Source organism: Opisthorchis viverrini (assembly GCF_000715545.1).
Source record: "Opisthorchis viverrini unplaced genomic scaffold opera_v5_54, whole genome shotgun sequence".
Lineage (NCBI taxonomy): Eukaryota > Metazoa > Platyhelminthes > Trematoda > Opisthorchiida > Opisthorchiidae > Opisthorchis > Opisthorchis viverrini.
Genome location: NW_008751711.1, coordinates 1,296,091 through 1,368,179, shown reverse-complemented (window position 1 = coordinate 1,368,179; position 72,089 = coordinate 1,296,091). Strand labels below are relative to the sequence as shown.

The 72,089-nt window shown below is 40.7% G+C and overlaps 1 protein-coding gene across 1 annotated transcript; it reads right to left on the bottom strand.

Moving 5' to 3' along the window:
- Positions 1-12,597: 12,597 nt before the first annotated feature.
- On the bottom strand, positions 12,598-71,412 carry T265_03729 (hypothetical protein; the record flags this gene model as incomplete). The annotated part of the gene is made up of 4 exons (XM_009168276.1): positions 12,598-12,726; positions 24,510-24,568; positions 53,684-53,768; positions 71,176-71,412. 4 exons carry the CDS (start codon positions 71,410-71,412, stop codon positions 12,598-12,600), a joined length of 510 nt encoding a protein of 169 aa, XP_009166540.1.
- Positions 71,413-72,089: the final 677 nt, after the last annotated feature.

The following is a 72,089-nucleotide window of genomic DNA, read 5'->3' as shown; positions in this document are numbered from 1 at the left end:
GATGAAAACGCATGCTGCTAGCGGGACAAGTATGCACAAGCATTGTTCTGCCACCCGATTTATGACTTACGAAGGCCTAGTGCAGTGAACACAACACATGTTGCCATGGGTTTCCCTGATCTGATGTTTGCCAGCGCACACGACTGTCGGCTGCTTCATCTCATTTTATTGTGCTTTTGATGACCTTGATATGTGAAATTATCGATTGCATCTGGTTGTTTTATAGGATCTGGCTGTTCGGTTTGAGGGAATTTAACATTGTCGGCCCAACGGGTAGGTTCATCTTGCTAAGTCAGTGATCGCTCGTGTCTCAATTTTGGGTGCCAATTTTGGTGAAAAGTTTCAAATGAGATTTGTTGGGGTAACCGACAGTTAAGCCCAGAAGCGTATCTGTGAACGTGTTCTAAGCCAGTCTCACTGGAACCTGAGTTTTGTTGGATACATTTACCCGAAAAATCTGGATTGTTTTGCCTAAACGTAAAGTTTATACAATAGTCGTTTTTTTAAATCTGACAACTACTGGCTACATTTGCTGACCCCAATTTTCAATACGGCATTTGTATTCTACGTGGTTTAATGCTTTGAAGGTCAAACAGCTCCCTTGCCATTGTGTTGACTTTGAGACAATCGATAACGTTGAGCTTTGTTTAACCTAGAGGAAACCAAGTGAGTTTGATGTTAACTGCCACGAATTGAAGATGCATATTACATGTAGTAACAAAAGCGTTCCAAAGCACGCGACTTGCAAATAAGGTATGAGTTGAAATCACTTGAGGTTATTCGGTGGATTCAAAACGTATATGTGATATCTTTGATTAGACGATTTTCTTTGTACGTGTGTGAGAAGGCACCTGATTTCGAATTCTACTTTAGTCCAACCGTTATCCACTGTGGTATCGCCCAAAGCCATCGACGGCGCCTCGAACTCGTTCGGTTTAATTCCCCACTTTCTTGCATGATAATGAGCAAATGCTTATCAACGAGAATCTTAGCTCCTTGGCTAGGTCAGTCTTAGTGCCGGAGCTGTGCGGGCACCATCTCTGGAATACTTGCGAGAGCAAGTGAAAAATTTGATCCCCGAATCGTATGTGGTTGTTTTTCTCTTGGATGATAAGTCACACAACGGTGAGTTGACTTTTTGATTCGCATATTGGCAATGCGTCGATATACTGAATGACAACAACCGAAATATATGCTGATGATATATAAACGTTTGGTCACTCTCCATGCTTCATGGCTGAAAAATAAACCTGATTTGTTTTTTTCAGTGTCCTAAGTAGCCTTGCATAAACAGAAATATTTCTAACCCAGAATCTAAGGGAATCACAATAATAGCTCGATGGGATTTGTCCCCATTTTGACCAAATTTGCAAACGATTGTTCTTAGCACTTAAAAATGAGCCTAGTCGTGCTAATGCCATCGCAATCAATTTTGGTTGGGAGTTTCAGAATCAAACCAATAATCGCTTAATACATGGATCGGGTCAAGGCAGACCAATGGCACTATACCTTACGCTCCCCAAAGGACTAGACGAAGCTGAGCCTTTGGTTCGGATTTTAGTCCTGTTCCGATATCCCGTACAACTTGGTGTAAGACGGACAAGTGACGTAGCTTTCGGGAACTTCGGAAACTTTCAACACACTTCTAAGAGTGGACACCATTCTGAGTTCGATGTTCTCAAATTTGTCACAGTGAAACAGATGTCAGTATTAGCGCAATGCACTCATTCTCTTACCAATTTCGTTTTCACGTGATACTCACCTAATGCCCAGCTGGATCTGTCATTTATTATGTTTTTAAGCAACTGATTGTGCTGCAGCAGGCTGCTTCATGTTTCAGTTGGCAGGATATCCGAGATATAGCGATACACGGTATAGATGTAACGTTGCTGAAAACACTTTGACAGTTCACTACAAGTTTTCCCCTTGAATACAAATTGTTTACAAAACATCATAAACGAGAGATTCCAGATGAGTCTCCCGCAAAACCGAAGTTGTTTGCAAGTGAGTGCATAGTGTTTATTCAACGGAAACGTTAGGAAACGCCCAAACATGCTGCTGATCCCAACGAGGCATTCGCTGAATGCCAATATTGAATCAGAACTGACTCATTTCAAAATAATATTCCTCAGTTTGCTGTTAGCACAAAAGTTAAATTTTGCTTCTTCTGCACATATTACACCATCGACCATGGTGGTTGTGCACAACCACCAACCGCTACGTACGCACTCCTACGCCCCACAATAACGCACTCAGGATGTCTCCTCGATTGGTGATGAAACGTTTGCAATCAAATTGCCCAGCTCAGCGAACAAGCCAACGACCACCATCTACGCTACCGGAGCTACCAAAATTTCCTCTATAGATTTTAAATGCTTTATGATGGTTCAGAGAAGCAGATCAATGGTACAATAATGCATTTCTTGCTCATGGTCGTGAGATTCAACGAATCGTTTGGTGAGAAACGAATCAGAGTCACCGACTCAGTGTGATGGATCATCACCAGCGCTCTCATATTCTAAATGCTTTGTAATTGATCTCATAACAGGAAACATTTGCGAAATTTATGATCGGATTGCGGCATCTACAGGACAATTCAAATGCGTGCGCAGTGCTCCCGCACATCTCTAGCTGTTTATGCAACATTCCATTTTCAGCTGCTAACTGCAGCATACTCAAACTCTTGCAGAAAATTACTCTGATTCACAAATAGACACTCCGTGTTTACAATATCCGGCTAACTGTTAGCCAGCCACTGCCCATAGAAATTCCCGAGTAGGCCTTTCAACACTTCGTTTTTGTCGTCACATCAAACAATCTTTCAGTGTGGATACTCGTTTTGGTAAGCTGCCAGAATGCCGAAATCTACCAGCATAAACTAACGATACAACCGGTCGTCAATATCGAAGCTACTGCGGTCTGTTATTTCACATGCCAATCGTTTGACAATCAGAAAACCGGCGAAAAGTTCACAGGAAATTTCGAAGATGTTACAGCTTGTATGACAAAATTTATGTTTTCTAATATTGGTCTTGGTACTGGGGTTGAACTGTGCTAAAGTGATAACTTCGTTTAGAAAATAAAACAGCACCATAAGAAAATTCACAGATAGGTTCACTGTATTTTCAGAAGACAGGAGTGCTCATATGCACCCCCGAAACACCGTCGCTCAGAATTACTGACTGTTTTGAATATATACACTCAAATTACAATTGATGCCGGTCTAGCTACGTTTACAAACATTTTTCTTATAAACACGACTTTCGCACGTTATGGAACGCTGGAATGCAGATGGCAAAAGCAATGTATTCTGCAGGTTTGTAAATGATTCTTTTTATCTCGTACCGGCTCGTCTGATACATATAAAGTCTGTTGAATGTTATAAATCCTACAGGCCGGGTGACAAGGACTATGAGTTCAATCTTTGTACCCATTCAAATACGACCAATGAGTTTAGTCATACTTTGGATGCACGTATGGTGCGCCCTGTAACTCTTCGTGGGTATCCCTTAGAAATTAGGTGCGCATAGGTTTCCTTGGAAAATGTGGGCCATCACGAAAAAAGTAAGATATTATTTTTGGCGCTGTAAGACTCTGTTTGTTGGTGAAACGTCACTGACCTTTTGTTTTGCAGTTTTTCTCTCGTGCTTTGCGAATGTCATTCATTTAGTTAGGTTTGTCACCATGTGCTGTGACATTTTGTGCACGCTTGAAATAATTTAGATGTGAATAAAAGCCAAATATCCCTCTCAAACGAATGGGTTGAATAACATTCACTTAACGCATTAACTGGTTTGTTGCGTTATGCAGCATATATGCACTTCGAGATGTATCTATATTACACTTTTTAGTTGCAGGATTCCCGAAGATTTGGCTTTTAATGCTAACACATTTTAAATTCAACCGAGCCTAAGTAAACTATCTCCTGGTTGACATATGAATAGTAAAAGATATTTGGATATCTTAGTTTTATGTGCTGTGTGAAGTAACTGAAGCACGGTTGCGTAACTCAAAGACCAACTAGCAAGTCTCCACGCTTACCAGCAACCTGCAAGGAATTCAGTCCATACGTAAACTTATATTTCTAGTCTTCGGATGGGCCTAAAGTCACGAATAGCGATTATTTAATGTGTTGCGTATGCGGATAATCTGTGGTTATGGAAACCCATTTTATCTGGAGGCATCATCAGATCCACCAAAGCAAACGTCTTGGCATACAAATATGGCATAGGCGGAGAATTCCGGTTTTTTTGGGAGCATCGGTGAGCTGGCTTCCCGAACTTTCTCGGGCGTCTTTTTACAGAATTATTCTTTGTGTTCATGAATGTGCACGACTGAAGGCAGAATAATTCAGGTTTTAGAGAGAGTTACTTTTGAAATCTACACGCACACAATATACACATATGAAGCATTGATTCTTCACGCCGGCTTTGTGTGTCCACACGCGGCTAAAATTCAGCATCATAAATTTTGTGATCTGCCTAAGGAAACAGTTCTTTTGCTCATAACGGTGGCAGTAATTCAACATATCGATTCTAATAACTGGTGAATGAATAACTTTGCGCGTGGTGCTGGATTGATTGGGCAGATTTGTTATGGACACCAACAAGAACCCACTCTGCAGTCACACATGGCAACAATCCTCGATACGTTCATATGTTATGTCCGTGAGTGTAGTATGCATGCAAATAAGAGGCTACAAAATGCATGGAAGCGTGGAACGTTTGTAGGCTTTTTCCGGTCACTTTGATTATCATGCAATAGCTACCGTAAGCGCTCAATCAGTGAGCGAACACGCTGTTAGGCAGTTCTAAAAGTTCGCCCATCGTAGCAGAAACATGTGTCACAATTTCAGTCCACCATACAGAGACCGAGATTCGCTTATGGCATAAAAACGGGGTTCACGAACTACAGCAAATAACTTGTTGTTTACTAGGTCGCGACTTTGCGCAAGCAATAATTCGTTGAGTGTCCTCTTTCAAATACTCCAGATTGCATTTGCATTAGCTATCATTTTTTGCTCACAAGGGGCGATTTTTTCTGTCTCACAATTATTTTTCGAGACTGCTATTCCGGACGGTTTTCAACATTACTTTCGATCCCATGGTTGTCGTCAAGCTTTGGGCCACTGAATCGGTAAAAGAGTCACCCCGATGGGAAACGTGAACTCATTTCTGATGGATGTCTGTTCGAAGAAAAAACAATGCAGTGCCATTTCACGTGCGACGTCCGCGCAAAGAGTAATGAATAAACTCAGTTCGAAAATATAGGTGAAAGAGTTTAAACAGTGGACAACAACGTGTGGACTATATATGAAAAAAGACGCATAAAACAAATCAATCAGCTTTTAGAAACTAGTTGGACACGGCTGGTGGAATCGCTTTAGATCACTGGCAGGGGAAACACACGACCGACATAATAATATATAGTACAGTATATAATAGTCCACAGTAATTTCAAAATTGTTTTCACCCTGGGACTAAAGTAAGCCATGTGGTGCACAGGTGCGACAAAATAACAGCCACAGCCCTGCCGGATGCTCTCCCGTTGAAGTAATGTGTGAAGTATGCTCCCATTTGGTAAAAAGTATAAAGATAGCCGGGGAAGAGATACCACATATGCTACCACCAACAATCTGTAGTGTGGTAGCCCCATATTTGTTCATAACCAGTTTGCTTTGATTTCACCAAAATATCCATCCGGTGGAACATTGTGAGTCTAGTTACTACAATCTAACACTCTGTAAGTCTTGAAGTCTCTAGCCATCTCCTACCCTAATATGGTATCGTAAAATCTCCGCACGAAATCTGTAGTGTGGTAGCCCCATATTTGTTCATAACCAGTTTGCTTTGATTTCACCAAAATATCCATCCGGTGGAACATTGTGAGTCTAGTTACTACAATCTAACACTCTGTAAGTCTTGAAGTCTCTAGCCATCTCCTACCCTAATATGGTATCGTAAAATCTTCCGCACGAAAATAGTTGAAATAATCGCCCTATTTTTTCATCATTTCCCAATGGCTTTTGAAACAGTTTGCTACCTGGAAACTCAACAAAAACTTGTATACTAATATTAGAAGCACATGTGTTTTTCTAGCCCACACCGTTAAATTTTTAATCCCATGTCGGTTGTGGGGGATACCTGTTGACCAACAAGGATCATAGTCCTACCGTCAAAAGGAAGCCAAATAAAATAAATTGCGTGCATGTATATTACACCTTCACAACGCATGCCCCGGTTAGTAAACGCAGAATTATTCCCACTCCACAAAACAGGAATTTGAGAATCTCACTGTAACTGCCAAACTCTGATGAATTATTACTTTTCGGAAGCTTTTTATTTCACACTTTGGGCAAATGTTTCATAAAATCATCAGAATGAGATGTCCAAACTGACCCTGTTGAGTTTTCAATGGACTGCCGATCCGCGGATGCTTAAAAAATGGTTTGTGTGAATTACGCGTTTGTTACGTCGGTTTGGAAGTAAAATATTCACTAACTACGTTCACTTGGCACGTTTTTTAAGACATCCATAACCACACACCTAAAACTAGTTGACGATCGAAAAAACACCTTTTGTTCTCTTACCAAGGGTTTGTGACAGCCAACAATATATCAAGCACGCACGTTCGGTTTTGTTCGCGCTTTTTCGCTTTTCGTATTCTGGGGTCCAAAAAACTATCGAAATCGCCCGTCCGTAAAACCCGGGTGTCAACACCAGGCCGTATATTTTGAGAGTCGCATTTACCTCTGTGTTCCACCAGGCGATCTGTCTGTCTAATAGTGTGCAAACAATCTTGAGTGAAATGCCTGACTGAACGACCGAACGAGTTGGTCCGGATTCCGTATGTGGATTGAGTTTTGTGAATGAATATTCTCTGACGAATTTGGCGACAACATCTTCGTTCACCTATGAAGAGTACGAACGCTGGTGCAGAAGTGGGGCCCAGGCATCTGAAGCCATTCTCACCAACGAGGCTGTGACATTCTAACTCGAGATTCTTTGCAGCCCGTTTATAATGTACAAAGGATCACTTTCGTTCACGGGAGGAAAAACGGCTGACACATGCATGTTTTACTTCTAAAATGGAACAGTTTATCACATCCTTAGCGATGGTCACAAAGTACGGGTAAAGGTGCCCTGCTTAACGCACCCATGACGTGGCAGCATGATCAAACGATTTTCTATGCCATCCTTAGGAAAACCATCTGAACAGGGCTTCAGCGGTGATTACCCTTTTTGGCGCAGTCACATTTCGAGAGCATTACTGTTTTCTCGTTAGAAAGTACCATTTACATTGGTTCAAATCACTAGGTGCTGCCATGCATCTCCCTATGAATAATCTTTCCGGTCTGAAGCCGCCCCATGAGGTGCAATATCATCGCGTTAAACCCATACTGAAACTGTGTACTTGAGGGCTTCCCTACTACTAGTTAAAAGAGGAAACTATCTGCTCAGAGACCATTTATTAGTAGTTAGGCAATTTCAAGCTACCTTTCAGCAAACTAAATGTCTCATGCTCACTGTTTTTTCTACAAAATTACAGTCTCACGCTTCTCCTTGAACGTTGTGGATAAGTAATGATTACCGCACAATGTAATCGAACACGCCAAAGCAGTCCCACGTGCTCCACGATAAAGTTCACTTTCATAAAACGCGGGTCGCAAACTCGATATAGCCGCAGACTACCTAAGTCCATCAGCAGTGGTATATCGTGCAACACCCTTCTGACGGTTGGTAACGACGTACGTGCCTTGCTAAAAACCACGTTAGCAGTCCAGTGATCGTTCTTGCCCCCTCAGTTGGACAGGCTGCCAACTCTCGTTAATACGGTGTATTGATTCCAGCTAGTTGTTACCGGATAGGACTCACTTCGTACCCCAGTTAATTATTTGGCAGCTCCTGCAGGGCATCATATAGCCGAGTGGAACAATTTTCATGCCGGGCCACTAGGCCCTGTGCCAAGTACGTCGCATCACTTGGTGCAATATGGGTGTGTTTTCTCTTGGGTTTTGACGAACGGCTTCCGTCTTGTGACGTCACAATCGTTGAGTACTCATGCACAGAGATAGTTAGGACGCGATATGCATATGTGCCGACTACATTCCTGTGCTCTAGGACTGCAGCAATACCGTGGTCAAGGGCATTCGTGATCGAAATATTTATTACTTGCTACTACGGTATCAGGGTTTGGTGCACCCAACGACATAGCACTTATGAGGTCTTCCAGAAAGTTGACACGTTTATTTAACGTTTGGACTGGCGAAATCTCTGAGTCCGCTAGTCTTTCTGGCGTTTTTATTTTGTGCTTTTACGCAGTTTAATTTTCCTATGATTGCATTCAAACTGTCCCCCATCCGAATATAGAAACCACACGGCAACTATAGGGACTCTGTCAGCACGCAACTTGGAACACAGGGAACTTTGCATTATTGGAATAATTTGTTGCGCGTAGTTACACATGTAGAGAATTCAACAGAGTTTCGTAGATGTGAGCTTGTGATCTGACTCACCATTTACTTCAGTCCGCTAAAATTAGTCTATGCTATTTCACACCACCAAGTAATCAAAACGATAACAAACCTGGGATACAAGAGAGACTTGTAAAATTGGGACAACCAATCAAAATTAACGTTTTCTTAAATGAGGAGTATTTATGTCAAGGTTAGATGTTTCTATGCGATGTAATCATTGTATTCCGCCAAATTCTTGAAAATCCAGCGCAGAGTGCACGCATGCACGCCGGTGACGTTTGAGCAGACGATGGTTTCTTTATTAGCAATATTCTGATGTGACAGCATGTATCCGATGGATGCTCACAGAATTTCAGTTTTCGACAATACGTATACATCCGAATTCTATCTGCGAAATGAATCATTAGATTTGGGCGCGTTGAATACACTTTACCCTAATGTCTCACCTGGCAGGAAGTGTGCTGCATACCGCATGGTAAGGAACTGGTAATCCAAATGTAATCTGCTTTGTTGGTTTATTTGAGCATAAATCCCATGGCACACGTTGAGGTAGTATAAGGGCAAGGAAGCAAACATCTTATCGGTGCTTCAATGAACTACAACTGGAAGAATGAAGGTGCCTTCCAAATGCACATTAAACCCATTTGAATGCAACAGTCATGCAACAAAATATCGCCGCCCGGGAAACCCTAAGGAGGAGCACCGTTTGAAAGTGTACAGCCACTCGCTGCAAAAAAGTGAAGAAGATTTTGTTGCCCCGAAAATTTAAAAGAACTACAATCTAAAATTTCCAGGTGGGCGGGCAACATCTCGATGGAAGTAAGGTGTTTTTGAGGCAACCTCGTTATCCTAATCCATCCGTTACTTATTTCCTCAATGCCTCGAAATAATTGATGTGTTTGGAACGTTTTAAGCCGAAATAGCCATCGTAAATACAGATAAAACAACATGCAGGGTAAAATTCTTCGTAAATAAGGACGAAGCCTCACCTTTTTAAGTTACGAACCTACGAATTCGGACACACACATCGTGCCCTTCTACGCTCACGGATTCACGGGTTGGTAAGCAGAATCGAGGCTTTTGCCCAAGTTTCGCGGGTCACTTTTGTTTATGTCAGTCGGTAGCTGACGTTCACCTAGAAGGCAAAGTGAAAAAAGGCGTAGCACTGATCTTTATGTACTCAGTGCGGGGCAGTATGCTTGGAAGCAAGAGGATTTGCATTAATAAGTGTCTAATAGTGCTTTAAACTGGGTTCTAGAAGGAGCGTGAACAACCATCGGCGGAAGGTTATTCCACCCAGCTACTTCCCGAAATGAGAAAAAATTGTCTAATGAGTGTGCGTTCTGTGAGCTTGAAAAATTTTCTTACTATGCCCCCGCCGTGTGCTTGCTGGGTCAACGGTTAAAAACCTGTTTGCCAAGCTTTGTTCAACCAGCGCACAAGTAAGAATTAGGTCACCTCGGAGGCGTTGGTACTCCAGGGGAAAGAGATCAAGTATCGCGAGACGTGTTTCGTAGTCCACGAATTTGAGCCCACCAACCATTCTAGTAGCGCCTTGCTAGACACGCTCAATGAGGGTGGCGTCCTTCGTGCGTCATGATTAGACGACTTGGTTGGTGTATTCCAGAAGCGGTCTGACTTAGGTCGCATAGAGTATTTTGAAGTTCATGCGAGTAATACGGGAGAAGGTGCGCCGGATCATCCGTAAAATGCCGAATGCCTTTAGTGCCGATTTCTCATGGTGCAGTGAGAAGGACACGTTTGAGGGGACGAAATCCTTTTTGGAATTCATCCTCATGGTGTTTTCTTTCTCACCATGTATGACAAAGGCCTTCGCTGCGTCTCCTACAAACGACATATGGACGCACTTTCCATCATTCAGAGGAAGGTGACAGTCCAGTGACCACTGCTTTGGAGCGTGTACATCCATTTGTAGGGCATTGGCATTGGAACTCCAGTCTTTCAAGTCGTCCGCAAAAAGTAGACATGGGCTCGCAAGAACATCTGGGAAGTCATTGACGTAGATCAGAAACAGCACTGCTACCAGGACGTAGCCTTGAGGAACTCCAATGTAGACCGCCGCTGGAGAAGAGTAGGCCGAGCCTATTCTCACTAGGAATGATCTGTATGATAGGAACGCCTTGATCCAGCGAAGGATTTTACCTTGAATCCCGTAAGATTCGAGTTTGTGGAGCAGCGGGACGTGTGGGACCCTACGAAATGCTTTTGAGAAGTCGGAAAATGTGGCATCCGATATGGGTCCTTCCTCCTTGGCTTGGGTTAAGCTGTCCATAAAAACGAGCATGCTTGCAACGCAAGAGCGGTGCGGGCGAAGTCGGNGTCCGTGGTGGGCTGAAGATATCAGGTTCGTGGAATTAAGGTGATCTGGGATAGCTCGCTTCAGAATGCGTTCCATCACCTTGCACGGCACGCGAGTAAGGCTTATAGGCCTATAGCTGCCAAGCGATAATCAGTCACCAGTTTTGTAGATTGGCGTGACAATCGCTTCCTTCCAAGCAGAGGGAAGGCGAATTCCGTCAAGCGACTGGCGAAACACCAGGTAGAGATAATTTGCCAGTGAAGACGACGTTTCCTTCAAGATCCTTGAGTGTACCTCGCCGGGCCTGAACCCACAGAATGGGTTGATCTTTTGCAAGATTCGACGAATGTCCTCCACTGTGAAGACCAATTCGGTTAGAGGTTGTTTGTAGTTCCGCCTTGACAACAGTGGAAGTGATGAGGACACTGGGGCTGAGTATAGACAGGCATAGTGTTCTCTGCAAACCTCAGGTACCACTGTTGGGTCATTCGTCGGTTGTCCGTTTCTGTCCCTCAAGGATTCAAATCAGTTTTCTGCCAAACGGACCAAACATTTGCGTTACGTCCCTGTGTCGTTCAGCATCAATCACCACTGTGTTATAACTAAGGTCAAAAATGGAACATGAATGACAAACAATTTACCATTTACTACCTGTGTCCCGGAAATGACCAACAACCGGTTGCAGGAATTACTAACTATTATTCAAGCGTTCAATCCTAAACAGGTGTATAACGCAGGAGAAGTATTTTTTGCAAATGGAATTGCTAGTATTTCCTCGGGCACTTTTTTATACACCATGCCTGCCCGTTAATCAAGCATTTCAATTGTGTTAGTTGTGTTGATTTAGTTTGGCATGAGGAGTATTTTATTATTAGAACGAACGGCAAGTGGGTTATTTCTCCAAACCTAAAAGCCGCAAGTTAATCCTTTGGCGGCGTCATGTTTAATCAATTCACGCTAAACGTCGACAGGTTAAACATTTGGAAAACGGGTATTGTGACAGCCACCTTACCTAAAAATTTGAATTTTGCGCCCAAACCTGACTTATGATTATCGCCCGCATTTCCGGGATCCTCTTGATTGTTCCAGAAAATATGATTAGGCTATAAAGCCTGCAGTGCAATTTGTTGTTCGCAGGATATCGAGGCAAGATACTTCTACATCAGGAAATGAATGCAAAACCAAATGATAATAGATCTGGTTGGTTATCCCCATCAAATTTTGATTTCCAATACATTCTTACGCGCATGGTTTTCATTTTAACGATAATGCGTTTTAGCCTAAAGTGTCTTCTCTTTTCGGCAAATTAATCTCCACAGGTTGAATTTCAAATATCATTTTCTTTTTGCAAGATAACGGAAGTAGACAAACGTCTGCACATATCGGAAGCGCGCTGATGTGAGCGAATTCGTTTGAGCGTTTAGTCGTCAGCGTTGTTTGTTGGATCTTAGTAGTGTGGCCAAGTGATTCATGTGGAGTTGGCCACCAAATTTAACAGTGAGACCGTTGTTCTTTTGAGGAATCGAATGAGCACGAATGTCGTCAGAGGATTAGCCCGCTCTGACTGACAACTATATTGGATTAGCTTATCACCGTACTCTGAATAATTTTTTAATTCGCACTGGGATTTTATTTTCCGCGTTCAGAAAACTACATTCTTCCTGTGATGCGAGACCACGTAACGAATGTTATGTTGTATATTTTCAACTTTATACGAGCAGCACATCTGAGTATTTTTCAACGTGAAAATCAAAGTTGCAAAGACCGAAATCGAGATATAATTTGAGTTACTTATGAGTAGTTAAATAAAAAACGGACCAAATCCACCGATCGCCGGTGGCCTTTGTGGCCCATATTTGGCTGAATTGATTGTGCCACAAACCACAAGCGTATTCAATGTAAATCCAAGAACATTTTCCCCGTTATTACCCTGTTCAAGAGAGAAATATTTGCAGAACGGTTTCGTGTTCGTTTGGAGAAATCACAAACTTATTTAAGTGCACATTCTCGTAGCTCCCGAGTTGGATTAAAACGTCATTATTTTCCCAACTAAAAGACACCCCATGGATACCAGGGTGATCATGAGCTTTTGAACTTTGCCAAATCTTGGTGACAATAGAGACCATGGAAATTCGTTTTTTCTACTCGGCCGGCCCGCATTCAGTCCCGGTAAGGTCAAATTTTCATGGGTAACAGGCTAAATTCACGCACGTAAATATAAAAGATCGAATTAGGGGAAATTTATATTCCATAATGGGCCGAAACAGACTTCATCATAATGCGCAGTGGCAAAATGTGAGAAGATAGGAAAATAGGAAAACACACTAACACAATTTCAGGCCGCTCAATTGAGATTGGTGGAAACATTGACGTAACAACTTTGAACTCCACCACCCATCTCAGCTACAGACATGTTATCAGTCGACTTGGTTGCGAAAAACATCAGGGATTCCCTTTTTAACTTTCATATAAGTCCGACATTCCGTTCAAGGTACACGCGCTACGACGGCATTTTTGCAGTCAGATATCCAAATTCCAACGTGCCCCTCTCATTTTGTCTCAAGACTGCAGAAGGCCCCAACAATTCCGCGTGATAAATAATTCATCAGTGCTTTTCAGCAGTACTTGTAAACACTTTATGGTCATCAACGGTGACATGATGCAAGCCATTATGTCGGTCTATAAGCCATGTAATCTATCCTCCCGGGCACCGAAATTAAATTGTTGGTTTCGTCCACAGAAGACTCGATCAAGTGATTTATACCGTCAGTGCTTGGAAACCAATGGAGTTCCAATTGTTCGAAGCCGCGGTAGCGATCTCGCAGTGAGCCTAGTGAATACTGTCGAAAGCGAGATATCAGGTAGATCAGATTTCTGAAGCCAAAGGCACAATACCTGAGATCTACTGAACACAAGCGACCCTACATAATTTCAGTCGGTAATCGGCCAATTACTCAGACCTGTTAGTCGTGTTCAGTGCACTACAGTAAGATACTCGCCCTTATGGGGAACAGACTTTGGAACAGTGATGCGAGCACGGATTCATCAAGTCACCCAAAGAAAAAGACCAACATGCGATGGAAGGCACCTGTGATTTGCTGCTCCAGTGCGACTTTCCGGATGGTTCGTAAGGTAAAGTTTTGACTCTGGATTTTGTAGTAGCTTCCTTGTGTGAAGATCACACATTTCTCTCTTAGTTTGACGAAATATGCACTTGGAATCCGGATGAAATATCTGTCATATGCAAGAGTGCAACACTTGCTAGCTTTTGCTTGCAGAATGCAAGTTATTTATGAACACACTTCTTGTAAGTTACTGAAGGTCATTTTGACTGTTGGTAAATAAGTTCACGCAAGAGTATCAAATGAAAGGACCTCCGGATTTCTCGTTTCCAAAAGGAAGCATTTAAACCACCATTTGGTTCCCAAGTTACTGACGATGACGTCCAAATATATGTGTTTTTTTATCCACCCCTCGTCATATCTGCTTCTGTTGATATCTATCTCTTGTTTAGGTGGACCGACCTCCATATTGACTGGCCATTTTTCCCTTAGCCACACCTCCAAAACTATCTTTGGAACAACAGAAACATAATGAGTATATAATGACCTAAGCCGATGTTCCTCTTATACACAGAATTTGAAGTACTGCGCGGACAAAAAAGCGAACCGGCCGCCAAAACCTTCAAGTTGATACTTCCATCGTAACAGATAAGTCTACATAAATAATAAAGTATTATTTCAAATAAACTTTGTAGAGACATGTATTATTATACCAACCTCAGTGATAAAATGTCCTTGGAGTTTTTCATTATGCGGATGTCTGGCGCACGTGCCGCTCAAAGAGCAACAAAATGGCAACTGATTTTCGGTAGTGTCAGGTTCCTGAGCGCCATTGTGTTTCAACCAATAAAACGTGCTTACGAAAAACGCGGGACTAAACTGGAATGCGACATAAAATGGTGCAAGTAAAACAAGGGACAACCTGCGTCTGGGCGATCATCACAATGTGGAATCCAAAGTGATGTGTTGCAAACCCCGATGAGCTAACAAAGATAAAATTTGTGGGTGGTACGCAAATGGTCATGAGAATAGTTAGATGAAATGGGGTTTGTATCAGTCGTGAAACGGCAAAATTCTATCCTGCGGATAATCCTGTGAATCCACAAACAGTTCATTGGAAATGTCAAAAAGTAGCAATCCTAGTGTAAATAAAGCAGTAGTTTGTCATCGCGCAACGGGACGTACTCAGGTTCGCACGTAAAAGTAGGCAGATACAATCAGCTATCTGAAGTTAACCGACTTTTTTTGTGTCGAGTGGCGTGTACTAATTATCGAGGAGGTAAACATTCTTTATCGGGATCGAACTGTTGGTTGTAGGGCTCACAAGGATCGGCTGCTTAATAAGGCAGGCACAAATATGAAATGTATGATTTTTAAAAATAATGAGGATATTGCTGAACATTTCATCTAAGTCTAAAGATCGATGATTAACACTGTAGAGGACTGTCCACATCAAATTCCCCTGTCTAGGCTTTATACTTCACATCTTTTGTGATAGGATTGTGGCCTAGTTTGACGTTGCGTTAAATTGGGGATCATGTAGTTGTAAGAAATGCAACGAAAGATGCCGCGCGTGCAATAACAAGATGGAACATCTCTCTTGACCAAACTAACAACTTTACTGGACGATAAGCTTCGACATATAATTGTTGTGACCGAATGATCTATCAGGGGAGACTCCTGCTAGCTATTTGTGGAAGCCCTGGGAGCAAGTTGTGAGAGGCTATGAATAGCCTTGTGGACAATCATGTGGTGTGACTGATGCGAAATAAACGAAAACATTCCGACACTCATTCCATATTTTGGGTGTTTCGGCATCCGTGTATTCAAGAATGCGTGTAATGCTGGGATGTGAATGCAAATGCAGAAAAAACTCTGCAAAAGTTGGCATCACCGTCTTTTGCTCTGATTTTGGTCGCCCCATACGCAGATAATTACGTCTACGGCACTATCCGCGTCCATTAGTCGACTCATATCAGTTCGCCGGGCATTATGCCGCGCTCAGTGGGAATATGCTTTGTGATGGAAAGCAAGCTTCGCTTGCTGCTCCGGCGCAATTCCACAGATGATTCGGTAGGTTATTATTAACTCTGCCTTCTGCTCTTGCTGCCTGAGGCAAGGATACAATATTTCACTTCTCGATTTGCGCAAAGATGCCTGAGCTATGGGACAAAAGGCTTGCCTCACCTGCCCTCGGTGACATCCATCTCGACCACTCCTATATTGGCTGTCCGTTTTCCTTCTAGCTACGCTCGTATGTACAAAATGCAAGTTGGTACGCAGACAAGAGAGCGAACCGCCTGTGGAAAGAATGGTTGATGATGGCAAATCAAATTTCAAGTCATAATAACTCTTCAACCTTGCATGAAGGCGTACATACGTTGGAAATTTTAATTTCAGAGGAAGAATGTTGAGGCGTCGAAGCACGACAAGGGTAACTCAATAATTGTGATTCAATGGCCAAACAGGAAAAACTTTCTACCACCTATTTGATGTTGCCTAGGAATCGGGTTGTGAGAAGCCATGAGTTACTTTGTGGAAAATCAGGTGATGTGATTCTATTCAAATAAACTACAAGGTTCTTTCGTTTCATTTGTATTTTCGGTGTTCCAGCTTGCTTGTAAAAATTTAAGATTGATTGGTGTAAATCTTAGGTGGGATTTCTTGGCAGGTACACTCTTGAATAGTCCAAGATTCCCCTGGGTATGGACAAACCGCTCCGTTTGATTAGGCTAACGTTACACACCAAGCGTTACCGTGGCATAGGGTTTTTAATAAGCCATAAGCGTATGTCCGCGATAGCGTCTTTCATGCCGAGGTTGTGCAAACTAACCAAGCGTTTATCCTCTCGAGGGTTGAGATGAACAACAAGGAACTCTCGTGGGTTATTTTACGAAACGCTGTTTGAGATTTTGGTGATTCAAACTACGGATGGGGCTACAAAAGCTAAATTTCAAGTAAAATACTCTAGTGGTGTGGACCTTCGCTTAATCAGGAAGCTTATACTACGGTGTAAACCAGTGGACTCTTGAGCAGATGAACGCAGCTTATGCGCTACTCAGATTTCAGCATTCATTGCCAGTTTATAAGACGTGCCAGAAGATTGAAGATCTCACTGGTTCGGCATCAGTTGTGTTTTTTGTACCTACGAACAAACAACCTGGGATGATGGCTCTTGAGTTGCGTTTAGAAATCGAGCACCGCACAGTTATCCGACCACTCCCTCACCATATCCAATTGAAACGTCTGACGAGCGTGATGCATTGGTAGCTACAGTGCCAAAATTTGAAGGAACATTTGACACAAACCAGAGAGACATTAAGTCACATCGGCCAAATGTGGCTTCTAAAAATGAGTGCTGTATTGTTTCTGAAGGACAAGTGCAGCAGAAATTCTTACCCAAATCATGGCCATTATTCACTCGGGCCTTGAGGACAGCATTAGTTAAGACTGATGTCCGACTACTGGATTAGGTTTTAACAACCATAAACGCGCTCGACCCTCCAAGGCTGAATGATGTGTTTTACTCAAAAACACTACAAGGTCCGCTAAAGTTGTCAATATTTCGCAAAAAACTCGAGCAAGTTTGCTGTGATTGAAGTGGAATTCAGCTCTGGTAGTCAAAATGCAGTTTATCTGATTCTGTCCGAAAATAGGACATCTGTATTCTTCATTGGTGCTGGTTGACTGTTGTTCTGTTTGATTCTCAATATTTCCTCACTCGTCCATGGAAGTGAATGCTGATGGTACTTAGGGCGTTTGAAAATTTTACCTGCCGGCAGAACGTATCTATGTTACAAGCATTATTACACCAATAGCCAAAGAACCCTACTTAAGATTTCGTCAAGCTAGTGACATGTCGATTTCAAAATATCGGGGAACGCTCTGGACCTGTTTCATCCCAACTTGAAGTAATCAGGTTAAGAAATTTCACAAAGCACTTTGGGTATTGTGAATGCCGTGCGCTGTCGCAGTGCAACGTAAATAGCGTTGGCCCAGAATGTTGAGCGCTGCTCGTCTGTAGATCACGGATATCAACAACACATAAGCATACATTAACCCAACCATTGCGCATTGTATTGTGACAACCGTAAGCCTGGAAGAAGCTCCCCAGGACTAACGACCCATGCCTCAAAATGCTCATGACAATCGCCTGCGACCGCGCAATGTTGCGGCCTCACTTAATTTTTGGTCGCTGGATGACCTAGGTGTCATCCGATCTAGGTGATTTATTGTCAATTTTGAATGCCATCTCCTCGACGTGTGTTGTTTGGCGATCTGAAATTGTTGAGAATATCTGGTGTGTTTCCTGCTTTCTGCTGATGTTTCCTCCTCCACCGTTTTTGGCAACTGGGTGTTTCTTTGGCGCAAATTTGCCGTAATCCAGTGTCATCCGATCTGATTGAATAGTGCTCAAAGCAATATTTTATGTGACAGTTTCACTGCATCGTGCAATATTTGATTGGGTAGCCTCAGGTGTGGTATGTTAGTGAAAGTAACAGGCCACCGCCTAAAACTACTTATGGATCACAAGCGTTGATACAGCAACAGCAGTTAGAGTGAGCGTGCGCTCAACGAGTAAGTAGAATAGCCGGCATTCTAGGTTGCTATTTTTGCGCATATTTATGCCAGTGTAGTGAAAGTTTTGATGAGTTGTTCGGAAAAATGATGGTGATCACGTCGCTTGAGGCTTCGAAATGGTTAACAGTACTTAACACATCCTGTGAATAGTTTCTAGTTTGAATATTCCTGCATTTGTCATTCACGAAATTACGCTAACTGTTCTGTGAAAAAACGCCTCTTTAATCACTCACCGGCGCAAATGCCTAGCTAATTTTCGGTTCAGGATCTCCGTACAGGTATTTTTGGTACATTGGTGCAATACGTTTGGTGGATGAGCAGATAGTAGTATATTAGGTTTTCAAATTATCGCAAAAAGATGCTATGCTTTGTTTGTCAAAAAGAAGTATGATGGGAGGCTTTTCAACTCATTCGTTGTATAAATGCGTGGAGTGAATTAGGATCCTACTCATGAAAGTTATTCTTTTTCAGTTCCACCACACGGTAGAAAATAAATACTGAACGCATTATGGATCAAACTTTCGTGGAGTATACTTGAAAGGCTCCTTCAGAATTATAACTGTGCATCAAGTTGTTAAACGTATCTCGCATATCACATGACTAGCTGTACTTAGCTAGCAGTTTGAGTAGAACATGGGCGAGGTTAGTTTGGTGTTCCTCAGTACAGTTGAGGCACAAATATCTGTGATTTTGCACAACAGTTTACAGGTTTGTGTTAACCTTTGACAGAACGGTCCAAACACGTGTTCCGATATCAACATTTTATCCCCAATACAACACAAAGTTGCCATTGCAACAAAATCTCCCTACAGTGTCCGTATGGTGCTCAACCGCGCAGCACACTTGATCCCCTGGTAACCAAAGATTCCATGCATTCAAATAATGAAAGCTGGTCAGCTATCATAAGGCAACAAAATTCCATAAACAGTAGGACTTTATCAAGAGCAATCAATCTAAAGCGCATAAATTGATGCCGCAGTAATTGTCCCAACCGAGGACAACATTTTGAAGTTGTTGCACAGACTAAACTGGAGATTTATCGGCTAAAACCGCCGCATTCAAATGACATCCTTGCAATCATAATTTTATTTCGATTTGTTCATAACTACACAGTCGGTCAAAATACCACGGGAGCATCAGGGGCAACAGCATGATTTGCATCTACAATAAATAAACGCCTAGACTAAAATAGGTGGCTATCGCCTACAGCTGCCTTCAAGGATATTGGAGACACTGGATCTTAATGAGATATGCTGAAAAACTGGGCCGGACGGCATGTGCAAGCTGCAAGTGAAATATCTGAGATTTCTGTCGGGTCTGTGTAACGGGTGAAGAAGTGAATTAACTGATCAGATGGCACATACAACAGTCAAACGCAAACCAGCCATCGCAAATCTCTCTGGTGCGACAACTTTATGGACCACCAGGAATAGCGCTGTGCAATTTATCTGATTTTCCGTACGTAAATACACCCCTGCCAGATTTTTTATCAGTGATGTGGAACCCATGTGCACCACTAAGAGCGTTCGTTGCTTGGATTAAGAGTAAATGAAATATTAACAGTCAAAAAGGCTTAGTCGTTTTCCTTTCCAGGAAATGGACTACAATCTTCATTATTTTCCGTGAGTCTCGCAACACTGACGCACAAATGTAAATCAGTGCTGTGAAAGCACATTCTGAAATTCACATGCCTGACTGTTATTCCTTCAGCAGGTAGGCTTTAATTGCGCGATCAAAATAAGCCGACGTTTTCTAAATGCGTGGACACCGTTAGGTGATTTCTGTGATTTTCTTCCAAATATGCTGTTTTTACACCCTTAAAACCTCCATTTTAATTTGCCTAATTTGGCGTTCACATACTACGGTGGGGTGTGAAATGACTCTGTATAATTCACAATAGTGTTTTTGGACTAGCAAAAATCTCAAAAACCTAGAATGATGTGGATTATTGGTCACATGTATGTTGCCATCGAGTGTTCGCTGTTGCAAACGTACTTTATTGCTGTTTTACACCACGCATCAGATTTCTCGCACTTATTTCGCTCTGAATTCGGTTCACATTTTCTCACTGGAACGCGTTTTGTTTACCACACCTGTAACTCGTGTACTTTTGATGAGTCGACTTTGTAGGAATAACCAGTTCACCTCGGAATTGTTCGCGGATTTCCATATTATTGATGCTTAAACGTGGCGGTTTTTTTGGCTGTGAAAAAAGTCATGCGCAAAACTAACCACTCGACGATCTGCTTTATTTCGTACAACATAGAATCAACGCAGGATGCAAATAAGGTGGAACGATATGTTGTTATCTCATAATAAAGCAAGTTTTCTCAGCTTGCTAGTCCACCGGATGTACTTTATGCGTGCGCTTGTGTATGCGCTGATCAACATAAAATTTGTTCCGTGTGCTTCGGTGATTAGTTCCACACCATTCATAGAGAGGAATCATAGAGTTCGAATAGATGTTCTGCACAGACCAACTGGTGTTTTTTCTGTTTTACAGATTTCACTAAATTGTTCGAAAGATTTCACGTACAAACACAGCGGTATCTCTAGATATCATCCACAGAGATCTCAGTGAACTTGAGGTAAATGCTGGCAAGTGGCGCATGCAATGACGCAAATGTGTAGTATAAACTTGCCATAGCAACTTAGCTACGAAATCACGATTCTTTGAAGCGCATTACCTGTCATGTTGTTTATTCAAGGAACTACTTGTTAACCTGGAACAACGACGACCGCTATTTCAAAATCGCTTTGGGGTGCTTTCCTCCAAACACAAATAAAACGACAACTTACACAGTGATTCTTTCTTTGTTGCGCAGTTGGCACTTTGTTATCCTATAACCTTCTGTGAATGCGGAAAACTCAACATATTCAACTATGTAAAACAGCCAGTTTATCTCCCAATTTCCCATCAATGACGCCTTTGTCTATCTGATCACGTAAAGAGCAGATTGGAAGGGTTAGCTTGGTACTTATCCTCAGTATTCTGAGTGTTTTTAAATGCAGCACTGATGCAGCAAATTTTCAAACAGAATACCAAGATAAGGCCACATGGTGCGAATCACGACAATATGACACAATGACGCCGGGCTATTTGCAGACATACGTGGCTCCAGTTGGCACGCTGAAACTTCGGAAACCAAAACAATCATGCAGAAAAAAATGCAACGGAGTAGCAGAGAGTTAGTATAAGCGAATAAAATAAAGGCCACCAGAAGCCGTACAGCTTATTTATATAGCTCAAAAAAGACACCAAACTAAAGCAGCCTTTATCGACTTACGGCTATTTGGTTTTCATACTTTACTTCTTATGATATACGTCTTTACGACTAATCGTTTCATCGGGAACTGCATAGAAAATCACACATATTTGGCAATTACATATTCAACCGAAATTCCCCTCCACAACATATGGCTCTGAAAGACGTGGAGGATAAATCCTGGCCTCAGCAGCCACAAATGAGCAATGAATGAAATCTTTGAAACCATGTGAACACAGATAGCCTATTCCCAATCTGGTGTCTCCAGGGCCGATCACCGCAAATTCTTCCATATATGTGACTGATGGAAAAGCGGACGAATGAGATGATGGATTAACCCTTATATAGTTTGCCAGTAATAAATTGAAATGACTGTGGAACAAGCTGAGATGAAAGAGTGAGTAAATAGTCCTCCTTTAAACAGATCAATCTTAAAGACCTAGTTTCATAATACATAAGCGTTTATTCACTAAACGAAGGGAAGAATAAGTATATTTATCCAGGCGTATTGATGCCATCCGCAAACATGTTTAAAATATCGACTTGAATAAAAAAGCAAACAAACGTGTTTTTTTTTCAAATCACACTGCTCTAGAAGAGTCCACATGATTTCCAAAGTGCCTGAAAGACGTAAATTTGGCAGCAAACAGGTGGTTGTTTTCTATAAAAATAGTAAGATTCAGTGTTGAGTGTCGGTTACACTGTGCGTATATTTTGACAAGACACGTGGCAAGTGTGTGCGATGTAGCTCCTGCGTGCTCATCTAATCTGGGTGAAAATCTTAACGCATGATGTACAGAAACCACCGCCGTCTTGGTCATTCTCAACGTGTGGAAACATATATATATATATATTTGATTCCACTTTCACGCATTTTCCTTTGGCTTATCTGGCACACAGCCAAGTATTAGTTTATAATTCTTGCACGTGAAAGCCCGCGCTCATCAATTCTGGGGGGGGGCGCAGTTTGTTACCTTGGACCGGTATCATTCAAACTTTGCACATATCAATGTTAAGCAGCGAGGTGGCAATGCAGACTGAGTCCTAATTGTACTCCACTCAGACCATTTGAACACCAACATACGCGGACTTGGCTACATGTGCTGGACTAACAATCTTTAAATGAACATGAGTCTAAATGTTTGTGAAAAATTTGCTTAATGTGTTCAGGGGAGTTCACCAGAAAAAAGGCCTACTTACTCAACGGTGGGCTTTGGGTACCATCAGATGCTGAGCACATGAATTTATTAAATAGTTTATTCTCGGAGGTATCTAATCCGGTATTACACCAACGTCCTGTAGAATATTGTCAAGGTTGGTCATCATAGTACAGCAAAACGCAACGAGATAAAATTGATATTTTGTCCATTCTGGTACACGATCCAAGGGCTAGACGTGTTTTTCACTTAAAAATAACCCGTCAACTAGTTTCTCTTGTATAAGCTAACAACACATATGAATCTTCCAGATTGATGGGTAATGTTGAATTTCAACCTCCTCAGCTTGAAGATATGCCTGCCGGTGTTTGCTATATCAGTTATAATACGTCAACGTAGGTGGTCCATTTGCGTGATCATATTTGATCTGGTAGAACAGAACTGTCAGTGTCCACGCTTTTGGTTTTGGGACATCCTGAGACTCCCGACAGTATCTACTCAGGAATTGTGAATATCACTATCTATCTGTGCCTGCTTTGCGAATGATCGTCTTAATGACTCAGTGAGTAACAAATGCGTGGTAAACGAAAGTCACGGGCGGACATTTTGATGTCATGGACGCGGTAATGTTGAGGTACGATAGTCACTGCCTCATGTAAAATTGCTTTGATCAACTAAGCCGACGAGTATCCATTTGTTCACGTCGTCACAAAATTAGCTTCCTCAAGAATATGTTTACCAGGCACAGATTTGTTCCAAATTAAAAATCTGACATTAGGGTCACGAATTCACGGATTCACAGATTGATACACAGGATCGAGGCTTTTGCCCAAGTCTCCCGGGTCGGTTTTGTTCCTGTCGGTCAGTGGCTGTCGTTCACCTGAAAGACACAATTGATAAAAGGGTGTAGCACTTCTCTTTATGTTCTCAGCGCGGGGCAGTATGCTTGCTTGAACATGTATCTGTTTATGGAACTGTTAAATCTTGCTTGAGGACGTGTCGGTCGCGCAACGCTGAGGTTGCACAAACTTATATCACTTAAAATTGACATGGATTGGGCTTCAAATTCTGTACCTTTTCTGCAGCCAACGAGTTGAATGATGCGCACAGTCTGTTTATGTAATCACCTTTGGCGCGGTTGTATTCTTCAACGTCACGCAATTGGTACTTACCCTAAGCAGCTAAAATCCTTGTTTAGTTCTCTCTGCGAAGATTTATTGGAACTACTTTGAGAGTTAAGTGGGAAGCCTGGGGAAGCGGAGACATTGTAATTTGCCTGTCTCTACAAATGACGTCGTCCGTCGAACATTGCAAAAAGTGGGCAACATTTTCTCTCATTCGTTTTACACTCCTTCGGTGTGATGTTACTGGGAATCTTCTTCGCAGCATACCTGAAGACCTCATGTCCCTTCATATAAGTTACATTCGAGAATTATCAAAACGTGTCAAGTATATAGGTGATGATCACAGTAAACCTTGCACTGATGGACTTCGGCCGTTTGAAGATCAACGGCGTGGCTAAAAACGTTTTAGCACAGGAGGCTTCTACCCAGTTATTTATCTGAGTGGGAATCAATTCTTGAGGGAAATGAAACATCTGTCATTCTCTAGTGGGTTTGGGATGACGCGTAAAGATCCCAATCCTACCTCGGTTGGTGTCAGACGACTTTCACATAGGATACTGAACACGGTTATACGACAGTTATCTAAAAGCAAATAAATGGGCAAAAGCATTTGAAAAATGATATGAACCTGATTCCATTTGACAACTAGCATAGAATTTCATAGTAGAAAATAGCGTTTAGTTGCTCCAAAAAACACCTCTTTAGCAGACTATTACTTTACGGTTAACACAGCCTTTTTCAAAAACATTAATGTCAGAATTGCTGCTGCTAAAATTACTGACACCTTACACGGAAGTGCGGCTTGGATAAAAGAATTGAAATTCTCGGCTCGGGTCCCTAACAAAATCACAACTTCACCCACGAATCAGTACATACGCCTTCATTATCATGTTATTGGATGAGACGTTCTAAAGAGTAACAGTTTCTGATTCTGATTCATTAGTACGCTTCAAGGTCATATAGAATGGTATAAAATCAAGTGATGAACTGGAACATATTAGCATTCAATTGTATATTTTGAGGTGCTTGAATTGTCTCCAAGAATGATACAATACGTTATTTTATCTGCGATCCTGCTATGTAAGTATATTTAAGTTTTTGTGTAAGACGGCTATGTGCTACTCAAATCGGTGTCCTAACTATTCTACACACTTTGCTTTAGTGAATGCCGACTCAGCTGTCCATCTTCACGTGTACGAAACCTGCATGTGTAAGTCGAATCCTTTCATCCATCTGCGCCAACAGTGATTTCGAAAATTCATTTTAAATTCATATCTGTTTCTTTCATGAACAAACCTTGAAGGTGTACCTTGATAATGCACCCTTAAAAAATCAGAAGAAAGATCAGAAAACTCCACTCGCATTAATCCAGTTGTTTTCTTCCCCTTTGGATAAAAATATATCTGACAACTCTATCTGGTGGTTTCGAATTTTGACAGTTTGGAGGCCAGAGACTAATGCATGTCCAAGTGTGCTTTCAATGAATGCACTTGTTAATTAAAAAGTAAATTAAAGCATTATTGGACCGTTTTTCAGTGTGTACGATTGATTCAGTATTGTATCTGAAAATAACCAGCTCGCTTTGGCTGAACAAAATAACGTTTTGTGTTCTGGCGCCGTTAAGGGCGCCATTAGACCGTACGTGGTTCTCCGCGGAAGTAAATCAATCAGACAATTTTTAGCTTATTTTTAGGCTGTCAAGGTATTTTTTCACTAACGAAACAGAAAAAACCACCAATGATAATCATGAACTTAGTGCCAGAATTGCTTAGAATGAACGGGTTTTAATTCGTATTGTCCCAAATGTTCCGTCGTCCAAGCGACAAGCACCCGATTTGGGATTTAATATCGGGACTAAATGAGCTGCATTCGGGGCGTGCGGCAACAATGATTTCACTATCGTTTCCTTAAAGCTAATGGTTAGGTTGTAAAATGAGCAACTGAGACTACACGCACCCCAAGTTACGCGTGATTTGATTGAGCTCACCTTTTCAAATATAGTTGTACTAACACAAACCTTACAGGAGGACACCTGTTTCAATACTATCAACTCAAGTGGTATTAGGACTTGTAAACAGCGTATTGTGACCCGCGTGGATACAAGACAAACGTATCTTCCCAGGTTTATCATTGTATAATTATGAGGGCGCGATCCCTCGGGCACAGACTTTGAGCCAGCATCAAACGTTTTGTAACTTGCGCAGTTACAACAACCTGTATAGTAAAATCTCAATGACAGAAGCACCAAGTTGGATTTATTTTATGCCTCTGATATACATATGCATATATATATGTATATGAGGAAATATTTCCGAAATAGCCCTCGTTTGAAAAAAGCATCTGGTTTTATAGTTTACCGAAAGTGTCCACTCCATCATGTCAAAATACTAGATGGCGATTTTGTTACTTTTGAATCCGGTAAACAAGCTGACAGTCAGCTTCTCCTATCATCATCAAATACCTGATTTTTTGCGGTTCTTTTTGCAAGCGCCTTCAAATTAAAGAAGGCATGGGGGTGTCTGTTTCACAAAATAGCTCACATATACATATACATATATACATGAGAGCCAAGTAGTTTCTTGTTAGTACCTTCCGATCAAGGTACAACTAATATGCATTTCGACAGAGGATCCAAAAATAAAGATTTATAAAATCACATTTTGTACCTAAAAATTAAAGCACGCGGTACACAATCAATAAGCATCACAACTTTCTCAACAACTTCCTGCACGCGATGGCACATGAAGTGCGTTAGACTTAGTGACCATGTGGTAGAGATGGTGTGTAAACGGCATCGCAGATGGCTGACAATGTCATGAAACTCAGCTTGAAGTCAGGAATACCGCATCAAATACGTCGTTGAGTTGAAGACAGAATCAACTAATGTTTTAGCGCTTAACTATCGAGAGTGCTTATTCGGCATCGTAGTTATTAGCAAAATCACGCAACGCTGAACAAATCCTTATTTTTTTGGGAGGAGGCATAGTTTTAAGCTAAAAAGGAGTCCCGAGTTACTAACGCTCCAACGAATGAAGTGGTAGAAAGCACTACGCAAGCTGACATTAAGAAGTCATTAATGATCATGTACCATCATTCTAACGCTCATCTATAACAGAAGTTCAGTTTTCCAAAGCGCAATAAAGAATAGCCTGGTTCATTTTACATAAACAAATCCAGAGTGAGTGTCTTCGGATATTTTTATTTCAATTATTCAGTGTAACAATTATTTTCGAAACATGTAATATTGATTTTTCGCCGCTAAATACCATTAAAATTACCCAATTGGGTTTTGTCTAAACCTAAACAGCGGTATGTGCGGAAATTCAACCCGGAGGCGGCCGTAAGTTTCCAGTTTATTTAGTATTCAAAGTACTGAAATAAACAAATCTAATGGCCGGTTATGACGGGCGCCATTTTTAAAACGACAGGTTACATGATTGTCCCCTAAAACAAGTGGCCAAAATTCTATGGCCTATCTTGTCGTTAAGTATCTCGTTTAAGTCGAACTTGCTTGAAACGTACGTGCAGGTTCAAAAATAGATGCAAAAGCGCATGAAATCACAACGTTTGATGCACAATTATTGGACATGAAGTTCATACATTCATTCCTGTTGCCAACGCAACGAAATTCGATAAGATTCGGCGAAAACAATGTTTCATTCTTGTGGAGATCCCTTTAAAATTTTACAGAGAGTGCCACCGCTGAATTTATAAATTTTAAACAATTATTTTTTTTAACAAAAATGATTACTTAACTAACGCTTAACCAACCTAGTGTTACAAATTGTGGCATAAAATTGAATGAATCTAGCTGTATTTTTCATATTGGATAGGGCGCAAACGTGCCCAAGAATGCTCTCCAATTAACGAGCTTCGGCAGTAGTTTGTCATTCTATGTAATCGATACAATTGTAGATGTGGCTTGTCAGTGTGAAGCAGCAAAATTGTAATGGGTTTCAAAATGGTTGCCCTATTGTGTGAATTGTGCTCACGAATAACACCCAGCCGTACAACCTCTATTGTTGAAAATGAATTTCTGCTTTGTAGCTGATGAGGAGGCTGCACGAGATAAGTGTAACGGTAGGCTCCTTTTTTAAGAACTTAACGTTGAGTGAAAAAACAGCCATTTGCTAAATGTATTTCGGTTGCTGAAACATACGAAGCGATGAGAATTGAGATCGGGCTAGGGTATTATTTCGCAACTCAAAAAATTACTAATATGATTAGTTTTGTTAGCATCCTTGGCATAGTTTGAACAAAACTCCAGCAATGCGGTCTGCTATTCGGTTTTTGTGTTTTACCATGCCGTTCATTTAGGAAATTGTAATGATGAGGAAAAACTTCGCTGTTTGTGTAAGTTGGAATACTCTCTACGATCACATCAGTATGATTCTTAAACCAAAATTTCAGTGACCGCCGACATCCCTCGAGTTTCTGGGGATGAGTTTAAATATATATATTGAATCTTGCGATATCACCACTCTATGCTCCTAAAACTGTGTTTACTTCTCGGAAGAAATGGTTTTCTGTGGCAGCGAATTTTCACACGAAATTAGGATCGTTTTAAATCTGCATTGTGCTAAACAGTTTGTTATCAAAGACAGCCCAGTGAGAGCGTTTAATGCTTACGATGAACATGAGGTTGATCTATGTAAAAGAGAAAGTTTGAACGAATTATCCCGTTTCATCTTTGAGCATTGTTCATCCATATCTAGAAATAATGTCAGCTGTTTCTTCAACAAAGTGAGAATTATAGGCTGGTTACCATGATCAAAACCTCTCCCAAAAACTCGTCTACTCGAACAAATCTGTTTCCTTTTCTACATTTTTTGCGATAAAAAATAGTAATTATTAACCGTGTGGACACTGAGAGTTCAACGTTTAAGTAAACAGACCGTACAATTTATTTCACTTTTAGCCAGACAAGACGGTGACACTGACGGAATACGTAAGCGCGTATTGTAGCTCTGAGCCCAAAATGACCATTTTTGCTTCAGTCCTGCACGCAAAACACTTCCATACTTTAATCTCGCAAACTGACCTGTCCAGTTGAGGCAGCGTTTTTTCGGAACATATAAAAAGAATTTGCAAACCAATGTACGGCGGTTATGCAAAAATGTGTTTATTTAACACGGCTAAGCTGGATGGGTTTCACGGGGAACTAGGATAAATAGATAGCATGAAAATCAAAGAAGGCTTCAGCACTCGCATCATATAATACAACACGAGTATTTTGAGGAAAATGGAGGCAGATGAACGAAAATTAGTAACACAGTTGACAAAATTACTCCGGTTTACATGGCACAATCAAAGGTCGTCACATGCTGCGCAGATAACTTGAAGTCGGTCAACTGCAATATGGCGTATGAAATTTATACCAGTGTCTAGTTGGACTTTTCAAACAAGCTGAATCAATCCCCATTCATCTGAGGAGAATGTAAATGCTTGGTTCAATCATTGTTACAAGGTTGACAGATTTTGCCGCCAGGAAAGTACATGGTCAAAAAAGTAGAACCTGCAGTGTAACCTGAAAAGGTTTTGTAGCTCCAGCGTGGTATACCATTGTGTGATAATTCAAAGGACCAATCATTTCCAAAGCCTTATGATGAGGTGGGTTTTCCCAACCGCATCGTTTGCATCTCAATTGTCACTGCTTATCAGTTTAATTCTGGTTTCCGGATCCCATAATTTCTCTACAGTATAGCATCTAGCTGATCAGCCCTATAACTCTGCCACTTAAACTGACGCAATTCTTTGCTTCAAGCTGCGAGAGATTGAGCAAGGTATAATAAAGTGGATTGAGATAAAGGTAGGTGTTGTTTACATGTGTAACAATTCTGCGAGGAGAATTCCCTTGGCTGTGTCTCTTAGTGGGAGCAGCTGTGAAAGAAATGTTTCCTTATATGTTATTGCCGTTGTTTTAGGTACGTTCGTCTGATATTTCCTGCTGACCTTTTCCGCTAGCAACAAAAAGCAAACACAGTGCATTTTCTATTAGGTATATGTTAATCAACACACAATCACAAATGGTTGAACAAATGCTTTGTAAGCTCCTATTGTACCTGCACGCACTGGCTTTGCAGGCAAGTGCTGGAAGGATCACGTCGACCGCTGCAGGGGTAAGTTCAAATAGAAAAGGTTGGGGAAATTCACGAACATGTTTTGACAGACTATCAAAAGTCAGTATTGAGTACACATCAGCTGGTAACCTGAGTACCCTGAATTGCGGGAAAGCCAATAACATATAAAAACCGCAAAACAACCGTTGATGCTATGCTTAAATACTGCTGTGCTTCAAAAATATTTTGGAAAAAAATATTCTTGCCTTGCAGGCCAATGCCACCCGGATGATGCCGGCTGTCCAAGTACGTTTGACATGTGCGATTTTTAAGTTAACTGACAGTGATTTTGCACGCAAATATCCTCTGTACTAGTTGCTTGTTTCATTAACCAAAAGCGGGTGAATGGTTGTCTGTCAATGAGACTTATATACAAATAGCGATCCATCGAATGGTTTATTCGCAACTTGTCATTTTACCGGGAGGGCATGAACGGAAACTCTTTTACTGCCCCTCGTCAGGATTGCCCGACTTGTACCCTGAGAGCATCATGATCGCGAAGCTTTATCTGAAGCCCTGAGTGGTGTGGATGTTAGCTGCCGGCTACTTCATGATGCACGTTGACGCGCAGCAACCGCGCAATTAAAGACTCCCAGTAAGCTAATCCGGCAATAACCTTTTTAAACCAAACGCCAATTGTCAAATGGCTGCCTAAAATAAAGCTTGGAACGCATTCTTAAATGCAGCTTAGCACTATTCAGATGTGCGCATGAGTTCCATAAAAATTTCCCGAACAAATCACTGTGAATGATACGGGAGCAAATCACGGTCACATAGTCGAGGCGATTCCCGGGAACTCGACTTTATGTTGCACCATGTCTTGCTTTTCGGTGGACGTTGCTCGTCCAATACAACTTCAGCAACAAACAAAGCAAAGCTTTCAAATAAACACAACTATCACATATGAAAACAGAATAACGGATAGGTCAATTTTTATCAAACAAACACATTTTGTCTACTTATTGGGAAAGCCGTCGTACAACATGGCATTCAGCTTGCCTTGTACTTGATGGCGCCTTAAATTTATTGAATAATTATAGCACAATGCGAGATATTATCCCGGCCAGAAGGTAAGTTGTGGATCAGCAGAATAATAATCAATTACTCTTGTAATAAATGGTTTGATATTTTAGACGTTCCATTCATTTTCATTTGTTCACGTGATAAGCGAAATTTTAGAGTACTTGACGACCATCTGTCACCCATTGGTTTGGTTTCACACGGTGTGTTCAGTGAAACCGTTCCCCATAAAATAAAATGAAAAAGTGAAATTCATAGGGCTTAATAGTATTTTCGCTGATCAAAGTTAACCAGAGGGTTGACCATGGACAATTGCGGGTAATATCAAAGTACACAACAAAGCGGCACTCATTAACAATAATATCTCACAATTTACACACATTATACCCACGATACAGTACAATATACATACAGTACGATACAATACAATACAATACAATACAAATAGAATGCATACAATGCATACAATATACATACAATACAATATACAATACAATACAACTCAGAATACAATACACACACATTGGTCACACAATATATATGTATCTCACGCTATATCATATCTTTTTTCCAAAGAAATGTTTCGTCCCGTATTGCGTCATGAAGTAGTGGCCACCTCTCTGTTTTTGCATACAACCAGAATTGCTGCAAAATTTGTTTTCACTGTGAATGAGTAAAAATATCGAAACCTCGATCGTTTTCAACCGTAATAAACAGAAATGACAATTATTTTGGTGCTTTAACAGGCATCCGTGAAAATTTATCGCCCTATTTCCCCACTTTGACCGCGTGCAGTCGACTTGGCACGCCGGTGGATTTGATGAAATATATAACGCCGTGGAACGCCGATTCTAACCCGCAAGCGCATAGGTTTCTTTCGAGCAGAGCCCCATATAAAAACCAGGCACATGTGCAGCATTGTGAACATCTCACATGGGGAGAAATATCACCGAGTTTGCTTTCCTTTTTCACAAGTACATGGAAGAATCAACTTTTTTTCCACGATTTAAAATTTAACAGAAGACCCTCGTGTTTACACGACTTGCATGGGTAAGACAAGCTAATTTTCAGGACTGCTTTTTTCTATATTTTGCTCTACATATTCTAGCTTGTCAGTATCTAGCTCAAACTTGTGAGCAAAATGATAGGGTAAATTGTACATACTTTCAAAGTTAACACTTGGTGGAAAAAACATCAAAATCGGTGGTACCAGTGCATTGTCTTCTACTTCGTCCTAGATTTTACCAACGGAGCGCAGCTGCAGAGTGTTTAAATCAATGACCGCTAAATAAATACTATTTATTCGTACAAATCACGTAAGCCACAATCAATTTAAGTAAATAAAATACGATACAAAACGTACTATCTCAATGGTGTCTCAAAGTATTCTCTTTCATTTCACTCCCTGCACTCTGATCCGAAGCAGTACTTGTCACTCAGTTCCCGATTTTGTGCGCTAGCAGAGAGATCATCAACCGATGCTGAAATAACACGGCTTTTGAGTGGAAAAATTCATCCGACAATATGGTACCACAAAAGGGGATCATAATGACATCGTCATCATTGTGGATCTAAATATCGCTTAGTTTTACACGGCACAACGACCTATCCCCTCACTGTCTCAGTGAATGGCGCCAGGTCTAAAAGTGGATTAAACTTAAATACCCGAATAATCAACATTATGATGGGACAAATTTGCTTAAACTAATAAGATACTTATTCAACTAAAACAAAAAATCAACGGAACTCTCTAACCTCGACTTAGATGTTACCGATTAGTCAGGCGAACCTTAAAGACTATGGGACATTTTATAGGAGAGCTTTAAACGGCTACTATTTACAAGCAATCGTCCGCTCAAGATAAGATAACCCATTGCGTTGTTTTGGAAATACGACGCCTGATGTACAAATCTCTGTAGTACCTCAAGTGTTATAAGACAAACGTGAACAATTTGACAGTGGATTCAAGCAAATGGCAGCCGATATTTTGTGTCAAGTTGGGGAAATACTTCATTGAACATGACGTCTGATTTCTATAAAATGACCAGCTTATTCGGACCGATAGTCCTTCGGTAATGAAGAGACGTACCCATTTTTAACAAAATGGGGCAGAAAACAATTCAAGTGCTCATAGAATTGACGTTACCTAGAACAATAAAAGCGTAGCTAAATATCCCAAGAGAAAGGACGCATATGCTGTTTAATGAACAATATATTGTGCGCAAAATGTGCACCTTCATTTGAAGGTTCATATCTAAGCAGATCTCTCTTTCCGCATCTTCCATAAATATGTTTCCGGGAAAATAAGCAATCTGCGACGAACGCTTTCCAGAGGGTATGTATTCAAAAGTTGCGATTTATGTAAATTCTTTCGCAATGCACATGCATTTCAAATTCTATTTCGGCCTCACATTTACCACGAATTCAAAATTTCCTTCACCATTCAAAGGGGCACTGTGCAAACGTTTTTAAAGCAGCTTTAGTGCGATTAGCTATTTTGGATCCGTTAGCTCTTCAACGTTACTCGGTCGAAATTCTATAATGTTTTTTCTTTGAGTGATATGACATACGACTAAATTTGAGCTGTGAAACCAAGTGAAAGCAGTCAGCTTAAGAGACAATTTATTTTCCATTATAAGGGATGTGATCTTATGATTGTCCCCAGTTTGTTCCCAGAACGCATCGTTCTTGTTTTCAGGTTCGGATACGTCGGAAGTAGGAGCGTGTCGTGGTAGGATATGTTTAATTTCTGTAAATTATCATTCGTCTGTTGATTCTGAAAAAAAATCCAAAACTGCATGTTGAAAAGTCTGAGATGTGAATGTGTAAACTGCACTGCAGCTCGTCTATATGCAACCCTGATATACAGGAACATGAACCCTAAGATAAGTAAATAATATATAGTTTTTTCTATTAGTAATTCTGATTGTTCTTCAAATAACTAATATGAATATGGTAATTGCACCATGCGCTTCAGATAACTGCAATAAAGAGCAAACCAACCGCTGCAAATGTGAGTGATGCGCATATCTTGTTTTAAAGCATGAAACCATGAATCTCTTCCTCAGGACAGCAATCAGTAGTTCTGTTTATTATCCAGCAAGGCCTCAGTTTTGACGACAACCGCAAGGATAGTTTTGCATGATCGTGGGGTTAATCATTAATGGTTGCTCTTTTGGTCTACCTACGTAATAGTTAACCTGTTGAAAGACACGTAATATAATCCAGTATTTCTAATTGAATATTCCCTAGATGCTATGTGGAATTTCGAGTTTACCAATCACATGCAATTAATCGGAGTTAACTTTCTATTCGCTTTTGTAGCCTTCTATCATGACGATGAAGCTGGACAAAGTATGTCGTTGGAGCATTTCACTTGATTGAGGTTCCATTCTGTCGTACAATTTAAACTGTAGAATTTAGAATGTTTATGAAGTCAGGTGGCATAAGCGTTGTTCGCCCTATTTTCTTAATTGAGCGATTTTGGAGTTATATTAATTTTCATGATGTGATCAAGATATCGATCCCAGTGAGCAAACAAATAGTAGTTGCCCATATATTTTTGCGACCTTTTGTGGCTGTTGCGTGATAGTATTCTAGAATTTGTAATGCTCTGTTTCGACTTCTGAGGAGGAGCACAAATGAAGAAAGTAGAAAAACGCTTACCGCCCAAATGAAATTTGATTATTTTTACGCAAGTTAATGTAAAGAATATGCAGCAAGCTTAAAAACTGGGGCAGCAAATTATCTGACACGTTGACACAATGTTTTACCTGAGAGTGAGTATATTCCAAGAAAGTTATCAGGGAAGAGGAGAAGACTCGTCTGAATTTCGGTTTAAGTTCGTTCGCTTCCAGTTATGTATTCATACCTTATTCGCTGGAACTCAGACGCAAAAGCGGGCTAGTATTTTGTACCACAAACACTTTGCTTCCATTTTCGGGTTTAGCGTTACGTGTGAAATAAAAATCTATGAACGTTTTTGATTAGGTTAAATGGGTAAACAGCAATCACAAATAAAATCGCAGCTTCCGTTTCAGAGCGAAAATGTCTGTTTACAAATTTTAAGCTTATTTGGATGATCACGGAACTATAGAATTTAGCGGAGTGCTTTTTATGTGCCGGTTGTTTTGAAAGCTTTCTGCATGCGCAGCCGCAAATATAGTGGTTCATGTTAGACTAAATAGGCGATGAACTATCGATCATAGAAATCAACGGATTTTCAGATTTTCTCCAAAGGAAACAAATAGTTTTCGGGCATATACTTAGTTTTCAGTGCAGCTTTCGAATACTATAAATGTCGCGTTTCCAACTGCACCAAAACTTTGTTATGACTCTATTGCCTACTTGCAGAATTTAGATTTAGTTTCCCTCCATTCCACGCCATTATTCTATATATGCACATAATGCAATTTTTCAATGCGCGGTCAGTGAAAGTTGTTCCTTAATTTGAATCTATTTTGATGTGAGAAATTATCAGAACTTACGATCGAAAATAATTATCTTCATCTTTTTTTGAAATAAAGATAGATGCCAGGATTTCGGATTTGTACGCTGTACTGGTGAGCTTTGTCATTTAGTGCCAAACATGGCGGAAGATATTTGGAAGCCACTGACAGTGACCAACAAGAATTATACTTCTGATTATTTGACAACTTTCCAAAATCATCTCCGCGCCCTAAATAATTAGCACACTTTATTTTTGTTCACAAAACTTGCGCCAATTATGTCTCTTGTAGTTCGCTGCCTGGATCATCCAGATTGCGCAAGTAAGTTTGATAATGCAGTATTTGGGGAAAAGACTTTCAACGACAGTTGAAATATGCGACGAGGATTGATTACTGGTTTACAATTATTTTGCGCAGCTTTTCTGAAAGCAAAAATTGGTGTGATATATAAGTTGATAAATTGGAGCTCGCTCAAGTAAGCATTTGAACGGATGTATCTGTGCTCATTGAGCTGTTTAATGCATATAGCCTTTGGCGTCATGTAGCAGAACAGTCCGCGAGATTTGGATAAGTAGGCAGGAAATCTCCGCAGATTCACTCAAAAACCGGAAACCTGAGACGAAGAAAGTAAAACCTAGATCTCACAATGTAGATATGAGCGATAATTATTATCGTTCCACTGATGCGCGTTTGCCTTCGAGCTAACTCTAAATTTATTCATCAGACTCTAGTACATTTCTCGATATCCCAATAAACGCGTGTGAGAGCAAACGGAATACACAATGATCAAAGGGTCAGAAAGTTCTCCATATAATCAACTGAAATGTTTGAAGAAAAAATGAAGAGCGAACGGTCAAATGATATCGAGGAAGATAAATACGGAATGGCTCAAATAAACACTGGCTTTGTTTGATAAGCAACCAATTCATATGTGATATTTCATGACCAACACTGAAAAGATTATTGCCAGGTTTCATCTGTCAAATTTTAAAAAAATCGCAATCAGGTACTTGCGAAACCATGTACCCTAAAATTGGTAAGTTACCCTACCTTAGATCATGTAAGTGCTGCATGCGGCAGCGTCAGTTAGACGACTAAGATTTATCGAAGGTTTTGGATTTCGATGACCTGCTGAAACTTTCCACTGCCTGTGATATTTTTGTGCGCTTTCAACCTGTTGTGCCCTCTGGCGCATTCTTACAAAGTGGTAATTTCAAGTATTGTTAAATGCATTATCTGACACCTTGCTTCCACTACAAAACATTCACGATCGCCCTCATTGCCCTCACAGAATGAAATGCGCCTACTGTGACGTAAAGTTTAAATAAAAGACTGGAAAGTGCTTTGACTTTTTCAGGAAACAACATGCCGAACGTTGTTATCAGGAGCGGTTTGCCGATAGTGCGGGAAAGAACAAGTTGTCTTCTTAAAAGACTTGCCGAAAAATGCAAGATTAATCACGCATGATTCAGCACAGTCTTCAAGGCCGGGGGTTCAATCTGACGTTCACCGTAATTCTGTGTATTGTTTGGGCGAGCTTGGACTAATGTCGACCTAAGAAGGTACCGCTCGAAGAGCGCCCGGAATATTTAACTCACTGTTGTTCACCGTAATTCTGTGTATTGTTTGGGCGAGCTTGGACTAATGTCGACCTAAGAAGGTACCGCTCGAAGAGCGCCCGGAATATTTAGACTCACTGTTCGTCTCTGATCGGCTATTTATTGCATTATGTGGTTAAGTACAATTGTCCCAGCACTAAACACAAAGCATAGATGCGCATCTTGCATAATCCAATTTATCTTCATTCGGCCGAAGGAAGTACTCTTGGCTCAATTCGCTAGCTGCCTTTCAAAAGAATACATACAATATGACAAGCGCACACTAAGCCTTTGATGATTGTTGCCCCAGAGTGAATTCGAGACTGATTAAGCCCTTTGCCTGTGTCCAGGTAGGTGATTACCATAACCTAAAGCAAATCAAATAAATTAACGCTCATTAATGAAACATCAACCAGGATGCCCCGTTGAATTTGCACACCTACGTAGACAAGAGAATAAGGTTTAATTTGTAAAACATTAGTGCGAATGGGGTAAAGCAATGCAAGGAGAGAGAAAGAAAATCATCCGACTGCAAATCACTAACATTTCTTGCAAATATTTAATAGTTATAGGAGGCCCTCTATAATCGACTATGCGACTTTAAATTTGATAGGTTTTTGGGAATCCTGCAACCAGAGGGTTACGGTCACCCATGCCACGTGGTGCTAACCGTCATTTCACTTTGACATTTGCTAGATACTCCTGACCTTGGGGAAGCGTTTTAAAAACAAAATCGTATAAAATTAATACGTGATGCCCGACCTATAACTGCCAACTTGACGTGGTGGCCGGGCTCGCGTTTTGCAATGGTCACATGGGTTACTTTGGCGGGAAGTTCGTTCACAAGCTGCAACCATGCCAGGAAGGCCAAAAGCGAGCAGCCAGATCAAAAGCAGCGGGATCGCCCACCACGAATAATCGTGCTACGAAGCGGTCTGGGGTAACAATCGCACTGTCCTCTGCGACAGGAATGTGAGGGCATTAGATTGTTTTCCCCAGGCGACCAACATGTTCATATTTATGGAAGCAGCGATGTGTTTGACCGTGAATGCCGGCGCATTTTCGAATAAGCTCAAAGCACACCTGTTGTGCGCAGCCTCATCAGCAGTGAAATAGTAATGCCTAATTCTCTGAGCTCTGGGGTTGGGCCAAACGGTGTTTGACCGTGAATGCCGGCGCATTTTCTAATAAGCTCAAAAGACACCTGTTGTGCGCAGCCTTATCAGGAGTGAAACAGTAATGCCTTATTCTCTGAGCTCTAGCGTTGGGCCAGACTCCGCAGCCGAGCAATGCCGAATGTTGTGTCGTCGGCCTCGAGCAGGGTCGCCAAAGAAAACCCTACATTCTCACTGTCTCGTGGGTGGGACGTTTTCGTCAGGGGCCAGGGTCAGTGTCCGCGAAAAAAACAGTACGTCCTCCCACTGCCTTGTGGGTCAGACTTTTGAGTCGAACGCTCAATCTGGGGTACCTCAACAAAACCCCCTTACTCGGACTTAACAACCTGGCCTCTTGCAATGTAAACCTTGATCGCCACTCGGGAGAGGAAATCAGTAAGAAATAGCCTTACTGAAATGTGAGAAGGCACCAGAGCCGAACGGCGTTTATCAAGCTCTCTACAAGCAAGGCAGAATATACCTGTTGACCCATCTGACAATGCTTACTGGTGTTATATGTGACGAAGGGAAGGCGTCTGCAGAATAGGGCATGTCAACAGTTCTCGCTGTCTTTAAAAAGGTACCACTCGTTTATTGTTATCTGTAATATGGGTGCTTGCATAAACCTTTATTCTACTACATTAGGATCGCGTGGGGCAAGACACAATGTTCGGTCGCGCTCCTTTGGTAAACTGTGCGATAATAACGGGGTTTTATGAATACTGTATGTCGCCAATATTAGCATACGTAAGAAAGAGCACCAAATGTATCAGGTAATGCTCCACGAAGTGACCAACCCTGGTAGTTTTCTGAATACCCAAGGAACAATCTTGACACCTGACACTATTTGCTAAGTAATCGTGTGTCCGAAAACGGTCTTTCTAATGTGATGAAGGGAGGCATGTTTTATGTTTTCTTCTTATAACTTCACTTTGCATCTCCCGAAAAAGGATATCTGTTTCGTAATTTGTCGAGTCGTTTGTAGCGTTTGCTCGGAATTGAGCAACACTCAATGAATATCCAGGAAAGTTCAGCGAGACGGATTCAAGAAGATTGATATTCCGTTTTTGTAAACAAAATGCATATGGGGGTTTCCGCTCGCCGTCCGATAGCCTATAGCAGTTTAGTTGGTATTTCCTAATGAATAACTATGCAACGAAGGTTTTCCTCCTTTCACCGGTAGCTGATGTGAATAACAGGGAATAGAAATTGAGTTATTCTGCTGATCTACTCAGCTGGTAGCTTTATAATATTGAGTAACAGAACATATTTTGCAAAAGCAGTATTACTACTGGTCTGGCTAGATGCTGACTGCTGAGGCCTATTAAAACGGTCACATGATGACCAGGAATTATTACGCCCCGTGACTCCGCATGTGTTTCCTTCCAATCAAAAGCGACTCTGTCTGCATAATCAGACGCACAAACATGCATTGGAAACCGAGTTGGTAAAAAGTAACCAGAGTATTCCTACTTGCAGCTAGATAAGCTTCAAGTTATCAGGGAAGCATTACCGTATTCTCTCATAAAACAAAGATGCAGTCATCCAGTTTATTCTTCAGCTGACATATCCTAAATTAGTTGTCCAGTAAGTAATCCCGGATATATGTGCACTTAGGACAAATCATTTTCATCCACTCTAGCGCTTCAAATCACAAATTCTATCTCGATAAGAATGCGATATCAAAACAGCTTTCCCCTTCCTTCTGGTGCAGGTTTAGTTTCAATATAATGAAAACATCTTGCCGCAGTTTCAATATTAGCCACAGGAGAAAATTATTTGACTTTATCGCTCATATCGTTTCTGAACCTGGGTGCGTCATTAGCATAAATCATTCTGTCCTCAGATAGCCTTATATTTACCACCCAGTCAATAAAACTTTCAAGCAAAATGACTTCCATTCTTCGGTCCTTTGAGTTCTTACGATTCAATGGTACCATGCAGTCGAAAATTGAGAAACATTTAAAACGATACCTTACGCAATGTATGCTTGTGTACGTAGTGAAGCATTAGTCATTTATGACGTCGACTGGGCCAAGAAACTCTCTTCATGCCTGCGAACACAGAACAAAACGTGTTCAATAAACAAAAGGCTGGTAGATTCATCTGCCTGAAAAAAAGCAGTGGAGAAAAAACAAAAAGTGGTTTTAATCGAACGAAAGTCATTCAGCTACCTTCTATCAACAGGAGCAAAGTAACCCAGTAGTGATATAGATGGAGCTCTAATCTACAAACAACAGACGTCTAAACGGTTAACGTTGATTTTGACTAGAGTAGCTTCACCTGGCGAGGTTGCTGTCTTTTCAAAATAACTATCCATTTAAGAGCAAAATATCACACGTGCGCTCAAAGTTCAAATCCACAATACACCTTCGCCTGGAAGTCATTTGTAGAATGTTTGAATGGATAACTCAAAAGATTATTCTTGGTTTTCTGCAACTGTTTATGAGGCAAATTGTCTTTATTGCCAAACATATCTTGATCAGATTCATCACATCATCCAGCCACGCACGATTGTCTTTATTGCCAAACATATCTTGATCAGATTCATCACATCATCCAGGCCACGCACATGGGACAAGTTTTGAATAACCTGGGACTTGACTGATTCGGATTAGCTCGGAAGAAACATTTGAACGCAATATTTCGAAAAAAAATTAGTCGCTTCGAAAATATTTGAGTTCTCTCAGTGTAGCTGATTGACCGGGAATATTAGCATAAACATTTCATAATTGTTGATTAAAAAGTTTCACTCGCTTCCGCTTACAGTCAAAATATTGATCAGGCACTGTAAACTGCTCGCATAGTGAATACCGCCTTGTTGTACACAATAAAATTGCCCGAAATTCGTTACATTTTTCTGATGGATAGCAGGCGGTTCACCGAAAAAGGCGCGCCTACAATTCAAAAATACTTCCCTTCAGCAGAAACAGGCTATCAGATCCCTGAGTGGTGAGATTGTATTTTAACATCGGATAGTCTCTTCCGGAGACATGTTCAGTTACAGAATATTGGTATTGAAGCAAATTTATCATAAGCATGTTCGCTACAAAACTGTATATCAAAAGTCTTCTTGAACACGTCCTTTAAAACATTCTGGTAAATTCATTGGCTGTCACATAAATTGAGCAAATGCTACTGCGCGAATTCATAAATGTCGTCTCTTTATTCAGGAGACGCGAAGCGGGTTTACGAGAAAACATACTACTTGCATACCTTACCAATATTATCTATCGCTATCGGATAGCAGACTGTTAGGAAACGATTACGCCCTAGCCACTCATGGCTTGAGAACACGTCAGCTTCAATTTGCTGAACATACAACACAATTGATTTTGAGTATGGCGTAATGAAAACCATCCAAGAATAGAAATATTTTGCCGACAGTGTTGAAACCAAAATACTACCAAAGCAAATATAGGAAGTGGTATTTTAGCCTATGCCGAGCTCCGTATTAGCGCACTGATTAAATTATTTTGTGTGCGCGTCTTTGTATCGCGTAGAATGGTACACGCGAAACTTCATTACATAACTTAACTTGAATAGAAATTTTATTAGCCACATTAGAATGACAAACCCGTCTTTACTCTGGTCAAAATAAACAAAAGCACAATAAACATGGAGCAATCCAAATGAAACAACTCTTTTAAATCCCGCTAGATAACATAGACTGTGAATCACTCCTAAGCGAACTTTTGCGCCACAAGCCACAAACTTGGTTTGACAGCTATTTATGCTGCAACTACGATCAGTCAGCATCAGCGACGTGACACAGATGAGTTCCAAGCATAGCTGACCATACCAGTTCTAGCTAAACATTTATCCGGGCTTCTTACGTAAAGCAAAATCACCCACTAAATTACACCGCAGGAAAATATTGTTTTTTTGGGATGTGTGCAGCTGCCAAAGGAACTGAACGCAATGAGAAAATTATATTGGAAATTTCCCAAAGCTGCTCAGTGAAAACGCTGTACATATGTAAACTATTGGTTTAGGTTTGTGTAATATTTTTGCAGACAGTAGTATGCGACAGTAAGTTGACATAGGTGGATGAAAATAAGTTAGTGTCTACGAAGAAATGTGATTTGTGGATTGATAAAAATACTACAAAAATATTGCCTTTACAATCGACAATGCTCAAGCTTCATATTAAGCTGACACTCAAGGGGTAACGAAACGCGGTGAAGATCAATAAAAGGGAATAGAAGATTATCATTGGCCAACCAAAAAGCTCCCGCGCACCTGGTATTGCAAAACGTATTTCAATATCAGGTGATGGAGATCAGTATAAATGTGCAGAATGCGTTAATTTCTCGGCCTACCAGTACCAGAAATTATGGCAATATTTTTTATACTCGTCGCCATTGGCCTACGTGACTAACTGATGAGGCACAGGTCACTGGTGTGCAAAATTATTACACTTGTGTCACGCTCTCCTAGTTTAATACTAGTGAAAGAATATCTGGCGATGAGCATTCCAGAATATTATTTGTGTGTGGGTGCGTATCAAATTTGCTCTGAACTGTGACCACCAGCATTCTTTGTCTGTAAACTGTGAAGCACATATCGGCATATATTGAAAACTGTTGTGAAATCCTCTATTATATAATAATATTGGGATGAACGTTTTATTAACTTCAGGAAAAAAAGACGCGCGCTAGGTCATGGCACTTGATTACTGCACAACTTTATTTGCCGCAGCAATGTCGTGTCGACTAAAACACAGTGGAACTTCTGCTAACATCCTCACACGCTGGGGTGAAAATGCCGCACCAGCCGTTTGCGCCGGTGACTTCTTGCATCCTAGTTAAAAACCTGAAGATACCACCAGGATAATTAGTGACCATTTTCAGCTATTCCACGCATACTGGAGTGTTGCTTAGGAACCATGGTTATAGGGTGTTTTGCCGAGGAATGAGTAAAATCTAAATCAAATCTAAGTCTAAATCTAACTCAGTCAACATTGTAATAAATTTCAAACTAACACGTATAAAAAAATCTCATCTTCAGATGAATGCAACGCAGAAGAAAAGTATCGCTGCATCGCCAAGCGAAAGTCGAAAATGGATTTATTTATAAAAAAATACACTTGTTGAACGTTTTTGCGTTATGTGAGTCGACACGCATGGAAATTTCCTCATGGTTCACAATTAAGCTTCGCGAAATATCTGGGACGAATTTTTTGGTTACGTTTAATCTTGAAATAAATAACTTTATACCCCAGCTCTCGTAACTCAGCAAACTAGAATAGTTTTGGACTAGACATTTTCCTTCCCATCATATTGATTCTTTCAATTTAACCCAGTTGAAGAGAATAAATGCAAGGCTGGTTGTTCGGTCCCATATCAGGCTTTGTTTGAGTGCACAAGCAGTCCATGCAGCAGTCGCAAGGAGGCAACTCGTGAGTAGCGAATGGCACAAATCTCAAATTGATTTAAAAGGCTCGTTTTGAAAGTTTAGTTATATCAATAAAATACTTACTATGTGTTCAGTGCTGTGTAACACCCGGGCGTACTTTTCCAATGCGTCAATTTACAGAAAACCACAGACATAACAAAGGCCGAAAACGTAAGACCCTAGTAAAATTTCTGATCTGCTGTTCCTGAATTACTACGGAAATTTCTTTCAACTTACATGGAGGCTGCGCAATGTGCTCTAGCCTCTATAGTATAAACATGAAAAATTACTACCAATCCTACAGACCATCTAGATCAATTCCTTCTTTTTGCACAAGAGTGCCCTGCAAAAGCTGGCATCGTCAGCGACGTAGCAGGACCAAGCACGTTCTATGTTTGCCCATAAACTGGATCAGCGATTCTGAATTTAGAGCAAATGTCAGGTACTGTGCCATGCAAAAAACGAAAATAAGACTGGAGTGCAGACGGAACTACCGTGAGAGAATTCCACTCATCTCGGAAAACGCTGATTGAAATAAAATAATTAGTATTGTTCAATCCTATTTCAAAAGTGTCATCAACCATATTGATGCTTCGCATTTGCTTCTGTGAAGAGTCAGAGAATGGTTTCGTTAATATCACACACAATGTCACAAAAGCCAAGAACCGCCTCGATAAAAAATAGCGATAGGATTATATGTAAGAATGCTGACGATAAGGTGTATCACACAATTATGGGTCTGGTAGAGAGCATTCAAAACTGCTTGTTTTTGTGAGCATTTCACAATCAGATAGGATAATCACTCAGAGGTACTTACTGATCACCATTTTTGGAAATTTGCCTTTATTTCCAATCGCAGAGCTACAGGTAAAAGCTGGGCACATGCTCTAGTCCGCTGTATTGGTATGCTTTCTCTTTTGTTGCCAGTGAAAAGACATCCGTCGGCTACATATGGTATAAAATCAGAAGCACATGGTAGTTAACCAAACTATGGAAAAAGCATTGCCTAACTTGCAGGGCATCTGTAGCTGAACGTCTTCCGTAGATGGAAATACAGTATTTGCTTTCATTCTGAATTACAATTCGAAGCGGTGATGATGCTGAAAGCCTAGGTGAGGTTGAGCTGCACACACCACTACAACGATTGAAAATATACGGCTATGCCCATCCGTGCAGGTAAATGATAAATAAACGAACGAAACAAATAAATGAATACGCAATAAGTTCAAACCAGCTTTTCTCTGCAATATAAATATTATTCCAACGGTCTTGGTTTTAAGATAACATTCTTGGCATCATGCATCTCTGCTTTACTTGAGATAACAAACCATATTGTAGGATGTCTACATCATAGAATACTTATTGGAATTTGAGCTACCAAACATATTTAGCCTGCATTAGACGTAAGAGTCTCCTTTCTCCCTTAGGAAAATGCATCCTGTTGCGGTCCTGACATTCACACAGGGCAACAAAATTCCAACACTCCCATTCAGTTTTGAGAGTCCTATTACTTCCTCAAGGGTACCAAGTGTCACACGAAGTTAAAATGACCCTGAGGACCATTCATCTTTCATAGGAAGTTTCATGTTGGATCTGTGAAAACTATCATTTTCCCCAGCAGGCTAAGAGATTACCATAGAACGAGAATACGGGCGCATTTTGTTATGAATTGAGTTCAAGAGAAGTTTGTTCATCAAAAATGTCTATTGTAGACTACATTGTATTTTCCAAAGAGGCATTATTGATCTAATACCGCAGTTAATTGACTGGGTTCTCGAAAAGGCTTTGAAGGAGGATATAAGACAATCAACACAAAGGTTTGTGTATTTTCTTGGTTCAAACGCTCGCGATCGTCAAGGCTGCATTTTCCTTTCGACATACACATTAGGTTTTCCTTTAAACCCTGGAAAATAGTAGTCAAATACGAGTAAATCACTAGACTGTATCACTTGTGGCAATGGTAACGTCCTTTTACTCCAATGAACAATTTGCAAGATTTTGCCGTGTTTTGCACAATCTTCCAAGTAAGCCGACATTTTTGATTATTTTCCTTAACATTAAAAGGAGCTTTTATCTCGAAAATTCAATTATGCTTTGCGTGCTAATAATCCTGTTTAGTAGCGTGGTATGCATAGTGACGTTTCCAAAAGCAGTAAAATATACCAAAGTTGAAAACGCATTCACACCATCGACCAGTGATTTTTATTCCACCAGCGTAAAAGACAAACGTAAACATGAGGTTAAGTATCAGATATTTTCAAAGAAAATCAAAGGTTGCTGTTGGTTCTTCTCATTGTATGCCACCAGCAAAAAATGTTGTTTGATAAATGATAAAAATGAGGATAATTTCAGGCATGATAAGATGCAGTTTATACTTGGAAGCGCAGGGAATGTACATTCTGCTGACCAGAGAAATTACCGTGCATCTTGTGTTGAGAACCTCTTGCTCCGCATGGAGTTGGGATGGATTTTAGCTGCAACCAAAATGCCAATTTAAACCCAAACCGACACCTCATATGGAAATATATTTCCGACGACCCTTTAGGTTGTAGAAAGATAACGAATGTCACATTCACCCCAACAATGCTTGTGTGATACGGGTTTTGTGGCACTTACTGGATCAAACGGACAGCGACAACAATCTCTCGCTGTTGTTTTATGGTGTAATTTTGCAAATGGATGGCAGTGCCTGATATATATGTCTGATTTAAACGTCAAGGCTGTACATTTCTTTCAACGAGTATTCAAAAATATTTTGTCATTTTTAAACCAAGCAGTGCAACTCCATTTCAACAACACTGTAATCTATTTTCGTAGACAGAACAGAAGCCCAAATAGTTTCGGTAAATGTTGACAATATTGGCTTTCTGAAATAGTGTAATGCGATGATATTAATGGCGAGACGCGCCAAGATTTCCTAAAACAATGACCTGAATTTTTCCGGCCGAACATCGCATGATATGCTGGCGTGCATATATCAGCAGTGAAATCTGTCACCGGTTATAAGGGAAAAAATCCGGGAACCAAATTTGCCCAAAATCATTTGTTGCCTTCGTGTGTCACAACAACATTTTAGGTCACGCAACTCGAAAAACAGCTCCCATGTAACTGGTTTAATTGTAGGGCGCATATCCAACGACTGGGAAAGGTAGCATACGTTTGCACTTGGTGAACAAGTGGTGGTAGTTGTATAGACGGCGTCGAGTCGAGAAATGACGATAACATAACTTGACCGGTTTTGTTGGTTTTTGCATGTGAGAGAACCCAAAATGTTCATTAATAATGAACTTCAAACTGCAGAATAGCGGAAAAGAAAACGGTGCAATCGAATTCATCCATGGTGTTTTGGAATATCAATAATAAGAGATTTTTTGAGGCATTTGCCTGCTTGAAGAAGAAATGTGAATACGTGACACAAAGCACACCATGGTGGTACTTTATCCTGGTGATGCATCACATCGGCAGAATTACCCATGGTTGCGTAATGATGACGTTCGTCGACAGCACCTTTCGTAAATCTAGGAAAAAACATCGGCCAATCTAGGTTGACTGATATAATTTTTCTGAATGTTGTTTATGAACATAAGCTTGATAAACTCTATGGCTCAAATGTATTCGTTAAGTGGAACACACTTGCTTTATCGCTGAAGGAATACGTATAAACTCATATCATTAAATGTGTTTGATTGCATCGTGTACGGTGACATTTTCCATGTTTACACTACAGAAAGACATGGACGTACAGCAACGCTGTAATCAATACGTTGCGAGAAATTCGTCACCAGGAATTTTGTTCTGTCAGCTCAACATGCTAAGTAAACATCTGAAGATATGCGAAAAGTGTTGAATTTTTGTTTGACAAAAGGGCTTGTTTTGAGTACTATAAACCTGGAGTACTTCCTTGATGAAGTGGCATACTTTTCTGTTGCACTCCTATCACGTTTGCATAATACGTATCCTCAAATTACTTCGAACTGAAACCGGTCGTGTTTATGTGCTGCATGTGGACAAATCTCACAATAAAGTTTGCCAAAATGTGGTCCAAATTTGACCCCAAGTGTGGCAGTCTACAGGAATCAATATCGTATGATTTACCGTATAATGCTTTGGCCAGATGGTTTGTATCTTAATGTTTACTGACGAACAGTTCACCGAATACTTCTAACGTAGACAGCTAACAGGGCGTTGGTGTTGGATTGAAAGCGATATGTACTTCGGTAGCATCTCGTGATTCTGGCAATAGGTAGATACGGGTGCTCATTTTGATGGAATACGTTGCATTTCACCAAATGTGTGGTTTGTGCAATGAATTACGAACGTGGCTTTATCCCCTAAATTGCTGGGTTACCATGAGTTATTCAAGGTGATTTGGTCCACGGCCGGCTAAAAAAATATTTCTCCACAGAGATGATCTAGGTGGTAAAACGTTTGACGGTAAGCTGAAGGATTTACTACGCTTTGCGGCCAAACGTCGGTAAAATCTTCATGATCCTTCGAGTGGTCTTGCGCACCCACTTTCAAATTATACCGCGCTCAGTTCGATTGTACACAAAATTTCGTCTCCTCTTCTTCAGGTGTCTATTTTTTTTACTGTCGATCCCCCTTATACTTAAAAAGTTGGTTGAGGCGTTTTCATAAACCGACTTGTGAATTTACTGCTGTGAATTTCTGTGAAAGTCGTGGGGCCTGCTCGCTTCAATCGCAACGATTAATAACCTAAAATTTGTTGTCCATGGAATACTCCGCTCCAGTCCGAACGTTTGCAAGAACGGGACAGAAGCCGCCTAGTTATATGTTTTTCGGAAATAAACAGAATATTTGTAAGGAATACGCGCAATTCAAATAAAACCATTCAACGAAAATTGAGAAAACCCTAAAGGGTAGAGACATTGAGATATCTGGCTTCCCTAATCCCATTAGAAACAATAACACGTGTTTCTTACAATTTTGTGTTCCAATCTGCCACATTACGAACAAGGTTTTACACATATTTATTTCCGAACTGTTCTCAACCGAATCAATAACTCATATAAATGAAAGGTGGTTACAGTGTTCGGCGCAAGATATTTTGTTCGCAGTATGATCAGTATATCTAAGTCAGCAGATATACAACACCAGCTACATAAACCGTGTGACAAGATGTGCACGAAATTCACGAATAAAAATAACATCAATAATATTAAATAATTTGAAATGATATCTTGCTCAGACTTCCTCAACAGGTCGTTTTTCATACATGATGTATAATGATTACGCTTAAGTTGCCCTGAAACGTTTCAAAAATTGATAAATATTAGGCGGCATTAGTTTGATGTGGCAGATGAAGTCTATGTACTAAAACACTCCAAAAAGCATTTGAAGGAAACAAAATTGTAGTTTCCTTTAAACTTGTTCATCGTTCGGAACGTTGGACGCTGTTTGAGCTAACATTTGTATTTAGCCCACAACATTATTCATGTTCACGAAAGTGACAGTTGTATGAACTCGATGAACTTGTAGCACATGCGTACACTATAAGTCCCCAGCCTGATAACGAGAAAGTTTTCAAACATCTTGTGGTTTTTTAAATGAGGCACAGGCACATGCAATGTGAAAGAGAAATTTTAAGTGCTACGATATCTATGAGGAACACATTCTATGGGCAAGACGTGTATATATTAGTGAAATTTTGCTCAAAATTTTAAGAGTTGTTTATTTTGAGTAACATGAAGGCCACCACGCTTAATTCTACTAACCTAGGGCACGCCTTTTGTGCTGTCATAAAATGGGACAGTTTTTTTGGTGTGAAAACGTGTCACACAGAAGTATTTTGACCATGATTACACAAAATACGACCAGTCTACCCTCTCGGAAGGCGGACCGCTTAAAAAAGATTTGCCACATGGCGAGGTTTAGGAAAATATTTTCACAAGATCATTCGAGCAAATAACCACATGCTGCTAGCAAGAGTTGCTAATTATTTCAGCGCTGAGCACATCAAGCACATGCATTCGAACACGTGAGCGCAGAGAGAAGCACCTAAGCCAAATGAAAACATGCATGTATAACTATGTCGGAGCCGTGTCGGTGGTTTTTCTGATTACCTCAGCAAAATTGTTTCCGTCTGGTAAATTAAAAGAATGCTAACGCGTTCAGGCATGACAATTTTAGTTATATTCTTCCCATTTCTGTTTGTAGTGTTCATACCCTGAGCGCAAATAATGAACATTATGCTGAAATCCACTTGGATAATTTCACTGATACAAGCACACGCAAATGCTTTTTCTATGAAGGTGAAGGATCGCTCAAACGGGTTATTTGTATGCGCCCATTCTAGTCCCCGTGCAACCTACAAGGTCTGTTCTTTTGTTACGCCACAATCAATAGTCTGACTGGTTATACAAGCTCAAAAGTGTCACGGGAAAAAAGATTGGCAACATGGCGAAATGTCAACACAATTACTGTAACGTTTCACGCCAAACTACCTCAATTTTTATTTTTTGCGCCTGGCATAAGGTCATATTGATTACGAAAAATTGGGGAGAAGCGAGCTACAAAGAAAGTATGTAGACTTTCCTGAAATCTTCGAGTGAAAGAGATGTTTAAGCAGCCCCTATAAGCACACGGTTGTTGACAAGCTGCCTGATATCAAATGCGTGCATCGTTTAAATTCCAACAGTATCCCGGTAGATTTCGAGAAAACCACTACCCGTTGGTCGCATAACTCATGCTATTTTTCTTATGTCAGAAACCAAACGGTCAAATCACTTGAAATTGGGTGCGGCAAGGCTGAATGTAACTTTGTGGTGTAAGAATACATTCAGCAGTCAGTGGTAGAAGTTGAAATTTATTTTCTCCAGTACTGCAAAATTCGACAAATAGGCAGGCACTTCCAAGCTACACCCTTTAAGCAAACATCCACAGTGGTCATCTTGCATGAACCTAGACACCTGACGGCACCTACTTCTCTTCAATCACTGCTTTCTGGAAACTGGTATTCGAGGGGCCACCAATAACAGTGCTGTTACATTCAGCCGAAAAGTAGTGGTCAACTAGCCATTTCTATTAAGACAAACCTACCTGGACAAACCAGAATATATCGCGTCAAACGTCACTCTCTGGAAAGGGATACTTTTCACACGGGAAGATTTGGCTAAAGATGCGCCAAATGAGCCGGTATGTATTCGGACCTCGTTCGTTAGAAATCTTGGGTGGTCCGTATGATGCTGTTAATTTGTTTACTGGCCAAAATTAGCCTAATTGTTTACATAACCCAGAATATACAAACAAGTGGACGTATTTCAAGGCAGAAAACGTCATCCGATCTCATGTAGTGTTTCATGTATTGACTTTGGAATTTTCCATTCGAACAACATTGGACAACAGTCATTTATAGATTGTTCTTAAAAAAACTACCTGCAAATGCATGTCCCTGGGAAAATGGAGTATTAGCTTTATGGCTTTTCCGCTTTCTTGTGCGTGAGTCTGAGACCAAGCCTGAATACCTATCCTTAAGGTAATAACCCCCGGAATTCATTAATCGAGCAATTTTATCTAATTTTTCCATCTTCTGTTGAACACTGTCTTGATATTCCTTAATTCTTTTAGCAGCATCTGCCTCCATCTCTAACTTTTTAATCTTTATACGGGCCAGATCCAGTTCCCACATCAATTATTGCGTGGACAGTCAGCTACTGGTGGATGCACGAGACGGAGAACGCAGTCGAGACACGGACATAACGCGTCATAATGTAGCCAGATATTGAATTTTGGATGGTATTTTTAGCCAACTTTGGGCTATCATGTGCTAAATCCGCGACCTCGAAGCAAGGAATAGGTGGCTTAGACTAAACTCACGTTCAAGGTTTTCCATCTTACAGGTAACGTGTAGCCTAATTTACCAACCGACGGACAGTAATAATTGCGGCGAAACAGAATTCTATTAACTTCACCTGCGTTTGTTCAGTAGTCGCAATTGGACAGTGAACAATATATTAAATTGGACTTGGGCAGACAGTACAGATAGTTTGACCGTGGTTCTATAGGAAATTAACAGTAAATTGTGAGGAGAAGTAAGGAAAGGCTTATGGCTTGTGGGCAATTAGCAACACAGGATGGCACACGAAGGGCAGCGTGCTATCGGACAAAATGAGCGGGAAAATTGTTGTTCAGTTCAAAGTGGGACAAAATTTAAACAACAAGTGGTTCGGGTAGGGTCAACTTTGCACAAAATAGAACGGTTCACTCTTGAAGCCTAGGCAGTCACGGAACTAGCCTGGGGAATAGGGAAACAAATTATTACGTCACGCAGTTAACAGACGTCGGTGAAAAAAAAGGTCTCAGATTATGTCTCTGGTATTAGTGTTCATTGCAAGAGTATTCTTTTGGTAGTCTTGCAGTTGGTCAAACAAATTTCAAAGTACTATGGAATAAGCCTTTTGCTTTTCGTCGTATCGTGACTCAAATTGTGATCCACTCTGCCCAACATGCCACCAGATCGTGCAACGAACGCTGCTGTCGACAAAAACGTGTGTAAAACAAAAAGTGCGCATATGGGACAAGATACGTTTTTCTGAATGAATAGCTTATATATCATATACGGAACATATTCCACTACTGAACAATCGGGACTGGTATTATGTTATTCTGTTGCGTCAACATATAAGAACCCTAATTCAACCACCGACTTTTGCGTGTCATTGTACGCTGTCAGTATAGATCAGCTTACAATGGCACACCGATCAAATCGCTCGAACCAAGTGCTAAGCTTCGATCAGATCTGTGCGGCTGATTGTTAAAGACAATTAACTATAACACCGATTAGTCACCGCATGCCGACAGCCGATTAATCGGACATACCAGTGTGCAAAATATTGCGCGTTGCGCCATCAAATAGCCATTGAAATATATTGAGTCTATTCCATTTGCAGTCTCGTTACTTTGCTTGCAGCTGCAAATCTTCGCTAGCTAAACTGTCACTGATGCCTAAGAGCGTGTTATCTTCTGAATTGATTCGGAAACATGGTGGGTGGTCGAACCGTAATTCAGGCTTAATGGATGCTCCAGATAAGAAGATGAAGCACCATGCTAAGCAACAACAAAACCCGTGAGGCGGGATACACCGGTTAAAATAAATCTGCTGCAGAAGTTCACGTAAATTCGTATCAATAAGGAGTCAGTGGAAGCGTGATTATCTGCATGTAGGCTGCAATTCGAAGACATATCATATGGTCCCCGATAATACACTTTTCCGTCTTTATTTTCCCTTAAGTTTAGGATCCACTTGAAAGCGGATCAGCCATGAGGGTTTTAGAACCCTTACCATCTGATGCCACGTATTACATTGAGTAACCTGCAACATAACATCATGAACGCGCCTCATCCATTTCAGGTAAAGCAAATAAATTAAACTCGACATATGGTATGTAATGAACGAACATTTTTAAAGCATTTGAAGGCCAGCAAATGTTACCTAAATCAGTTTGATACAAACGTGGCCGTAATTCACTGGAACACAGTTAATCCCTTGTCAATGAGGCTTTGATTTCTTATTGTCGGTAAAGGATGAAAATACGAATGCATTCTACCGTTAATAATGTTTTGCCAGGAAAAGTATCAAGCACTTATACAAATTTTTAAAACAAATAAAAGCCAGATAATCGGCCTAAGGGCATGATCTTACTTAAGAAAATTACCGGAGTACAGGGTCACATATTTCACTGAAGAATTCTGGTGGTAAAATATAAAATTTCGGATCGCGTCTCAGAAGACTTGACGGCGTGATTGGCAGACGCCTGTTTTGTTCCACTTTGTAAAATTAGGACCACGTCAACCGGTGTTCAGTATAATGTCACATGTTTCCTAAACCAACATTTAAAGTAGCTTTGATGTTTGGAACACGAGTGTTCTAGCTGATGGTAAATAGATTCCGTTTATTTGCATGTAAAATACTCAAGGTCACTCCCTGGACAAATTCGCTAACTTGAACCGTTCAATGCGACGGAAACAAACTCCGAATTCAATGCGCATTTACTCGGCAGATACCATAATTGAATAGTTTTATTCCCCTACAAAGAGAAAAAATGACAAATAAGAATACACGTTTTGCACAATAGAGTAGATTATGAGTGTCGTAAAGGTTAGACGTGATAACTATCACGGGCAAAATGGTTGCTGTTTTGACTTCAAGATTCCTACACCTTTATCCCTTATGTTAGTCGTGATCTGTGGCCATTATTTGCGTTCATCGTTGTGTTACCAGCCCAGCCATTCAAATGAACATCGTGCTACATGGTTCGCTGCTTGCTTACGTTCGGTGTTGATGCTCAGTCTTCGCGCGGCATTTTGATTCATACAGTTACATGGTCAGGAAAGAAGCACTGTCACTGTGATTAGATTGGAAAAATTTACCACGTAAACGTTGCATTGATGATAATGGTTTCAACATTTTCATATAAGAAAATTCATGCAGAGATCTCAAATTGCTAGGCAAAAGATGAATGAGCGATATGACTTAAGTAAACGCGTTGAAATAAGGGGGATTTAGAATGGATGACCTTGGTGTATGTCCACATCCACAAATATTACCGTCTTTCGTGACCTAACTTGTGTCTAGCTTGAACTGAATTGAATTGAATTCATTGAATTCAACCAATAAGATAATTGAGAAAAATTAACTATCCTAAAACTTAGGATACTCTTTCATGCTCGTGTATGCGTACTTTTCAGCAGTGTGCCGAGAACTTCATACTCCACTAAGTAAGAATCAATTACCAAACATTTCCCATAAGCTTGTTGTTCATTTGTGCGGCCGGAGCTTATGTTCGGGTTGCGGATAATCCTTGAATCTCCAACCGAAAACAAGAAGTTTGCAACCAAGTGATGTTAATTATAAGGAATTATTTCAGAAGTTCCCAAAACCGATGTTTTTACCTTAATCGTTTGAACCAGTTGTGGATGTTCTTGGGCCAGAAATGTCAGTTTTTGTGTTGACAAAATGAAGAAGTTATTTTAAATCATAATTCGGCTGAATTTGTCGGATTTGTACAAAAAAAATCAATTCGGCATGTGTCACATTTAATGGACATTCGATGTATTTTTTTCCGGCAAGATTCCACACACAGTACTATCATTTGATATTAGCATTGTGAATGGTTTTTGCAGGAGACATCAGGCGCAACGAGACCATTATATGAAAAGGTATTTGAAATTCAGATGGAATTTTAATTATAACACAGAATAGTCCCATTCAGCGACCCAGTGCGTGACATGCGGAGGCAAGGCACCATGTGGTCAGAAAGGTTCTCATTGCCTGTAAATTAGGGGGCTCGCTTAGTGCGCACAAATCGTGTGGCGGAAGATTCTGCCAGAGTAGGCCTACAACAAGGATTAGACCCAAAGAATTTTTGAGATACACAATAAATGCCACTAGCACCTTAAAATGATAAAAATAAAAGCTTTCTGGAAGAATTCTGGCAAAGACTTACTTTTTGTTGCACTTGTTGTTATTTTGATGCGTTTGTCACGTTTGCGCAAGCTAGAACTTCTAACCGAAGAGCCGAAACAATAGTAGTTTTTATAAAATGTCTGGCGCGCCCGTTCCAGAAAAGTTTATTTGTTTGACGCAAAGTATTAAATCCTTCAAACCTAACAGTTCGTATAACTTGTTTGTTAGAAAACGCGGGTAAAATTGCTTTTGATGTCTAAAATGTAGTGCAATGAATGTGATGAAGGGACTCTGCCTGTTTTACAGCGGTGCTCGAAACCCCATCCAAAACACCGGATAAAACCAAGTCGTGTGAAGGTCTGAATCGTCCATAAAACACATCTACATTGTTCTGTATATCCTCGTGCAAATTACAAGAAATATAGGTGAATAAGGTGTTCGAAATGGCGTCAATTTGACACAGCTTATGGAAGGATATCTGGGGCGTGTTTTTCATGAAGTAGTTCTGACAAAGTGTATAACGAGTTTTCTGAATTTTGAAAGGGGTTTAGGTAACTCCAGGCTTAGATGCCGATTAGGCAGCATACAAATACTGTCAAACAAGAGCAAAGCGACTCGTATGAACAAACCTACAGCTTACATCAAATCTAACACCTGCGGTATCGAAGCGCAAACATTGCACGTGCTACCAACATCCGCATGACTGCGCATGCTTCCTACCGGATGGTAATTATAAACTAGCAAACATAAATGAAATTTTGAACGAGATTTTCCTCGCATGTTCGACTGTAATGTTGGTGCTGGCAAATCCACACCGTCAGCACCATATTTCCTTTCATTGTTTCCTATATATCTGGCATTAGCGAAATCAGGAAATTATAACCACCGCAAGGTTAAAGCATGATGTTTGGTAATAGGATATTTAATTTGTAACAAAAATGAAAAATGATTACGATTCAGGAAATCTTCCTGTTAATTTCAAGATAACTCAGCCAGGCCGTAAATTTTGTTCACCTTAGATGTACATCAGAATGCAAATGGCGTATAGTGGCCAAAAATACAAAATTTTTCATCACGTTCTCTGAGACCAGTATGAGCTTTTCAGCTAAATAGGCTTTGGCTCAGCTAACTTTGAAGATACTTGTCTACGAATATTACAGTTATCGAATTCATTGTATGCATTTATTGTTTGTCAGCAATTGCATGTATTTGCTATTTTAAGTAGGAACTTACGGTTATTTACAGAATCAAAGCAAACCTAAATGCAATTAATGAGGCATTTATGATCCCACCGTTTTGAGTTGACGTTTTCTAAGGATGGTTTGGCCCCCAGCCTGACACCCTTCTCAATTGAATATGCCAGCAAAATTTATTCTGCCGTTTACTTTGAATACATCAGAACGGCACATCTGCTTGAAGTTACTTTCTTGATACTTTATTTCATACTTATATTTATAAATTTTTTCACAATTTTTCCCAAAAAATTATTCAAACTGTTTGTTGCATTCAGTCTACGGGAATGAGTGAATGCAGAACACCGTACGGGAATGTGCTTGTAATGCTACCACAAGTCGCGCTTACTACAATGAAATAAAATAATAGTTATGAGAACATGGGTTCATCATCTTGTGCCATTCAAAGAATGTCATAGGTTAAGGTGCCTAAATTTTTGCTGAATGTATATCAAGATTTAATTATTAGTCTGCTACTGTGATCCGTGATCGCATTCGTTAATTGGGCAAACTGCTACTAGGCTGTTCCGAAGTGCAAGCAATAATACGATACTACTTACCGTGGTCATTCTCAGTACCATGCTAAAACTTATGCATGCTTTGCTCCAAAAAATATTATTATTCATATGTTGGTTTGTTACGAGAATTGGATGCATGTATCTACTTCTAATTTCTACCCTATCCATCACCTTCATCAATGTTATCGGATGTAGGAACCGCAGACTTGTCACACGGTGGTTTGGGCTACCAAGTTTCTATCCACAAATGGTTTGGTAGAGATTGTAGCTAATAAAAATATATCAGAACCAATGACCAATAATAAAATGGATTTGCACCTTTGCCATCTATTGAAGACAAGGAGTAAAGGCGTGGAGATTTTGGGGGATGACTGTGCCATGTCTGGCAATTTCTCTAACCAACAATATATTCTATTGTTCTGTTCCCACCAGGACAGTGGAGTTTGCTGCCAGTAACTTTCATCCTGTCGCGTAAAGACATAGTTCAACCTCTGGTTTGAGTGAATCGGAAAAAGGAACCCTTATAAGAAATCATTCAGCTAGCAAAGGACATGACTTCACCATGGAAACGCAACCTTTGCGGTGCAATTATTTCGTCTATTGTTGTTGGCTTAATTCCTCCAAATAGCCCTAAGCGAATTTCAAGACTGTTTAGCCGGTGTTTCTATCATACGCCAACACTGTTCTGATGACAGTAATGGTCAAATGCTAGAGGTGTTCAACATCATTGGCCAGCTGGGGCCAAATTTCTTATCCATATAGCACTGTAAGCTACGCACTTGCCGGATGTTCTAATGTCCCGCGAGGTCCACAGGCGTTAGAGTTTTGCGGATACTAATCTTGCCTCCCAAACACTGATCAAAAGTTAGCTTTTGCGACACCACAGTTACTGACGCGATTGTTCATAGAGCAACAGTGTTCCCTATTTCAGGTGCCTCAGCCGCAATCATTTAGGCTAGGGCTCGACCCCATCTAATCTCTTAGTAGCCGTTTTAAATGTGATAGAGCAGAATTATTTAAATTGTTCGATATTCCAATGCACCTGGTAAAACTTGTCCTTTGACGAATGCTACGAGATATTTTTTACAGCAGTTGACGCTCTAGTCCACTGTTCCCAAAATTCTTGTTAATTTGGGCGTTACCAAATTTGTCAGAAAACATGGCATGCTAAAATAATAGTTATACCCAATGAGTCAAGCGAAAGTGTTATATTTGCTGTCTGTGGTGTCGTTCGTGGCTGTTTTTGGCCGTTCCTCATCATTACTGTTACTTTGCTTTCCAGTTACATCAACCAACTGCCTCACAGTAGCACTGGCCCAGATAAGCTGACGATTATTTGGCCAATTCTCCTCGAAGTACCTATTCTTACAGCCAAACTTCCTAGGATATTATTACCCATCGAATATGTTGCAAGCAACACATTGAGGCGTGTATATTTGTGAGCACTCAGAACTTTAGCTGCGGCAAATTGCACATGGTATTGCGCAATACAATTAAAATCGAATGCATTTATGTATAATAATAATGATAACATGTAAAGTAAGCTTTATGGTAGTCATCTATTTATCTTGAAGTCAGCGTGCTGAGTACCTCGGGCAATTTTGGTTGAATGAAATCATCAATGGTTTAGTATCGTGAAAGCTCAGCTTTGAGAATTTTGTTCTACGCCTGTGAAATACCGCAGGACTGACAAAGTTTATATGCTCCATGCATACGCAAGAAACATTTAGCAAGGTTTTACAAGATTCCAGAACTTTGGGCACGCGGAACCGATAATTTTTTGTTCACCAACAAACTGGATGGCCGATTTAATCGGCAACACCACGGCTGACGTCCCCATCGTCAGCTGGCGCAGGCCCATCTAGGGTGATTGGCTCACATTGCGAATGAACAAGCCGATGGGCAAACAAAACGAAGTTGATTTTGATATGCTCTATATTATACTCAAAGTATGATCGCGCGTCAAGCGGTTTTTCGCGCAAATACCATGATGGCTAGTTGATGAATATTTGCTCACAGAATATCTTGCAATATTCATGAAGTTTTACATTTCTTAGAGAAATAAGATACCAGTCGTATTGGTCACATAGTGGTTGCAACAACATACGCCTTGGCCTTTTAAGTGATGCGCGTTATTGTGACGATTCTTGTAGAACCCAATCCACACAAGTCAAAATGGTTAACCAATCTAAGCTGAGCGATGTTAAGCCTGGAACATTTCATAGCAATGGATGCGAAGTTTTTAAGAACTATATTTCAACAAATCTCAACTAATCCAATACCTAATATTTCACAATCCTGAACAATTTTACTTTTGAATACTGAAGGTCATTTGCTGCATGAACCACATTCATACATTGGGTTGCAATGTTGAGTGACGCAACGTCCACTAGTTGGGTGGGTTAAAAAACAACTGGTTTCGGCGGCATCGGCTGCCTGCTACCGGCTTCCCGGAAAAGTGTATTTTGTTTCAAATCACATATGATCACAAATTCGATCACCATCGACAGTCGCTCTAGAGCCAAGAATTTGCGTTCGATATACTGGGGTAAAATGGGTAACGCTGCGTCGTTGTCACTTCAGTATTTAAGTAGAATATTTCTGCTTTAGGCCGAATTCCAACGAATCGCTGCTTATTTTAGAGGTTTTATGCACAAGGCCCCGCTTATCGCTGCCTGTTTTTCAAGCGTTTCAAACGCCAAGAATAAATGGGTGTTGATGGATAGTATGATAAAATGTTTTCGGAAGCCGCTTGAAACTTGCGGTTGCATACATTGCATGGGCAAATTTGTCGTGCGTTCAATAATCAAGTATTTCACCAATGTAAATGATCCGTCGAAACGAAGATTAATAAACGGTATTTTATTTTTCTCCAATGTTTTCAAATCTACGATGAGTCGCTCATCGTTGGACGCGAGGCAAATCCAAAAAATGAACACCCTGAACCTTTGTCAAGTAGCATCCAGCGCTGATTGCCGTTTGTGTCCCTTGTACGGTTTTGGCGGAGTTATTTTTTATTTGCTGGGAAAGTGAAAACGAATGCCTTCACAACCGTTTCCCTTGCAACCTCCAACACGGATTATGCGCTGTCCGAAAAGGTCTTCTGTTTAAACAATATCAAATATGCGACACTCCCGTGTATAATCCAACCAAAGCATTTTCATCGTATGAATGAGAAAACATGCCGCCATTCGTTTGTCGAAGGTAAGCAAGCATAAGTACCCTGGGAATTCAAAGTCTAGATTTTGTTTTTAATCATTCCACTGGGCATATTATTTATGCGCACATGCCTCGAGTATTTTACACTGAACCCGAGCGACGCGCTAGACGGAACTTATCGTTCCTATTGGGTCATATCTATTTAGACGCCGCCCTACGTTGTGGCTCAGGTTTAACTCCAGAAATTTTGTGTGACACGCCTTGAAACGGTTTCGTTGGAACTGGTTGTCAAACAGTTTGACCTTTTGGAGCTATTTTGGTACAATAACATCATAGAAACAAACATATCTGGAAGTGCTAAGCGGCTGCCGATTGGATGCTTTTGTTAAGCGGCATAAAAGTTGAACAATTACAATGGACATAACAATAAAAAGTCTCGAAACTGGAGCTCCAGTGTCTATTTCGGTCAACCGCCGCACTTCAGTAATTACAACGATTGAACGCGTGACCAATGACAGACGCGGAAGCACAAAGCATCTGCTTCAAAGTTGCTATTAATGGGCACTCTTCCGCATCTAATGGAATAGCGCTTATCATCTCAGCAATGAGCCATTGCAATGTAAGGAAAGTAGCTGAAGGCAATTGGTGGTGCATTACTGGCGAAATGCAGTCTTATTTAGGGGGACAACATCGCGTACATGAACTTTTCAACAGGGCGCGACATTTCAAATCCGAATAAAATTTAATTCGCTTATTCTTTTCAACCCGTGTAATCCCTGATGAAATGAAGCTCATGAAGGCCGCAATCTAACTTCTGCGGACTGCATAGAGGGGGTATGGTCCTACTGCATGAAACCCAGTGGCATTGTTACGATATCCGGGGAAAACCGGTGTAAAATATTTGTGGCAGTTCGGATGTTCGACCCTCGTCGAACCGTTGAGCACAATTCCTCCATTAATTCCTTGCATCTGAGTAGCGTCGGGGCTAACGATCGGTGCAGCGTAAGCCAAGTAAAAAACGTCAACACCGAGTGTGTCATTTTGTCAAAAAGGATGTTTCTTCGGGAGAAAACACCGGCATTGCGTGTCAACAATTTTTTAAGCCATGAGCGAATTAACACTAGATGAATCAAAAGAGCCACCCACTTTTTTCTATAGTATTTTTCTATGCACTCGAGTCCATGGTTTAAAAAAATTCAGCGCGGTTGATGTAACGTTTACAAGTACACATCCACCAAGCTGATGCCTTGTAGTTCTCAGGGTTTTTTCAAATTAACTTCGGTTCGCCACCCACTTTTTTCTATGGTATTTTTCTATGCACTCGAGTCCATGGTTTAAAAAATTCAGCGCGGTTCATATAACGGTTACAAATACGCATCCGCCAAGCCAATGGCTCGTAGTTCTCAGGGTTTTGTCAAATTAACTTCGGTTTATTATGCAATTTTTTCCCGCCCGATTTAAATAAGGCACAGAATTCCTCCGACGGTTTATTTTATTTTGCACCGAAAGTTTGCACCGAAAGTAAAGAAACCAGTACGTTCGTTTAGTTTGCTAGATAGGGGAAGACAAATGGTTAATCCTCCATCATTATCTATAGCCGGGTAAAAAGAACTCAACTTTTCATCACAAGTGTTAGAGCATTTCAGATTTCGAGACAGATTTAGGATGATATTCCACTACGTTTTACGGAATCATGGTCGACTGACTCTTCTGAGATGCAGATAAACCCGTAGTTAGTGGACAAAATCGCAATATGCCTCACATGGTGGGGTGGTGATTCCACGGCATAGTTCTGAAATATAATAGTGAAGTTAAGCGACCATCAAAATTGTCACGGAGTAACCACATCTTCATTTTTGCCCAAGTGCGTAGAAGTTCCCTAAATATTGCATCCAGCAGCGTCAAACTAGGGATATCCGATGACTACTCAAAAACGTTCCGTAGATTTATGGACAAAAACTGTTGTGCAGGGTATTGCTATTGAAGGCGATGTGGTATGGGAAAGTCGGAAGTATCCCTCTATAAATCCCATCTGCGTTCATCGGAACACATTTACTGGTGGTTTTGAGCGGCTTCCAGATTCACTTGGCCAAATAAGACCAGGTTCGTTCTTACAAACTAACACCTAGATAAACCATCAAGAAGAATTATTGGTTTTACACGTTGGAATTTGCAGGTAGTGACTGGTGCTAAGATTCGCCTGACTCTCCACGTAATACGTTACCGCGCGCGGTGACCAGGTTTCATCAATTTAAATAAAACACTCATAAAATTATCTCTCAGCTACCGACATTTGCTAAGAGCTTTTTATGTTCAGATGTAGGAAATAAATAAACGTCGGGATTCTAGGTGGATTGAACCTATTGCAAAATTCAAGGTTTCCCGCGAAAACCTACTGTGTTCATCTGCATTGCGTGGGTTCTTTGCTGAAGACATTGCGAAAGGCAAATTTTTAAATGTGTTTCTAGCTAATGGGCAGCCAAATCGTCATAGAAAAGGTTTACATTAGACACTTTGATAGCTCTGTTAATCTTATTTCATTGATGGCGTTTTTTTCAATATGAACGCGTAAAACAACGAACGCCCGCTACCGGCAGAAAATACGCTTAATTAGGTGAGAGAGGAATACCGCCAATTTCGAAAATTCTGAGTTCTCTTGTATGCAAGAAAGTGCAAATTGAATTGTCTCCCAAGTAATCACTTAAGATTCAGGGATTTTACGCACCTATGCAACGACTCATTTCTTCACTGTTGCACTTATCTAAAAATGTGAAATATCATATGGCTGTGAACAAGTTTTTGGCGTTTGTATAAATGTGCAGTTGTTTTGAATAAACTTGATGATCACGCACATGACTCTGTAACATCAGCGTTTCACTGTAGTCCTTGTGTTTTTCACTGACTGCAAACGAATAGTACACTTCCATTTGTTGTGTTAATTACCGAACATTGCAACGAAGTCAACATAAGTCCAACCAGGTGAGCATCAAAGACCATAGAATATGTACCATTGACATCAGCAAAAATTACAGCAACTGAGGACACCATCTTACCCCGACACACATCTATTTGGCCAATTTCCAAAACTGCAAACCGAAAACAATTCAGCAATTGTCTGTATGAATAGACAAGCGTGTCCTTTATTGTAACATGTAGGTTGAGTAAAATTTTTCCCCATAAATTTCAATCCTAAATGCAATCCCGAATTTCGAATTTTAACTCTCTCTTTTGGTTTTCCAAAACATCTCTCAAATAAATTGCGTCGCTGTGTGAGGGTAAATGCATACCATCCACTCGGTTATACACATTGAAGAAGGTTGGCTCCAAAATTTGACCATCTTCAACATTCTGTTGATCTTGCCAGCAAATAGTTTATGTGTATTGGGTTCACTGATGTAGCTGAGTCATACTTGCCGTGTTTCTATATCGCGAAATCAGCATAAACGGTGGCTCATATATTGGTCGTCGGTTACCGTTTATAACCACTTGCTAAATGAATGGTTGGTAGAATGAAACCAGTTGGCCAAAACGTACGTAGCGAGGCTTATAGATTTGCCTATTTTTCATTCAGCAAATTATATCGTCACTTTTTTCCAATATTTAGATTGCTAAAACTCACCATTTGTCACTTGCCGAGCTTCCCCGCAGGCCTCTGAATAACAAAATCCCAGGTTTCCGCATCGGTGTTGAGGAGTAAAACGAACCCATTCGCGTGATAATTACATATTCATCAAGTACTCTAATGAGGGCCGAACGCGCAGCCGACTGAGCTCTTACAGACCGCATGGCTAATGCAACAGCGTAATTAGCACGAGAGTTGAATGAACTTGAACGCAATAGGGATACGTCCGCCAGAAAATTGGTCCTATGTTCTCACTTCAGAAAAGTGGATTCCTTCACATACAATAGAATTCATACGTCTTGGCCCACAAAGGCGCATACAGCGACTTTTACCAGAACTTTACAGACTTTAACTGGTGGCACTCACCAAAAATAATGTCCAGTGTACCCCTGAAGGCGCTTCACAAATCAGTTTACGGAAATCCAACGATGGTGGTTTTGTAAACTATAGCTATAAGGGTCATTATGGCTTTGATGGAAAATAGATCAGAAAAGGTGCATCTTTTGAAACAAGCAGTGATTTCCGGGTGCAGCTGTTTATACAAGCGTGCATTAGGCTTTGAGTGTAATAGTTTACTTGGATTCGCGTTTATTTCCGCGCCTTAGTTACCTGGGACACTTTAGTTACCTGGGGAATTAAAGAATCCCTGTATGACCCAAGATCATATGCTCGATACCCATCAACAATCAACAACTTGCTTCTAGGCTTCAGCGATTTCAATTCATCAGTATGGACGTACTAAAAACAATTATTCCATTGTGACACGATAACCCATGGTTATCGGAAGTTCCATCTTTCTACTTTTGGTAAAACAGTCATAAATGTGATTGGCGACGCGTGAGGTATTTGATATTAGGAAGCATTCCAGCACCGTGGACTCAAATAACGGATGGCTTGCAATCATATTTCTGCTGAAATTGTGACATCCTTGTTCAGCCGGAGTTCACAGGGTGGTGGTGAGTTACAAACATGAGCAATACACGTGGAATGATTGGTACTACTTACGCATACAGGATTCATATGGTGGCATACTCCTTGTCATCACGCTTTCCACAAAAACGAAAATAGATGCCACATATAAGTAGCGTCAAAATATGCACACAATTTGTTCTGCCAACGGATTCATGACTTACGGAAGGCCAGTGGAATAAGCATAATGCAAATCGTCATGGTTACTCTTGCTCTGAAATCTGAAAAAACTACGGAATTGTCGTTTGGTTCTCTCCATTTTATGGTGTTTTGGATGACCCTGAAGTGTGAAAATATTGATCGCATCTGGTTGACTGCATACAACTTGTATATTACGGTTGAAGTGTATCAAAGTAAACCTATGCCAAACGGTCATTCATACATTACCACTATTATTGAGACCAGTTTCTTTAGCTTCCCCCTTAAAGTTAATCTGGGTTTTTATCTCTCCTAAAAATTGTAAATTCCTGCAAAATGCTGCTAAATAAGCGAGTCCGAAATAAAGGTAACAAATGAGTCAACCCCGATAATATTTCGCCCAATGGCCATGAACATCAAGGCGAAGAAAGCCGCTCGGGAAATGTTCCACCCAATATGGGAATCATTCACTCATTCTGGTCCCAATAAAATATATTCCACCGTATTTACGTTAACCTTCGATGACTCCAACGCTTTTTGCAGAAATATATAACGGTAAAACACGCTTAAATGTCTGGCATTTTCGCAACCAGGGTGTAGTCAGTATGCGAAATCGTATGTCCCTTTCCTTTAAAGTATTTAAAGAATTGGAGTAAATATTGCTCGCAAAGATATCCAGTGCATAACACAGTTCTACTTATTTAAATTAGGTGCATTTTGGAAAAGGGAACATTGTGTTCTTTTTTAAATTGGGTACTCTACCAAATGAAATTATTTATTCACGCATCAGAGGTGGGTTTTTCATTTTGTTATTTAACCGAAAAACTGTAAATTTAACGGTGTATTTGAAACGACACGTGGCATGATGCAATCCTGCGAACTCCCGTGATCTGTGGACAACAAGACGGTCTTCCGTTTCTGAATAATTACTTGGGAACTAAGGCAAAGGAGGGTTTCTGACAATTGAGCTGCTGAACACTAGATCTTTCCTGCTTCACTAGGTGAAACATTGGTCAGTCGTTTGAGCCTCTGCCATAATACATCAGTTAAAACAGGGCACATTTGAATAATTTTTTTGAAACTGAATTTATTGTGGCCTACTTTCAACAAAAGATAATTCGTTTTTTGCACGCTGGTTGTCAACAATCTGCAGTGTCGGCAACTCGCATTCTTCACGTTTCGTGCAAAACTGCTCACTGTGAAAAATGATAACATGTCTGCCATCAACGTAAAAGCGATTTTTGCGGGGGATTGTTACAAATGCTTTATTATTAAGCCGGATATTACAACCATTTGCTCAAAGTGTGAATTCTCCGAAGAAACTACTGATGCTACTGGCGATTTTTCGCTTGATTATCTATTGAGCTGTGTGATCAAAGCATGTCAGTTATATTTCGTTAATTCCGGGCATGCGCACTCCGCAATTTAAAGGTAATGCAACTTACCGCGTAACGAGGTTTTGTTTGCTTCCCAATGAGCTGGAGAAACTTTGGATCTTCGTAGTGTCTCGCACCAAATTGTCAACGTTTGGAGGTCTGACAAAGTACCTGAGCACACCCGCGTAAAGAAAGAGCAACTGAACGGTAGCTCACCTTTTCTAAAAAAGTGCCCATAAATTCTCAAGTTCTGCAAATATAGATGCTGTTGAACTGAGCACTTCATTATTATACCAAATGCAAAGTAATCATGGACGACCTGAAAATTCCAAGTCTTTTCAAGGCGGTAATTAATCATCACCTCTGTTTGATCAAGCTATCCGCCACCACTGTACATTCAGCAATGACGAAATTGTCACCCATTTTGGTCAAGTTAAATTTTGTTCGGAATGCTCTACTGGGATGCTCATTCTTGGACGCAAAATAGGTTTCAAGAATACTAAACGGTCGTCCTATCATTGGATAGTGTATGCGGCACGACCGTTCTTAGCGCTGTGAAACAGGCAGGTTGCAAGCTTCGTGCCAAATATTTTGATGAAAATGGAAATGAAAGTAGCCGCAAAACTCATGCATTGTGCATTTCGCAGCGACGAATACGGGACCGCTGGTATGATCATTATTTGCTATTGTCTTTGAGCAGCTTTGATAAGTTGCTGGACGGGGAGGCTTTTGGATTTATCGTGCCAAATCGTTCCAGCATATGTATTCGGATACTCTGAAAATGTGTCGGAATACTGAGCGCCCGAATAAGCGCTCGTCTAGTTACTTACATTAAAATTGACAGTTCCATCAACTAGATAAAGATCTAGCATAATAACAGGAGAAAAATTCTCCTCCCACAGTATGCCAATTACAATGACGTTGCGCTCAAATAAAACTGTGTTCTTGAGTTATAGCGGTAGCCGCACCACAAACACGTCACATCATGAACCACATATGCAAGTTATCTTAGTAGGTTTTGTTTATACCGCATTTTAATTCTGGTGAATTTAGCTTTCCGTTTTGATGCAATCTTTATATTATGGGGGAAATCATCCAAATGACTTCCGGGGATGGAGCATAAGGCAACTAATAGCGCTTCTTTAAAACACATCCACTATTCCAGATCAGCGAGGTGCTATGTGGCGATCAATGCGAGGCATGGAAGTTGGCGCGCTGTGCATCATCGCACATTTGAAAATGCGTCAGATCTACTGAAATCACGCAGAAATCATGATTATTTTAGGAATACCCTTCTATTTGGAATAGTGTTGCTTTGCGATTTCCAATGAAAATTAAGGAATAAAAGAACTTTTAATATCACGCATAATTTTGAGTGCTCGCAGAGTATGCCAACTACACCGACGTTGCGCTCACATACAACTGCGTTCTTATAACACCGGCCGGTGCCTGCAAATCCGAGCATACACGTGACAAATGGACAGGTTTTCCGATTTTTTCGTGAAATCGCATTATCATAATTAGAATATTTTTTCAACAATGTTTTTATGCATACACTACCGGAGGCTTTCTAATTCGGTGAACCTGCTAAAAAATACGCTGGCGTTCTGGTCGGTTAATATTGACCTGGGCACATCATTCCGATATAGCAAAATTTCACATAAATGTGACATATGCGACGGGTGCCAAGATATCTATATTAGGCCTGTGATCTTCGCTTCAGCTGCCAAGAATATATGTTACATGTGGCGCCTCGAGAAAGGTTCAACGGCACGGTATAAGTTGAAAACACTCGAGGTTGTTCACTGGGTTCGAAATGTCTCGAAGCTTATGATTATAAATTTCTGTTGTCGATCCGCGCGCATTTGTGTGAGGATGCACGTGTTCTCATTTTGAAAATCTGCTTCAAACCACGCGTCAACCAATGTGGTATCACCAGACGCCCTTGATGGCGCACACATATGGCCTTTTGTTAAACGTCCTTTGTTCGCATAATAATGACAAATTTCATGTATTGATGGCAAAATAGCTATTGGGCGGCGCGAATTTTTGCACTCACTATGTTGCTGAAAGAGGCTGAACGACTTTACAAGCAAAAAACCGGCGCTCTGCCAAACTCTGAAGCTTATGCTGTTCGAATGAAAGAAGGTAGGGTGTTACGGTGAGAATCTAATCCGAATACATATAACTGTCTACGTCAAACACATATACTAGAGAGGAATGCCCGGAAGCCACAGCTCGTTTGCTGTCAGCTGACGGGAGCACGTAGCTTATGCAGCCTATGTGAAACTTTGCGGCGTATTTGCATTACAGTTTCCGGCTTCAGGCTGTCAAAGCTCCGAAGGCACGTTATCTCTACGTCGACACAGAAATAGCAAAATATATTTGGACATCCTAGGGGTTTTCTGAAGGATATGGATCATTTCTGATTGAGTTAGGCACCACAAATACCGATTTTTCCTGGGCGTTTGGTGAAGCAACTATGTTTATGCATAATGAAGTCGCAAGTTCATAAAACCATCCTCAATAACGCGGCCTTTACCTAAGAAGACGTGATTCAGTGTAGCGTATCCAGCAAAACTTTCTTCGTTGGATAAAACAAAATCAAGGCTACGCAAACATCATCAGCTCAAAATTGTTTGTGGGGTTAAAAACGTATATTTGAAGACTTCCGTACCACTAGCTAGAGAAGCATTCCGCTTAGAAGCCATTTGTTAACAGAAGAGTTCCTTCAGTCTGTTCGTGCGGAAACCATACTTCTATTGTGCGCAACGTTTTCGAGAATGTAAATATTCTCACGCGTTTATACTTTATCGTTAAAAATAAGCGTTTACTATCACAAAAATGTAAAAGAACACTGCCAGGCCGTTTCACATGCTCTGTATTAAACATCACATTCGATAATCCGCGGGTCGCTAACTCGAGATGGACACGTACTACCCACTTAACCCATCAGTAGCATATATGTTTATACATGTATAAGGATGCTCACTTTCTACTTCTGCCGCGAACGTTAGACCTTCTTACCACCGACTGCATCAGCAATCAACTGAGTTTGTAGGCTTGTCATTGACCCAACGGCCGATGCTACCTCTCGTCATTACGGAATATATATTTCCGCTTGTTGTCAACGGAAATGATCATTTCGTGACTCGTTTAACTAGTTGAAACCTTTACACACCATCGCGAAACCCATTTCATTTTTTCGGATACCGGGCTATTAGGCTATCCGCCGAAGTATGTCGCTTAACTTGACGCACCGTGTGTATTATCTTGTGAAGTTTGGCGCTCAGCGTCCGCCTCATGATGCAAGAAATCACTGGCAGAACAAAACCAGATTACACGACGTTCCAGGAAATAATGCAAACTATGCCAGCAATCAGTCCATCGAAGTGTCTCTGGAACGGCCTACACTGATATTCTCTTTTGAATGTCTCAGTACGCGTTTAATTGAAAAAGGTGACCGGCATCTTATGAAATGCAGTTACCTGCCACCGAATGTGCCCCATCTTCACCGAATCAAGATCGATGACCAGGCTATTGGCGAAAATCGTGATATTTTGAGCCCCCTATTTGGCCTTTTGTCTTGACGGCCATTCAGTCAGGTTATGTCGCCCCCTGATAAAATTCTGGATCGTAAATACTGTTGCATCCGGATTGCACAAATTTGACATGACAGGATGTGATTTGAATGTCCTGAATACTCAGTGGTTCTTGGGAGTGTTTCTTGGGGGTCCACGGGACTTTTCCCAGCGCTTCACGACTGTGGCAGCCATTTAAAACAAGATGCACAGAAATCACATGAGTGTAGACTCGGTGTGAATGCGTTACAAGGCGTAACCTATGACTGCCGGACAATTGGAAGCTTTTTTGCATATAGCACACTGATTCAGACAGATGGGAAAACCAGTGTTCTTCCATGAGCTCATAAGTGCATGGTTCTTATTATTCGGGCGAGGCGTAGATGTTGCGCCTATATAACTCCTGTTTTCTCTCTCCGGAGGGAAAATAATCATTGGCACCTGAGGTGAAACGCCAAGTTTTGCCACATGTATATAGGGAGCTTTATATTTTACCGTATTTGTTAACACTGGCAGCCAAATCGAAAATTTTATCCCCTAATTAAGATCGAAAAAGGCCGCCATAAAAACCCCTGATTATGTAGCGCGTTCCTGTGTTTCGTTTGCATTTCTCTGAATAGTACGTAAGGTAAGCGCATTAGCAACTCAGCACGTATCATGATAACTGATGAGGCCATCTGCCATCCCGGCGATGGGTGCGGACTTAACGCCCGTGTGCCCTTGTCTCTGGTGCAACCGAAACGACCGGTAACTGCAGTCATCAAAATAATTTTTGGATTTCAATCCCACAATGGTTTTACCGACGGTTGTATTGACCCGCAAACTAAGGAGAAGGAGCCCGCTACTGCGTCGCCCAACCAGAAGAACTGGGTTATTGTTTGCTATCCTCAGCGAAACATTTTCGTTCAAAACGTTGAATATCCCTAACTTTTTCATGTCCCATATAAATGAGCTAGATCATTTTAACTTTCGCATTCGCAGGACCTCAATTGTTCGGAAGAAAGAAGTTATGCACTCTTGTCCGTGGGTTCTTCTCTGGCACCAGGAACTTGAGTGGGAAAAGCCTTCAGACAAGAGTTTCCTTGTTTGTTTTTGTTGTGCGCTAGTCAAATTATTAACATTTTGTGTACCCGTCTGTCGAATTACAAAACAATATTGTACTAAATCGTGTTTGCTCCTAAGATTTAAGGAAAAATTTTTATAATGCCGAAAGTGCGATGTACATTGCTAATCGTCCTTCTGATTTAGATGTGGTGGTGCGCCCAACAGTGCACCAGACTGTAGCCTAACGTTTGCCGAAAGCCAAGTATTATTTTAGTAAGTAACCAGTCACCATGGGTTCACAGATGATGATAGCAATAATATAACTCGGAAGGTATATAAGTTAAAAATAGGTTTTATCACGTTTGACAGTGGGGAGTCGCAACACATACAAAGTGAATACAAAGCGGAATGTGAAGCAACTCAAATGGGCGTCCTTGCGTTTGCGAGGGTCCTTTAGTGAACGCCCGGATGGCGGAACGTGTTTCCTTTGCAGACATAGTTGCAACAAGTATTCGTCCCTCGACTGTGGACTTGTGGAGTTTGGCTGGCTCCTTGCTCCGTGCGTGTGCGAGTCCGTGTCGAATGTTGCGTGTCAAATGTTTGTCAGGTTTTGTCCTTATATACATCTAGTGTTCCGTCAACAACGTGAAATCACGCTGACGGGCAATGCATGCCGTCGGCGTAGCCCAGTGCTATACCTCGCAGATTTCGGAAGGCCTCCGAACTTTTGCCTTCTGAACTCCTGCACAGACGCCCTGATAGCGGTTGCCTTTTACCTTCGTAAAAATTAGGTGAGCATTGGCTTTATTAGTAAGTATGAGAAATGTGTTGACTTTAAGTTTCAGACTTGTTTAAAACACGCTTGCTCGCAACATACACTACAGTTAAAAAACTGTTACGGGTAGCGTATCCCTCTAACTGGAACACGTTTGTTGAACAATGTACTCTCTCATTGTGACACAGAATCCGTCGAAGTCTGTTGATAAGACAACGAGGGAAATCCGCGTTCCGATTATTGGAAACGTGCCTGTGGAAACCGTTTGAGGCCTATTTTGCACGCACCCGCTGCTACCCATTGTGCATCAAGCAAGCGCAATAAAAGTCTTGGGCATCTAATAGCGAGCTACTTATAGTTCCTTGCTGATTTAAGGGTACTTAGTTGCAATAACTTGAGCATTTTGGAAATGTGGCCATGGGTCGGTGGATATGACAAGCCATAGTGTAATCGGCATTAATGCCGTGAACTGATTTTCTAAACAAATATTCAGTATGTACATATATGACAAATAATTATCTGTCTCAA